Source organism: Canis aureus, chromosome 21 (genome assembly GCF_053574225.1).
Source record: "Canis aureus isolate CA01 chromosome 21, VMU_Caureus_v.1.0, whole genome shotgun sequence".
In the NCBI taxonomy this organism is placed as follows: domain Eukaryota; kingdom Metazoa; phylum Chordata; class Mammalia; order Carnivora; family Canidae; genus Canis; species Canis aureus.
Window position 1 is genome coordinate 22117343 of NC_135631.1, and position 60948 is coordinate 22178290.

At 42.4% G+C, this 60948-nt stretch overlaps 2 protein-coding genes and 2 long non-coding RNA genes across 5 annotated transcripts; 1 reads left to right on the plus strand and 3 right to left on the minus strand.

The window, feature by feature from the left end:
• Positions 1–3845: 3845 nt before the first annotated feature.
• On the minus strand, positions 3846–12116 carry CD59 (CD59 molecule (CD59 blood group)). The gene is made up of 3 exons (XM_077861784.1): positions 12053–12116; positions 10515–10616; positions 3846–4048 (listed from the first exon to the last, which is right to left on the minus strand). Exons 1-3 carry the CDS (start codon positions 12114–12116, stop codon positions 3846–3848), a joined length of 369 nt encoding a protein of 122 aa, XP_077717910.1.
• A 1107-nt stretch (positions 12117–13223) lies between these two features.
• Positions 13224–24396, minus strand: LOC144292744 (uncharacterized). Its single transcript, XR_013360082.1, has 5 exons — positions 24318–24396; positions 23444–23488; positions 21605–21776; positions 14152–14236; positions 13224–13534 (listed from the first exon to the last, which is right to left on the minus strand). It is a non-coding gene; the product is annotated as an uncharacterized LOC144292744 (long non-coding RNA).
• Positions 24397–24543: 147 nt separating this feature from the next.
• LOC144292745 (uncharacterized) lies at positions 24544–39734 on the plus strand. 2 transcript variants are annotated; one of them, XR_013360083.1, is made up of 3 exons: positions 24544–24744; positions 38118–38231; positions 39336–39734. It is a non-coding gene; the product is annotated as an uncharacterized LOC144292745 (long non-coding RNA). The 2 variants fall into 2 exon arrangements; XR_013360084.1 differs by having other exon boundaries at positions 38121–38231.
• On the minus strand, positions 26907–57402 carry FBXO3 (F-box protein 3). Its single transcript, XM_077863544.1, has 11 exons — positions 57243–57402; positions 52862–52951; positions 50815–50978; positions 42041–42155; positions 40964–41168; positions 39370–39415; positions 36423–36507; positions 35277–35399; positions 34290–34405; positions 33205–33395; positions 26907–28123 (listed from the first exon to the last, which is right to left on the minus strand). The coding sequence occupies exons 1-11, from the start codon at positions 57344–57346 to the stop codon at positions 27947–27949; spliced, it is 1416 nt and encodes a 471-aa protein (XP_077719670.1). The 5' UTR covers positions 57347–57402; the 3' UTR covers positions 26907–27946.
• Positions 57403–60948: the final 3546 nt, after the last annotated feature.

A 60948-nucleotide genomic window follows, 5' to 3' on the forward strand; every position in this document is an offset into this window, starting at 1 on the left:
GTGACCTTGGATGCAATGCTGGAACCTCTGTAGTCACTTTGTGATCAGGAGGGAAAGACCATCGCAAATATGCCAGCCCAGGCATCGTTGAGCAGCTAAACGAATGCCAACAGCTGCTGACCTGCAGATCGTTTATGCGAGAAAATCAGACTGTCTGGTTAAGCCACTCGAAGTCAGGTTGTCTGTTACTTACTTCCTGAGAAGTTCACATACCTTCAACCAAAAACATTTTTTTCAGTCCTTGCAGAACTGCACTCCAGACTTAAATTCCAGGAGTGGACGTGCCCAACTTTTGGCTGGAGGAGGGTAGGCTACCTTTATTAACAGTTTCACCAAAACTGCATGTATTTATTTATTTATTTATTTATTTATTTATTTATTTATTTATTTATTTATCAAAACTGCATTTAAAGGATAGAAGGAATTTCCCAAAATGTGAGTGTGCTCCTGTTAGCAGAAGGTGGGGGAGCAGACGCTGTGAGGCTGAAAGTCACACGTCCATTAGGATAGGTGCCGGTGATGACAGAGGCTTAAGGGGGTGATGCAGTCTGCTCAAAGCCTCTCAGCTGGTCAGGCCCAGAAGCATGGGAAAGGACCCTTTACGACCAGGCTGCAAACATGTTGCATTTAAGTAAAGGACTGTTGTAACGGGATTTTAAAAGTGTCAGAGCTCCAGGGCACCTAGGTGGCTCAGAGGTTGAGTATCTGCTTTTGGCTCAGATTGTGATCCCAGGGTCCTGGAATCAAGTCCCACATTGGCCTCCCTGCAGGGAGCCTGCTCCTCCCTCTGCCTGTGTCTCTGCCTCTCTCTGTGTCTCTCATGAGTAAGTAAAAATTTTTTAAAAAGTGTCAAAAGCTCTATTATTCACATCATGTACACATTATTTCCATCCCAATCTTTAGTGTTCTTTTAACTGCTTCCCATGGCTCAGGGAGGAGGGTGGTTTAGTCAGCAACGGTCAGTTAACCCTTTTCACTAGTAGATGTCTTGGTTAGGGATATTTGGTTGCAAAGAACAGAAATTTTCTCAAACTGATTCAAGTACCTAAAAAGGACAGAGGGAGTCATGGTGTGGAGAGACCTGACTGAACCCATGGGTAGAGACAGGCAGGGCACCGTAATCTGTAAATACTCTGATGGGTTTGGGTACAGACAAGAATTACTCTTCATGGTTACTGAGAAAACCAAGTGAACTCGTACATATATAGCGCTTGGAATAGTGTCAGGCACGTGGTTAAGTGCTCAAGTTGTGATCACTACGCTCCAGGATTGAACATTTAGTGCCAGTCCCATTTGTCTACACCCAGTTCCTATTAAGCCCACTTCCTACCTGCCAGACACTTCACAAACGTGACACTGCAAGCCTCACAATTCTTTGAGGTAGGTGCAGGAAGCCAGAGTTCAGAGAGGGTCAGAAAACGGATCCAGAGACATAGCCAGTTTGTGGAAGAGACGGGCTCAGAACCCAGGGCCTCCAACCACAAAAACCGTGTGCTCAACAGCTACTATTCTGAAACAAAATAATTACGAGAGGCAGTGGGCCTTGGAAACAGACTGTGGCAAACAGTGTTTTGGAATTATGTGTTTCCAGAAAGGCCTAACTGGGTTCTATAAGCTCACTCTGTTAGGTAACCTAACTATTAAGTGAAAAACTACCGTACTAAGTATTTTGGTTTCTAGGAAGAGGCAGTAATCAATTGCTTCAAAGCACAAAAGCACAGGACCCTCCTCCCAGGCTTTTTCCCAAAGTCAAGTTGGTGTGCATCCAGACCTCATCCCCCAAGAGAGAAGATCCAATGGGGTTTTTATCACCATCCAATATTAAACCCAATATGAAAGTTCCTATAAAGCCATACAAAGGCTATTTATTGGCTCTTCACTCACCGGCCTTTGCAGTATTGCCTTTGGGTCAAGACACCCAATGCTCAAGGCATGAGTCATTGTAACTTTCTGTGGAAAGAAACCTCAAAGCTTCAGGCCATCGATTAGGACAATTAGGACGCTTGCCGATTTCCACTCCCAGGAGCCCTCTCTGCATCTCCCCACTTAGCAGCACTCAGTTCCCACTTTAGAGAATTACCCCTTTCTTAATGCACCCTGGCCCCAATGTGGGCACATGACTCAAGACAACACTCAAGACAGTCGTACCCTGCAATCTGAATCTTGAGAAAGCCTTCTGCCCTTTTGAATTCCCAAAAGTTCCTCTAGATTCATTTTCTGCCTAAGTGAGTCAAAACTGGTTCTGTTTCCAACGGCCTACATGAAAAGAGCTTCTTGGCTCAGCCAGCGGCTGTGGGCATGGTTGGTACTTCCTTGGTCGGAAAAAGTCCTACTGAGCAAAGATTTACATATGTGGTATTATGTCTTGGACAAGAGAATTAAAGACGGCGTGAGGAAAAACACTGGGCCAGTGGGGAACCCAGAGCGCCAAGGCAATGCTAGGTTTGGATGAGGAAGTCCCTATTTGTCTCTGTTCAAGCAATGGCACCAACAGGAGGGCTGGCCCTGGCCACGCTCTCTTTTGCCAGTTGCTACACTGGGCACACTGTACTTGTTGCTTTCCTTCCAGGCCAATAACCACACTCACGCACTTGCTGACATTTTATTTTCGGAAAGGCATCATTCATTCCAGTCTGTCACACAGATTACATGATCAAAGGGTTGAAAAAAATGTTAATCCTGAAATGCTGCCCTCATCTGCGGAAGTCAAGCTCTGCCGTTAAATACAGCCAAGATTGTAAGAATACACGTGTCCTTAAGTCTACTGGATCTTGAGAATCACTCAGAAACACCCACAAGACAAAGGCAAAACTCTGCCCTCCTGAAAAGGTGTGTCACTTTTTAGGAAACCGGGAGAGCTTTCAAATGCCGTGACATTTGTGATAGGCCGGGTGTCGGCAGGTAAAACACCCCTGTTGCTGTTCATGAGGACATGTGGAGGTGCTAAATCGCAACCCCAGAGGCTCCTCCCTCTGTGTTCACACAGTATACGTACATATATGAGGAGACTGGCTACCAGGATTATTTAAAATAAGCACACTTAATCCTGCAAGTCATTTTTAACAAAGAACGTCACGTTCAGTCTTTAACTGTGTGACAAAGCCAAGATATCCCGCCAATCTAATGAAAAAGTTGGGGGGACAGTTTTAACACATCATTAACATATGCCATTAAGTTTTTCTAGTGAAGACAGCAAGGCCCATTCACAATTGAGGGACAGAGGAGAACTCCGATTTTAGCCACTGCTACCCCTCGGAAGACAGACCTGGCTGGGGTTTCCACACTCCTCTCCTTCCCTGCCAGACCCTGCTAGTTGAGAATACAAAGATCATTCCCATCGCTTTGCATTGAGAATCTCACTGCCCCTGACTGACAGCCCCTATGTGGAGAGATCTGTTGTGCCTGCTGGGCGGCCACAAAGGGAGAGGATGAAAGCATTCCCTGTGAGAGGCTGTTGAAAAGAATCCCCTGCCTCAGCACCCCCAAAAGCACTGATCATAGTCTAAGGAATTGGAAGGGAAGTAACAAGTAACTGGGGCGTGCAGAGAATCTAATGTACTCGAGCTGTCACTGCAAAGCTGGTCTTGCAAAAAGCAGAGGGAGGAGCATGTAACCTAGCTCAAATCACACATGCTACACTCTTAAATTTTTTCCCTCCAATGGGTCTTTGCTGCAGACAGGATTTGTCTTCAAAATCTCTCAGTCTCTCTCTTAATCAAGTTGCTCAAGCTAGTTTGTCTTTCCCAACAGGATCCAGGTGAAAAATAGCCTTTAGAATGCAGCAGCAAAGGAAATAAGGAATATACAGAAACGGAAAGTTTAGGAGAAGGCCTCCTGGTGTTGATTTAGAGATACAGGGTCCAGGCTACCGCCAGCAATGGGGTCACCAGCAGAGCCGTCTTCCTGGAGGCACTCATGCCCGCACTTCCATTACACAGGTCCTTCTGGCAGCAATAGTACTCTAGCTTCTTAATTTGGAAAGAGTTTGAAATGTACTGGTAATTGCAATCTTTCTGCCTCCAACACTGGTAGTAATATCTTAGGGGATCTGTGAACAGAAACACACACAGAAAGGTAAGTTAGCAAGTGCGGAATGACCTATCCCAGCCTGTGAGCTCTCAATTCTACTTCTTAGAACTCAGCTACTTATGGAAGTAGAGACACCTGGGCAAGAACATGTATCCTGGTTGGGCTGTAAAAGGGAACGATTAAGCAAATGATGATGATACAACTCGAGAGAGAACTTTTCCATAAAACCAAAGTGTCAGCCCAGAGAGTGGTGCGTGGTGCAATAGCCAATCCTCCTGATGTTTTAGAGGTTTGCTGATATTTTTAACAATCCAACAATCCTACTTCTAGAATTTACTCTATGAAGTTACTTGTGGAAAAGGTTAAGATAGATGCTCAAGAGTGGTCACTGTATCACCACACCATCTGTAATAGCAAGAAAACTAAAAGACAAAAATCAGTCCATTACTAAAAAAAATGTGAAGAAATTAGGGTAGAGTTCCATACAACAGAATTCCAGGTAGATAAGGACGGGCACAGGCCTGTATGTGTTGAACTGGAGTCTGAGTTTTAAAAAAATGTAGAAGAATGGATAAATTGGGACTCCAACAAAATTAAAGACTTTGTGCATCAACGGGCACTATAGAATATAAAAAGACAACCCACAAAAAGGGAGAAAATGTTATCTGATGAGTCTAGTGTCCAGAATATATAAAACATCCTTACAACACAATAAATATACAAACAACTCAAAACACGTGCAAAGGATGCGGGTATTTCCTCAAAAAAAAAGATACACGAAGGGCCAATCAGCACATAAAAAGAGGTTCAATATCATTAGTCATTAGGAAAATACAAATCAAAACCACGCTGAGCTTCCGTCACACCCAGTAGGAGGGCTATAACCAAGAAACTGGAAAGAACAAGAGATAACAAGGATGTGGAGAAACTGGAAGCCTCATACACCATCGGTGGGAAGGTAAAATGGTGCTGATGCTCTGGAAAAGTCTGGCAATTAATCAAAAAGTTAAAAATCTGTAAAAGACTTACAAATACCATATGAGCCAGTAATTCCACTGCTGGATATTTACCCAAAGAAAATGAAAACACTTATTCGACAAGATATATATGCACCCTATTCGTAGCAGCATTATTAATAATAACCAAGATATGGAAGCAGCCCGAGTGTCCATTGATAGAAGAATGAACAAAGAAGATGTGGTGTGTTTACACACACACACACACACACACACACACAAACACACATGCAGTAGAATGTTACATGGATGGACCTAGAGGGTACTATGCTTAGTGAAATAAGGCTGAGAAAGGCAAATACTGTATGATTCCACTCATGAGTGGGATCTAGAAAAGAAACAAATGAATAAGCAAATAAAAAGCAGAATCAGACCTATAAGTACAGAGGATAAACCGAGGTTGCCAGAAGGGGTGAAGGGGAGAGGGAGATGCAGGCCGCCAGTTATGAAATGAGTAAGTCACAGGAATAAAAGGTATAGTATAGGGAATGCAGTCTACGCTACTAACAGCAGTATGGTGGGAACATGTGTGAACACAATACCATGTACACACCTGCCAAATCACTAAGTTATACACCTGAAACTACTGTAATATTGTCTGCCAACTACACTAAAAAAAAAAAAAGTGACCTAGCAATTCCACTTCTAGATATATTTCTTCCTCTTATTTCTAGCTCTATCTCTATACCCAGAAGAATTGAGAACTACATCCACACAAAAGCTTGTACATGAATGTTCACAGCAGCAGCATCCAAAACAGCCACAAAGTGGAAACCTAGATGTCCCTTAACTGGTGAATGGAGGGGCAGCCTGGGTGGCTCAGTGGTTTAGCACCACTTTTGGCCCAGGGTGAGATCCTGGAGACCTGGGATCGAGCCCCACATCGGGCTCTCTGCATGGAGCCTGCTTCTCCCCCTGCCTGTGTCTCTGTGTCTCTACCTCTCTCTCTCTCTCTCTCTCATGAATAAATAAATAAAATCTTAAAAAAAAAAACAAACAAACAACAACAACTGGTGAATGGATAAACAGAATGTGGTCTCTCCATACAATGGAGTATTATTCAACCACAAAAAGGAATGGAAGTACTCAGATATGCCAGGACATGGGTCAGCCTTAAAAGTCATTCTGCTCGGTGGAAGAAGCCAGTCATAGAGGCCACGCACGCTGTATGAGTCAGTTCATAGTCAATATCCAGAAGAGGCGAATCCATGGAGACTGCAAGTAGATTAGTCACTGCCCAGGTATGTGGAGGGGAGGAGTGAGGAGGAGTGACTACTGATGGCTATGGGGGGTCTTTTACGAGGATAAAAATACTCTGGAGTTATGATAGTGGCACAGCCTTGTGCATACACTAAAAGCCACTATATTGTACATTTTAAAGTGTAAATTTTCTGGTATGTGAATTTTATCTCAATAGATTTTTATCCTCGTCTTTTACGAGGATAAAAATACTCTGGAGTTATGATAGTGGCACAGCCTTGTGCATACACTAAAAGCCACTATATTGTACATTTTAAAGTGTAAATTTTCTGGTATGTGAATTTTATCTCAATAGAATAGAGGCAGAACAGTAGGCTGAATGGGAGCATGTGTGTAAAGAAGTGTATGTACAGGGGATAAATGCATTGATTTTCTCTGGAAAAATTCCCAAAGGCATTTAACCATGTTACCTTCACAGAAGACTATCCTTCATTTATACATTTCTGTATGGATTGAGTTTTGTTTTTTTTTAAGTCATTGGATGGATTTACTTCTTTATTTTTTTTGGATCTACTTTAAAAATATTTTAAACTTCATTTAAAAGTCATTTGACTACTCGGGAATACAGGAAGTTTCCAAAACAACATGCTATTACGGTCCCAATTTTGCAAAGAGAAAAATCAAGGCCCCAAATACCTACACCAAGTATCTTATTATGGTTTTTTAATATTTCAGGAAAATTATGTTAAGGGAAAAGCAATGTGCTGATTGAGAGGAATTATGGTGGATTTTCCTCTCCAAAAATAACTATGTGCCAAGACTGTGTGCTAGTTGCTGGAGACATATCGACAGAGAAGGTAGGGTCCTGGCCCTGGCATCACTTCCTTATCTTCTCTGCTGGAAGGAAAAAAAAAAAAAAAACCAACAACCAACCAACCATACCGATGCCCATTTCCTTATTAGAGGGCTTGTTGTAACTAACTTATCTTCATTTACAGCTGGGAACAAAGCTACATTTATAACTGCAGATATAACCATCTCATCCTCCCCCTTGAGGGGATGAAGTGTTGGGGATGCACTTTAATGAAGTTTGGTCAAGTGGCAAAGGCCACACAGTGTTTGTAGTGGGTCTACTTTCTTGGATCATAGGTATTCAAGTGGATGTTTCTAATACTGAACTAGAGGAGGCTGTTGAATAGGACAAGTTACTGCAGCAATCCTAATCAGGAATTGGAACTGGAAAAACACTAAAGTTACTGGAATTTTAACTAGGGGAGCCTCACAGCCTAGGGAGAGCAGATAGTAATTTATTAATCATTTACTCTGTGTCCTGCAGGGAGTCAAGCACTCTCCTTCAATTATCCTATTTGCATAACAATCTATGATGGTGAGCTTCTCACCAAGCCACTAACAGAATCACCCAAATAAAGTGGATTATCAGAGTCACTGGAATGTTAGCGTTTCTCTCTCTGCTTGGCACATCATCCCTGATCTCTTTGAAGGTTTACTTTGAGTCTAACTTCACGAAGCACCAGCCCCTGATTGTCCTTGGCATTGCTAAGTGTGCCTCCTATTCAGAAGGTCATTATGGCAATGATCACATGGTACTGCCACCAGAGGCTTACGCCAGGGTCTACGTACATGGCTTCTAGTTCTGGGACTGGCCAGGACGCCAATAAATAGTGTCTGAATTAACACCCAACACCTGCCTCTCTTCTAGACTCCATCTGTACAGCATCCACATACCCATTTTCTCCTCTACATGTCCCACAGACTCTAGGAGATAAATATTCCTATTTTACAGCTGCTGGCGGTGGGGGGAATGTGGCTAGAAGAGCTGAATGATTTTTCCAATGGATTACTTGACCTTTGACTCCTGTTTATGACAGTGTGCCTTGCCTCTCCCAGGAGATGATGATCTGAGCTGGAGGGGGATTTAGGTGCTCTGGTAGTGTCTGTCCTGCTGTAAGGTCAGAATTTCTCTATTTCAAGAACAGCTGTAATCACATGTCAAGCTGGAGTTGTGGGACTTAAGTTCATAAGAAAAATATTTAGGATTCAAATGATCCTTTAAAAAAATAGATTTTTTTCTTTAGAGGAGTTTGAGATTCACAGCGAAATTGAGCAGAAAGTTGAGAGTCCTCATTTGGACCTGGCCCCCCAATCCCTACCCTGAGGAATCTGTTATTAGCCTCTCCTCCCCCACCAGAGTGGTACATTCATTACAATTGCTGAACCGACATGGATTCACCATCACCATCAAAGTCTATGATTTACATTGGGTTCGCTCTGGGTGTTATATGGGGTTTGACAAATGCAAGACATATACCCACCAATATTGTACACCACATAGTTTTATTGCTCTAAAACCCTGTGCTCCACCTTTTTATCCCTCCCTCCCTCCTGCTAACCCCCTGCCAACCACTGACCTCTTTAATGGTCTCCTTAGTTTTGCCTTTCCCAAAATGTTCTATGATTAGAATGACACATTATGTAGCCTTTTCAGGTTGGCTTGTTTCACTTAGTAATATGTGTTTAAATTTCCTTCATGTCTTTTCATGGCTTGAGAGTTCATTTCTTTTTAGTCCCTTGTCTGGATACACTGCAATGTTCAGTTTATTCATCCACTTACTGACGGACATCTTGGTTGCTTCCAAATTTTGGCAACTATGAATAAGGCTGGCACAAACATCTGTGTGCAGGTTTTTGTGTGGACATATGTTTTCAGTCCCTTTGGGTAACTATTCAGTGACTGCTGAATCATATGGTGGGAGTATTTTTAGCTTATTAAGAAATGGCCAAGGGGCAGCCCAGGTGGTTCAGCGGTTTAGCACCACCTTCAGCCCAGGTCGTGATCCTGGCCTGGATCTCCCTGCTTCTCCCTCTGCCTGTGTCTCTGCCTCTCTCTCTCTCTGTGCCTCTCATGAATAAATAAAATCTTAAAAAAAAAAAAAAAAAGAAAAAGAAAAAGAAAAAAAGAAACAGCCAAGTCATACCATTTTGCATTCCCATGAGCAATTCTTGTCAGCATTTGGTGTTGCCAGCATTTTGGATTTTGGCCACTCTTTAAAGGTGTGTCTTGTTATTTATATGAACTACTTTTAAAAGCTGAACAATTCATTTTAGGATGAGTAAGTTTTGGGTATCTAATCTATAGCATGGGGAGTATAGTTACTAATACTGTGTATGATATACTTGAAATTTGTTAAGGAAGTAGATCTTAGTGATCTCATCACACACAAAAAGGGCAACTTCGTGATGGGTTGTATGTCTTAATTAGGCCACTGTGGCAATCATTTTCCAATGTATGTAAGTATCAAATCACACCATACATCTCAAGTATACCCAATTTTTATCTGTCAATTATACTTCAATAAAGTTGGAACATTTTTGTAATACAAGTTTAACAATCAGATAAGAAACAATGGGATTTGAGAGCTGGAAGAAAGATTTTGGCTCTACTCTACTCCCCTTTCTTCTTCACCTTTACCGTCTAACACATTTCATAAATTAAAAAAAAAAAAAAAAGGCAGAAAGAACTTACTGAAGGCAGAAAAGAGATTGGAGTTCAGAGCTCCTAACTGCTAATCTAATTCTTACTCTACACAGAATATCGCCTTTATTCTCTCATTTGCAAATTATACTTTTTGTAGTGGGGAGGGGGTGTCCCTGAGACACAGATGATCAAGGTTAACTTGATGTATGTGCTCACACGTAACTAGTCTTCAGATATTTGTAGAATGAATGTCTATGTTCTCTACAGGGGCCTTATTGTGCTTTCTACATCAACAAAGAATGCCTGTGGTCCTCCGCATGCAGGCAGAGGATCTATCCCCTCTACAGTCAAAGACCTCGCACGTAGGGCTTGTAATTTTATCCACATTCCAGGAATTTACATCAAAATTATCAGATAGTCCAGCCTGACAGGATAATTCTGATGTGTCCCTACTTATTGAGGGGTTTCTCCTTTCTTGGGGAGATTAATCTTCTCTTCTTTTCTATCAGGTTTTCCTGAACCTGTGGGTCTCCTGCGTCTTTTAGGATTTTACCTGACATGTTCAGCATTTCTTGATGATGCCACTGGAAAGACTTTGTGTTAGAAGGTAGAAGAATAAAATAACCTTGAAGGGTGTTTTTCTTTTTATTTCTTAGATGGTAGCTATTACTTGTTGAATATATGTCTAATGAGAATGAGCATAGCACACATTTTTTTCTCAGGCCCTCATTGTCCCATTACATGGAGCAGACAGGGAAGGGGCAGGCTCTTACCGGCTTTGATGAAAAGACACGCATCAAGATTAATCCCACAACTGATGGTATTATTGCAGATATACTCTGATTCAGGACAGCTGTAGCATGTCAGGCTATGACCTAGAATCAGGAAGAAAGCCTGTCAGTACTTGTAAGACCACCATTGACTTGCCCTCCTGGTGGCAGAAGGGAGCCCACCATCTCCACTGGTATGGGGCAGAGGTCAGCAGTGGACCTGTAGCAGACACATTTTTCCAACCTCAAACTACAGTTCCAGCAGCATATTTTGGACCCTGATACAAGTGCAAAAGAATTTCCATATTTCAAAATCCATGTAATCGTAAAATTGAGAAGTTTCCTCTTACCTTCAACTAGAAATGATTAAAAAAGAAGTGATTAATCTGCAATGTAATGACATATTAAAAGGAAACTATCAAAAATTTTAAAAAAAATTTTAAAAAAGGAAACTATCAAGAGAAAAAACTACCAGAATTCTGGAAATGCCTTCCAGATCACAAATATGCTGTTTGATCACATTTTTGTAGACTGATAATCAGTTATTTGGCAGTACCTATCTGTGTGAAAAGACATTTTCAGAGATGAAATATGTAAAATCTCATAGAAGACTGTCATGGTTAAACCCAGGCCAAGTTTTAGAACCCAAGAGCTGACTTGTAGTTCTAAGACCAATGCCTACATTCATCACTCAGGGAAAGAGAATCTTCCAGAAAGCCAGAAGAAAATGGCGCTGACCTGAGCACCACAGGAGTCAATTAAACATATTATAATATAATCCTCCACCTAGCTGAGGACTCTCCTGATTTGTGAAGATTTTCAGATTAACCTTCAAAATGTCAGTCCAAAAAACACTCTCCCACCCACTTTGTTTGCAGATGACACAGACAGACGTCTGGAGTGAAGTGACTCACCAAGGACACCCCAAGCAGCAGAGCTGGAGTCAGCCCCCATACCCAAGGGCTAGGTTCCCCAAGCCCACTCTCCTCCTCCCTCCCAATGTTATTGATGGTCATGCTTGTATGAGAGGGGAGCCACAATGAGAAGGGACAAAGATGTGATTTTTCTGCATTCCCCTTCCTGTTCCTGATGTGTTCACATACCTCAGAAGGGAGAACCTAAGAGTTGAAAGAGTGTTCTAGCCTGGATACTTGTGAGGGCCATCTGAAAAGGTTGTTCATGGGACTGAATCTTCTCCTGGCTACAACCAGAGCTCATCTGGTTTCTTTTTTTTTTTGTTAATATTTTATTTATTTATTAATGAGAGACACACAGAGAGAGAGAGAGAGGCAGAGACACTGGTAGAGGGAGAAGCAGGCTCCATGCAGGGACCCCGATGTGGGACTCGATCTTGCGACTCCAGGACCATGCCCTGAGTGTGAAGGCACGTGCTCAATCGCTGAGCCACCCGGGCTTCCCTCATCTGGCTTGTTGACACACGTTTAAATGGAGGAACCAAAGCTCACACTTGGAACATCTGTGGGGCAGAAATATTCATAGCTAACAGGTTCATTCACCATGCAGATATCCTGTGCGCCTACATGCTAAGCTCTTGATCTTTCCAGAAGTGCTACGAGAGGTAGGCTCAGAGATCTCCAGCTCCATTTTTGAAGAGAAAACTAGGACTAAAATGTTAACCAACTTGCCTAAAGTCACACGGTGCAGAGTGAGAGCTGGGACTCAGGCCCAGACCATCAGTTCTGAAACCTGAGCCTGGTTTAACCATGATGTTTTTCTAACTGTCCAGAGCACGAAAGAGAAGGAAAGAACACAGACTGGGGGGATTCGACTCTGGGCTAATGAAGGTGCGAGTGTGGGGCAGAGGAAGGCTCCCTGCATGTTCCTCAGGGCCTAGGCAGCCACCAAGGAAGCCTCTCCCACGTGTGTGTGCGGGCTCCATACCCTGCGTCTCTGTGGAAGTGCCTGAGGGCAGCGGGGACCTGTCACAGAACAGCTGACGGCCCCAAGCCCAAGTTTGCTCCAGAAATAGCTGTGGCATATCTGGGCTATTCCAATCACAGGAAATACACCAGACACAAGGACAGAGATGATCCCACAGTGTTGTCACAGTGGGGAGCCACATCACCACCGACCCCTGGCTGGAATTAACAGAGGTGGGGAGGGAGGGTCATGACTGCTCTTTTTTCTCAGAAAGGGAGAACGTATCCAAATGTGTCCTTGAACTAGTTCCTTCTCTGCTTTGGTTCCCTCAACTGTAAAGCGGGAATAACAACAATGATCCCTCGTGGGGTGACTGGAAGGGTTAAGGGAGACACAGGGCTTGCCACGGTCTCTAGGAAAGAATTCAATATATGGGAGCTGCTAAAGCTAATAATATATATGAGACACGCTCTGCACAGAAGGAATCTCTTCACTGTTCTTTGCATTGCTGCTTCCCTTTTTGCCTTTTTTTAAAAATTTTTATTTATTTATGATAGTCACACACACACAGAGAGAGAGAGAGAGGCAGAGACATAGGCAGAGGGAGAAGCAGGCTCCATGCACTGGGAGCCCAACATGGGATTCGATCCTGGGTCTCCAGGATCGCGCCCTGGGCCAAAGGCAGCGCTAAACCACTGCGCCACCCAGGGATCCCCTTTCTGCCTTTTTCCCACTTAAAAAAAAATCCTGAAAAGCTGGCAGTACTAACAGGACACAGGCAGAAAATAACATTTGATCCTTATCATGAAGCAAAGCAAGTAACACAGGTGGTTTTTTTTTTTTTTTTTTTTTGGATTTATTTATTTATTTGAGAGAGAGAAAGCGAGACAGAGCAAGCAGGGCAGGGGGAGAGGAGAGACAGAGGGAGAGGGAAAAGCAGACGCCCTGCTGTGTGTGGAGCCCGATGCAGGGCTTGATCCCATGACCCTGAGATCGTGGTCTGAGATCATGACCTGAGCCGAAATCGAGTTGTATGTCTAACCGACTGAGCCACTGAGGCGCCCCAGGTTCAGAGGTGTTTTGCGGTTACAGAATTAAGACTCAGGAACACACAAAGACTTCCAGGAGCTGCGGAAGGGTGCCTGGGGAGGAAGTTAAGAGCAGACACTCTGGTGCCAGTCCACGTGGGCTCAAATTCTGTATGATATTTTACAAATTATTTCCTCTTTGGACCTTAGTCAAGTCATTTATAAAATGATGGCAAAAACAGCACCTACTCCATAGGGTTGACGTGAGGATTCAGGAAGCGATGCGGATAAAATGCTAAGAATAGCAGTTGGTGTGTGAATGCCGTGAGCCAGCTGCTGCTGCTCCTCCTATGATCTTCACCATCATCACTGTCACACAGATGCCCCCTGTGTCACAGCACTCTAAAGATGGTCCCCACTAGGGTCCCCAACAGCTTGTGAGAGAGGGGAAACTCCAGCTGCTACATGGACCTCCTGCCCTGCTCCCCCCAAACAGCTGCTCTGCTGCCCAGGATGGGCTGTAACTCAGGAAGGTGCTCCAAGGAGAGCAAGGCTGTAACGTAGAAGGAGCGGTCACACGGCCCAGGACCTCTAACACTGGAAGGCAAAAGAAGCAAAGCCAGGCCCCAGGCCAGTGGCATCAGCTCACTCCCCTGAGGCCTAAGAAAAAAGGAAGCTTACGATGGAAGTGACCGAGATGGTCCGGATCCATGTCCCCTCGGGCCACTCACCTGAATGGCAGAGGGCAGCCAGGATGAGCAGAAGCACCGGCAGGATGAATCCTCCTTTGCTTCCCATTGTGATTGTCCACAGAATCTGGAAGGAAGGGACACAGAGGGTTGTCATGCACCAAGCAAAGGACTGGTTATGTCAGAAGCCAACAGCTGGAAGGCCTGGAGCCTTCAGGTAACATGGGGAAGGAGTCAGCAGACCAAGAAAAAAACCAAGGTGCTCTCCTGGCCCCCACACCTCAGGTTACTGAAGAAATGCTCCCCGTCCTATTGAGAGAGGCAGCTGCAGGGAGTCAACGCACACCAGGCTGGGCAGTACCTGCGCTCCGCCCCAGCTCTCACCTGGCCACAGCGGTTGGCTCTGAATAAGCCTCAGTCCCTCTAAGCAGCGGTGGTGGCACTGTCTTCCCTATAAGGGGAGTTCCCTGCCCCAAGCTGCTGGCTGAGCAGGGGCGGGGTGGGGGGGCAGCAGGGGCCACCTCTCCAGGCCATGCCACTAAGTGTGTCAGACCAAAGGGGTGACCCTGGAAGGCACCAGCATCCTTTCTGCAGCAGAGCAGGAGGCAAGGGTTTAGTGTGCACAGAAGCTCTGGCTCCCCACCTGTGCAATGGAGCCACCACCTTGTCCACCTCTTCCCCTCAGGGGAAGTAGAGAGGGTATGCACCAAGGTAGCTTTGATGACTAGTCCCATCACATTAATGCCCACCTGTGTGGCGGGGAGCCTCAGGGGAGGAAAGGGGAGGGCTGAAATGCCTCAGATCCTCCTCTTACCTGACAAGGAAGCCACAACACAGAGGAGTTTCTGGCTGTCTATGTCTGAACCATGAGTTGCAGACCTAAGAGGTCTCCCAATCCCGCCCCTACTTCCCTGGCCCCATCCTGAAACAGGAGATGGGGCACCTCTAAACCATGGTGCTCCATGCTCTACTCTTCTCAGCCCCACAGGCCAGGACTTCCGCCTGGCAGACAGACGGGGCTCTGGGTGGGTGAGCCCCACCGTCCTCTAAGTTAGGAATGTCATTCCTACACCTCTGGAGGTCATCTGCTGCTCAGAAACTGGCTGAAAAAGGTCAGGGAGGAGTTGAGAAGCAGAAAGAATAGGCTCTGGCACCAAGTAAGTCATGCCCAGGTGAAAGAGACAGGTTGCTTTCTGATGTGTGGGGAACCAGGAAGAAAATCAAACAAGGCCTGGCCTTTTTTTTTTTTTTAAAGATTTGTTTATTTATGAGAGGCCCAGAGGGAGACAGAGACCCAGGCAGAGGGAGAAGCAGGCTCCTCACGGGAAACCTGATGCGGGACTCGATCCCAGGACCCCGGGATCATGACCTGAGCCAGAGGCAGACGCTCAACCACTGAGCCACCCAGGCACCCCAGGCCTGGCCTTTCTTTATGAGTAACTTTCACTCCCCTCTGGGGTCACCCTGGCCATGCTGACCCTCCAGGGGGTCGCTGGCCACAGTGAGGAAGTGAGATGTGTGCCCAAGGGCAGTGGTTAAGAGGTCAGATGCTGGAGTGGCAGAGGCCTGGACATAAGGGCTGGCCCTGTCATTGCCACCAAGGCTCCATTACACCTCATCTGTAATAGGGGCAGGTGTATGGCGCTTCCCAACACTGTAAGGATTCAGCAGATAAAACAAGCTGAACAAATACGTGCTTACGACACAGCCAAGTACAATAAGTGGAGGATGTTACCAAGCCCGACCACACACAGAGCTCTTGTCCTAACTCAGACAGGCATGTCTACTACACTTCTGTTCCGAGTTATCTGAGGATCCGTGGATCTTCCTTCCTGGCCCCTGACCCTGAGAGGTAGAGGACCTTGAGGTCTCTGTACCCTGATCCTTGAGGAAGAGGCCTCAGCGCCTCCTGCTGGCACCCAGACTGCCCTGTAATGCCCTCCGCCTGGAGCCAGATGAGTGACAAGAAAGAGCCCCCACCTACTCTCCCCTTGGGGTGAACAACCCAGGCCTCAGCACCCTGCCAGTTTTTCCCCTGGCTTCTCCAGCTCTGCAGTTTCCCGGTAGACAGAATGGGCTCAAGTCAGACAGGGCTCAGGTCTGTAAAGAACAGCTGCCTGCGAGTAGACAGGGAGAGGAAGGTTTTAATCTGAGGTCCCCCACAGGGGACAGGAGCTCTGAGATAAGACTGGCTGCGACATCAAGAGTCCCCAATGGATGGGGCAGGAGGGAGCATCTGAACAGTCCTTCACATAAATGACAGCACCACGACAAACAGGGTGCCACACACAGAAGGGTTCCAGGGGTTCCGGGACAAAGTGCCTTAGAAAGTACCTGCCCACCAAGAAAGGCTCATGTCTTAACAAAAGCAGAGAAGCAGCAATGACCCGGGGAAGGGACAGGCTCTCTGGTCTGGTCTAGGGCGCTCCAACAGGCCGTGGACACTTCTGGCTCTGCCCCTTCCGTGCTGGTGAGTTAACTCAGTCCTGGGCTTCATTCTTCATTCAGCCAATTATGGGGATAATTACACATACGCGTGGTGCAATGCCTGGTGCTCAAGAAGGCGCCCAAAAAGCCATAGCCACTATAGTACAACTGACATCACAAGGTGATCGGAAGGAAGAAACTGGGTAGGGAGGTGGTTTGGGGGGTTGGGGGGGCAGGGGTCGGGAGGGTGGACAGAAAGGAGCTTTAGGTGAGGAAGCCAGACAAACACCCTGGAATGGATGAGCCAGGGACATCTCGGGCCCCAAACATAAAGCAACCCCCAGCTTTTTGGGCTGGAGGGGGAGTGTCAAGTCGGTTCCAACACCCCACATGGCTGGCTGGTGGTTACAGCAGCTGCTTCCATGCCATGGCTGCAGGAGGGCAAAGATCACAGGGAGGAAGTGGCCAGTGTGCGGATGACAAGGTTGAGTGGTTCAAATTGAAATAAGACTAGGGGGCAGCCCCGGTGGCTCAGCGGTTTAGAGCTGCCTTCAGCCCAGGGGTGATCCTGGAGACCCCGGATCGAGTCCCTCGACGGGCTCCCTGCATGGGGCCTGCTTCTCCCTCTGCCTGTGTCTCTGCCTCTCTTTCTCCGTGTCTCTCATAAATAAATAAACAAAATCTTAAAAAAAAAAAAAAAAGAAAGAAAGAAGACTAAGTCTTCACGAACCACTACTAAGAATATAAATTTCCGGGGATCCCTGGGTGGCTCAGCGGTTTTGCGCCTGCCTTTGGCCCAGGGCGCGATCCTGGAGTCCCGGGATCGAGTCCCACGTCAGGCTCCTGGCATGGAGCCTGCTTCTCCCTCTGCCTGTGTCTCTGCCTCTCTCTCTCTCTCTCGCTCTCTATGTCTATCATAAATAAATAAAAATAAATTTAAAAAAAAGAATATAAATTTCCAAGGGCAAAATGTTATTACGGAGTGGGGGGCAAGGGAGGATAGAAGACACCTCATGTTCTAAAGCTATTTTATCGATGCCCCCCCAAATGCTGACAGTAGCTAATGCTAAGCAGGATTATTTATGATTTCTTACTTCTCTTCCTGACTCTACTTTTTTTTATCATACTTTCTTCAACTATTCTATAATGGACCAGGTTTTACTTTCATAATTAGAAATACTGGGCAAATCTACACGTAACTAATGTTTCCATTTGGTAGGCATATGTCACCTATCTTTTGGCAAATTTTTCTCTGAATGAAAACACAAACAAATTGAACCTCATGATTTCAAACTCTTCCATCTAAAACATCCTCCAGTTTAGACTTCAGAACCATGCCCCTAATCAAGCATACATTGGATAGGACATGAAGCAGAAATGCTGCCATGACTTTTCCAGTCCACCCAAACCAAACGTTTCCATGCAAGCTGCACCCAGAGGGCCTCAACACTCTCTTTTCTAAATACGCTAACTCATTTAAACAGTAAACAGTGAATTTAATTATTGGAAACAGACCAAAGTCCTGCTGAATGAGGTCCACAGAAGAAAGACGGGTGAGCCTACTCAAAACACCATTTTGGAGTTGCAAAACACACTTGAAGCCAGCCTTAGGAGGTTCAGATTGGTATTCCCAGGAGGTTCTGACCTTGACTCTGAAGTGGATTCCTTCAGGGGTGCTCCAAAGAGGCTTTTCATTGCAGCATGAAGTAAACACTCAAGGACACAGAAGCATTGTTTAAAACAGTAAAAATCTGGCAACATAGGTGGCTAGACGTAAATTAGCATATAATTCCATGATGCAGAAGTGTACCTCATGAGGTGTGCTAGATAGGAAAGGCTGGTCACAATGTTTTAAGGAAAAAGCCAGTCTGAAAATAGCTAAAATCTCATAACTTTTTCCTAAAAGTACAATGCTTGGAATACCATATTAACTTTTTTGAACATTTCTGGAACTCGTGGCAAACAGGATCGTATAATTATGGTAGCTTATTCATGCTTAAATATATTTTCTTAACAATAAACATTTTTATAGAAAAAGCTCTCAACATGAGAGCAGGATATTTTAATGTACTTACGAACCATTTCACTTGTAGCTTCTTTTTCTTTCTTTTAAAGATTTTTTATTCATGAGAGACACAGGCAGAAGGAGAAGCAGGCTCCCCCACAGGGAGCCTGATGCAGGACTCGATCCCAGGGCCCCAGGGATCACGACCTGAGCCAAAGGCAGACGTTCAACCACCGAGCCACCCAGGCGTCCCTTTTTATTTTTCTATTACCAAACCTGATTGGGTAATAAAACATAAAGGTGGTATAAACCACCTTTCAAAATCGGCTTCTTTGAGGTAAAAAAAAGTGTTTTGTGTACATACACCCTCCTATGTCTGTCTGATAGCAATGATTTTAGTTATACTCTGTTTTTGTAAGATAGGAGGCTTGGGCAATTTTCTAGCAGTCCTGAGAGATCTAATATACTAATCCCCCGTTGCTGCCAACTTCTACAAATTTAAGACAGTGAATGCCTTTACTTCCATTCCTCTCTTGTGAAGGGGTAATAATGATCTTATACAATGATAAAATATAATAAGACTCAAGGGGTTTATAGCCCCATATGGATGAAAACATAGCAGGTAAAGGAACAACGAAGCAGATAAATGCACAGCAACCTGTGCATTCACTTATTCATTTGCATCCACCCAAGACATATGAGGATGCTAAAACATTGCAAGCCAATTTACAAACACAGGCATTCCCCATCAAGTTCTTGAAAATGTTTTGGGTAGCAAATTTATGGATAGTGTGAGCCAGTATTCCATTTCCCATCCCCCATATTCCATTATTTTAAAAGGAAAACAAAGACCATCCATCCAAAAAACCCAACCAGCCCTTCCAAGTATCTGTCTATCTAAACAATCCACAGGAATTTAAACACGAAGCATTTAACACCAACTGTTTGATGACATAACTGAAGCAGACAAAAGGAATTCCCTGGTGGGTCTCTTTCCTACCGTGAAGTAGGTTCAGTCTCAACACCTACACCCCATTCATCCCACAACAGTCATGCAGGAGCCTGCCGTGAGCAGCTGTTGTGCCAGGCGCTGCGTTACAATTAACTATGGAACCAGGCAAAGCCCTCGCTCCCAATCTAGCGGAGGTGGATGCCAGCTAGTGCGAAAGACGAGGAAGAAAATAAAATAAAGGAACAGCACTGGTTCTGAAACCCGAGTGGCACAAGAATCATCTGGAGGGTGGTTCAGCACAGATGCGGAGCCCCATCCCTAGGAGTTCTGAGTCTCCGGTGTTTCTAACCAGGCACATACTGGGAAGCACTGGGTTAGTGACTGACCTGGGACAAGGGTGACATTACTTTAGATAGGGTTGGAAGAGTGTCTAACAATGCTAAGAGAGAAGCTGTCAGTTCTGATTAAATAAAGCCTTCTTCTTTTAAGGGCCCACGAGATTACACTGGATCTGATGTCACCGAATGCCTGCCATAAGCACACACTTATTTCTTTCAGTGAGCAAAAATTATGGCCAGTTGCTATGTTGCTGCTTGACGTGGTAACTGCATTTAATCCTCACACAATGTTGTAAAGTAAATTTAATGTCTGCCTCTGTTTACAAAAGGTGGGAGCTGACGGTTGAGGAAGGGAACGAACTTGGGCAACACTGATAAAGTAGGATAAATAACGCCTCTCTCCCCCAGAGAGGTCCGTGTCCTAATTCGGGGCACCTGTGAATACCGGCACCCTTAGCGACTTTGTTTTGTTTTTTTTTTCCCTTAGCGACTTTGTAAATAAGATTAAGGCTGCAGATGGTTCTAGATTATCCAGCATCACGTGGGTGATTACAATAAAAAGGATGAGGAAGGCAGTAGGGTCTGTCGGATGTGAAAGTAGAAGCAAGAGGGGACCTGGCTGGCTCAGTTGGTGGTGCGTGCAACTCTTAGGGTTGTAAGTTCAAGCCCCAAGTTGGGCGTAGAGATTACTTAAAAATAAAATCTTGAAAAAAAAAAAAAAAAAATCTTGGCGCACCTGGGTGGCTCAGTGGTTGACTGTCTGCCCTCAGCTCAGGTTGTCATCCTGGGGCCCTGGGATCAAGTCCTACATCGGGCTCCCTGCAGGGACCCTGCTTCTCCCTCTGCCTCTGCCTCTCTCTGTCTCTCTCATGAATAAATAAAATCTTTAAAAAATAATAAAAATAAATAAAATCTTGGGGTGCCTGGGTGGCTCAGTTGGTTAGACATCTGGCTCTTAATTTCGGTTCAGGTCATGATCTCAGGGTTGTGCAATCAAGCCCCACACTGCGCTCATTCTGGACAAGAGGCCTGCTTAAAATTCTCTCTCCTCCCTATGCCTCTCTCCTACTGCTCATGTACTCTCTATCTCTACATACAAAACAAAAACAAAAACCACCTTAAAAAAAAAAAAGAAGAGGCAAGAGATTCAGGGAGGAGGATGAAGCTCTCCTACTACTGCTGAGTTTTGCAGACGGATGAAGTGAGGCCACAGCCGAGGACTATATAGGTGGCCTTTGGAATAGTCCTCAACTGACATGCGGCCAGGAAATACCTCAGTCCTCCAACCACAGGATTGTATTGTGCCAATAACCTGAATGATCAAGGAATGGATTCTCCCAGAAAGCCTCCAGAAAGGAACGCAGCCCCAGTGAGGCCGTGACATACTTCTGACAAACAGAACCATAAGATTAATAAACCGGTGTGAAGCTGCCAAATTTGTGGTAATTTGTCTTCAGTAGCAATAGAAAACTGGTTCATGGTTAGGGCAGCATTTAGACCCAGGTCTGAGCTCTTAACCACAGTTGAACTCTCTGGAGGAGCGACTCCCTGTGATTTTAGCTGCTAAATAAATTAGTGGAGCTGAGGTGACTAGGTAAGAGACTTTTAAACTCAGCGCTGGTTCCAGGAGACTCAGAGACCCATCAGTTTAGTCACCGATCCTAGGAGCCTGAGAGGCAGATGGACTTTGAGGCTAGGAGAGTCCTTTAAAAACTAGAACCCAGCTGTTCTCATTTTATGGGAAAATTGTGGAGGCTCAGGGAATGAAGTTACCTGTCCCAAGGCAACAAGCTGTTGCAGAGCCACACTGGGTGGATCCCGCTTCCATTCACCGGGGCCTGGTAACTCACAAGTGGCGAAACATTACTGTCAGAGACCCGAAGCTTTGCCTCCCTGTCACCGTGGGCACACACAGTGCCTGCTGTGGCCATGCGTGCGGAGACGTCTACAGAGAAATCAGTCACTCAGGTCAGAGAAGTCATTACATCAGAGGGAAGAGACAAACAGAAAATCACCGTCATAATGGACAGCCCCTCCCGGCCACCTGGAGGTCCTGCTGCCAGAGAGATCACCCCAAAACTCTCCAAAGCACATGAATCTGCAGCTTCCCTTACGAGGACCTTCTCTGCCATGTGTTCCAGGGCCCCGAGAGCTAGGGAGCTTTCCAGAGAAGGCCTCAGGAGATAGCCTCCTCCCGGCCCTACCCCTTAAGATTACACATGCACAGAAGCCGATGGTTCAGTGAAGATATCTCACAAAGATCTGGGGTGTAGATAAAAACACGTCTTCCCATTTGGAAAACCTCAAGTGACTCTGGGCGTGTTTTCCTTTGTGGCCACCTGGCGGCTGTTCAAAGAGCTGGCCTCGAATTTTTAATTTGCCTTGTTTCAAGAGCTCATATCTGTGAAAGATGAATTCCATCACACACCTGCTCTCCTCACTCTAAAGTGGATTTTATGTGGGCTTTTATCTTCCAGACCACTCAGCATAATGGGCTATCTTCCTTACACTGAGGTTTCCTGTTCCTGTTTTGAAAATCCAGGAGCACGCAGTTCCAGGCATGGGTTGTCCTCTGTGAGGCAACTCCCTACCTACCTTGAGGTTTTAAACTTCCTCCCAGAGTGAATAACCAGGGTCTGGAAATGTTGCCACCCCACCCCACCCCCTTAGTGAACATTCAGAGCTCTGCGTGCCTTCCTTAGAGATCTGGAAGTAAGATGCCCCCCTGTCCCCCTGCACTGTGGGGAACAGGGACCATCGCCCTGGGGTCACAAGGGTACCCGAAATACTAAGAGCCGCCACTTGTCCTCCGCAGACAGGTGCCAAACTGATTTCCAGGAATTGTTTCCTTTGATCCATATAATACCCTATGAAATAAGGCCTCATATTTTACTGACTCAAAGGTGAGGTTAAATAGCTTGCTCAGATTACCCACCCAGGCAAGATTCAAACCCTGGACCGAGGGGGATCCCAGGGTGGCTCAGCAGTTTGGCGCCTGCCTTCCGCCCAGGGTGTGATCCTGGAGTCCCGGGATCGAATCCTGCATCAGGCTCCCTGCACAGGGCCTGCTTCTCCCTCTGCCTGTGTCTCTGCCTCTCTCTCTCTGTCTCTCATGAATAAATAAAATCTTTAAAAACAAAAACAAAACAACCCCGGCCTGATGCCCAGGCCCTGGACTACTACGCTGTGCCACCTAAGCTTGCTAGGGAAGTGCCAATTCACCACGGCTCCTCCCGTACACCCACTGCAGATGGATTCCAGAGCCACAGCCACCAGCAGGCTAAGCCAGGCAAGGCAGGCAAAGTGGGAGAAGAAAGAGGGGTTTCCCCGAGCACTGAACCCAAAGCCATCTCTGGGTTAACTCTACTAGTCTGGGGGCGCCTGGGGGGCTCAGTGGCTGCGCATCTGCCTTGGGCTCAGGGCGTGACCCCGGGGTCCTGGGATCGAGTCCCGCATCGGGCTCCCCGCAGGGACCCTGCCCGTGTCTCTGCCTCTCTGTGTCTCTCATGAATAAATAAATCGTTAAAAAAAAAAACACATACACACACACACAAACCTCTACTATGAGGTCTCTCCGCCCACTTCAAAAGCTGTTTATTATCACAAGCTAACCTGCGGGGGCTCTGTCTCTAAAAGCTGTGACACTGACGGGGTGGCCTGTAGAGAAAGAAGGGGAAGCGCTGCAGCCGGGAGGGCTGGGGAGCCGGTCTCCTTGGGCGCCCCCACCCCCGACCTCTCCGGGGAAGTCACCGCCGCGAGGAGCTACCCGGTTTCTGGAGCAATCGGCGGGTCACACGGCCGTGACAGCGAGGAGGGGAGACACCGTCGGCAGGGCCAAGCCTTCCCACGCGCGGCGCCTCCCGCGGGCTTCGAGCACACGCGAGGCCCGAGGTTCGGAGGCCTCCGCCCGGGTGGGTCCCGGGGCCGCTCGGCACCTGCCAGGAGCCGCTTCCCGGCCCCCGAGCGCGTGTGTCGGCGACGGGCAGAAACGGAACAGGTGACCTGGCACCTGTCCGGGGCCCGGGGGGCTGCGTCTCCCTAACTCGGGCACGAGCCGCCGGGACACCTGTCCCCGCCCCGCACCCCCGCCCCCGCCCCGTCACGCTGGACTTCAACTGTCCCCGTTTCGGCCCCGCCCTCCCCCCGATTCCACAGCGTCCGGGTCCGCGCGGGACGGGCCCCCTCCTCCCGGGCGCGCCGTCGCTGCCCCCGTCACAGCTCCGGTTCCCAGCCAGGCGGGCGGGGGGGCTCGGCGCGCGGGACTCGGGGGTGTTTCGGAAAGAGCGCCCTCTTCCCGCCCTTCTCTTTCTGCTAAAGCAAGACAGACTTCTGCCGGGCTCTCGGGGCGCCCCCGGGGCGAGGATGCGGCGGGCCTCGGGCGGCAGCGAGGGGCCTGGGGAGGACGCCCCACCCCGCCCTCCCCGGGGTCTCCCGCCGCCCGGGCCCCGCCGCCGGTGAGCGCGCGCGGGGCCTCCTCGGGCCTTACCTGCCCGCACCCGCGATCCCGCCGCAGACCCTGCGCAGCCTGCGCGCGCGGCCCCGCCCGCCTTTATAGCCTCGGTGGAGCGGGCTCCGCCCCCACTCCGCCCGCAGGCCCCGCCCCCGCCGAGGCTCCGCCCCCGCCCCAGGCTCCGCCCCGCCCCAGGCCCCGCCCCGCCCCAGGCTCCGCCCCCGCCGAGGTTCGGCCGGGACCCGCTGGGCCGCCGCGTGGGAGTCCAAGGTCACCCCAGCCCTCGCGCGGTCTGCGGACCCTTGGCACTGCCCGCGCCTTCCCAGGACCCCCGGCGACGCCCGGGGAGCCCCGGCTGCCACTCCTTGCCGGGGTGACTCAGGCTCCCCGCCCAGGCTTGGAAAAAGACCGTGACCACCAGTAATACATGGAGACCTTTTAAAATCCCCGAAACGGAAAATCTGTAAGTGTCCTCCTCCCATTTGCTACAGGAAACAAAAATATTACACTCTATGACTAATGATTTTCCCTTCGTTTTAAAAAAAATATTAAAATGTTTCAAAAAAACCTTTCTTGTGCCCGTGCCAAGCTCCCACTTGGCCAGGCTATCAGGTTATCCAACCCTGCTGCAGCCTGAGTCTCCTTTTCTTGCATGAGTGCACGAGATACAATTTAAGCAGGGAAATCATATGACAACCGATTATGACATGTGCCTTCTACCATGATGATCCCCTACGTAAATTCTACTTAAAACAGTGAATAAACGTATTTCCTTGTTTACGAAACTCTTTCACATACACACGTATTTTCTCATACACATCCTATTAACTGTTCCCTCTTTGGAATTTCTGGACTCTGATGCCACCCTCTCCTAATTTTGCTTCTAGTTTTTTTGACTGACATTTCAGTTTTGAATCTTTTCCACTACCTCTTATAAATCTGAGGTTGTCAGGGTTGGACTGAGACCCTGCTGTGTGCTCCCTGGGAGAGGACCCTGAAGGTGCTTAGTCTTGCCTTGGGGATATGTATGTTTGCAGACAATTTACAAATCTTTATTCTCCATCCCTGACCACTCTTCCTTGATCTTCATATTCATACACAACTGACGGCTGGAAACTGTGTCCTAAAGGCATCTTGAATTCAAAATGCATCCAAATCTCATCTCCAGTATCCAACTGCATTTCCTGCAAATTTTTCTTCATAAATGAAGCCAGAAACCTGGGAATCAAGGTCTCCATGCTGCCTGTGTTAATTCCTGTGTCACCCGTCTCTACCTATCTGCCACATGACTGCTGGAGACCTGGTTGGTTTACCTCTCCGGCCTCATGCTTGACTTTACTTTCCATTTAATTGTCCCCTTTCTCATCATCCCTTCCTGGAATAGAGTATGACTGCAGCTGCCGCCTTGCAACCACGAGGTATCCTTCATGATTAAAGCTTTGTGCTAAGGATGGTAGAACAGAAAGTTGGAAGGAATCTGGAATGTAGACACCACTGTTAATCAGTCCTCAACTAGTTACTTCTGGCTTTTCACAAGAGAAAAATAACCCCTCATCTATTTGCTGCTATTTAGGTATTGGTCTCATCCTGATACATCAAGCTTTAGACAAATGAGTCAAAAATAGGTGGTGGTCTCAAAGGATCTCAGAACCAGAAATGGCCTTCACTCTACAAAAGCATAAGCTGGCCAACTGTTAGATTCCTTCTATGTGTGAATATACATTCTTGCCAATGAAATAACTCTTGTCTTATCAACTAATCAGTCACCTCTTGGTTTGAACAACAAGTCATCCATTCAACATACTAAGAGAATGTGAATTTAGAGAAAAGGATAAATAAGCTTGAAGTATTCTAAGGAGCAAAAAGTGGCTGGGGTTGTGGGGGAGATTTGGGGCATCATGAGTACTTTGGGAACTGACAAGAGAGGTCAGCCAGAAAGGATAAAGCAGCAAAAATGGCAAGGGATCTTAGGAATAGCTTTAAGTTTCAACATTAACTAGCTCTAAATTATTAATTGGTAAAGTATATTTTTTAAAAAATCAGTAGGTTCTTGGGACACCTGGGTGGCTCAGCGATTGAGCATCTGCTTTTGGCTCAGGGCGTGACCCAGGAGTCCAGGGAACGAGGTCCACATCAGGCTCCCCCCATGGAGCCTGCTTCTCCTTCTGCCTATGTCTCTGCCTCTCTCCCTCTGCGTCTCTCGTGAATTAAAAAAAAAAAAAAAAAAAAAAAATCAACAGGTTCTTTTTAAAAAGGAAGAGATAAGCATAATAGAAGGATTTGGTAGCCTGATGATAAAATTAAAAAAACAAAAAAACCCCAAACAAGAAAAACTACTTACTCCATTTCAGAACATTCTGACATGCGCCAATATGAAAGGGTCTTTGGGGTCCCTGAGGGCACTGCTTAACCCCATATACGTTTCCCTCTTTCTACAGTTTTCCCTAGAAAAGAAGTATCCTTGGGGAAAATGGAAGGCAAAGCATACGATAGGATATAGTCACAGCCAAAAAATAACTTTGAATGGGCCTCTGGCAACAGGATAATGAATTTCCATTTCATCTTCCATCTTGACAGCAAAGGCTGATTAATATTAGTTTATGGAAAATAGGCAATTACACGAAATACAGGATCAGAACCAAAACTCGTTTTTAAAATGTGAGTTTTTGCCACTTGGAGGATTTCATTCCAAACTCTCAATTATATAATTACAAAAAAAATCCATGTTTCAGGAAAACATACTTAATCTTAACATAAAATTCATGTCACTTATCACAAAGTTAGACAGTCAAGTGTATAAAGCAGAAACAAAACAGAAGCAGTATTTACAAATTTAGACTACATGAGACATTGTGAAGACTTGTTAATAAACAACACAATACATACTTTTACACACTACATTGTCAAAAGTGATGCATCTGTGAACAGTATGACAAAGGTCATAACGTTAAAGACTTTAAATTAAGTTCAAGGTTGTCATGTTGAAGATTTTAAAATAAATTCAAGGTTGGTAGAGTTGAAGACTAAATGCAAGGCCAAGGTCATAGTGATAAAGACTTTAAGCTCAAGGTCGTAGTGATGAAAACTTTAAATTTCTTAGACAGATTGTCTAAGAAAGGACAAACAACTAGCATTTGAGCTGTTTTAGTCGATTAGTTCCCTGTGAGTACAAAATATATAGGAATTACTAAATGGATTAGCCTAATTATAAATTCTGTTCATTTCTAAGTAATTCACAACTGCAAGAAGTCTTTTCACTGAATCTCCAGTCACATAGTTTCTCTCTATCCTTGTGTAGGTATTTTTGCTACATTTTCAATCCTTATTCAAAACAATCCCCTCCATTTCCACATTTATAGAAGTATAAAATATTTAGAAACAAAGAAATGTCTGTTCTGTAGCTAGAGAATTACTCTCCCACTGACTTCTAGAAGAGAGAGAGAAAGAAAAAAAGACTCCCATTTCCTCCTCTACTTCAAAAACACAAAGCAAACCAAAACGATCCAATTCCTAACGTAGTGTCGCATAGAACCCAGGGCCTGGAACAATATTTCATGCTAGTTTTCCTGCTATATGCAGAGAACGAACAATTTAGTTATTTACATTATTGGGAAATCTATTTAACGGACTGGATTCGCGCCAGGGCTTCCATCAGCACAGCTTCCCTAAAAAAGGCGAGAGCATCTGCGTCTGCGAATGGGAACATCAAAGACTCTCCTCCGTCTCTCTTCCTCATCATCTTCATCAGACTCGTCCATATCTGCCGAGTCATCATCGTCGTCGTCTTCCTCCTCCTCCTCCTCTTCCTCTTCCATCTCTTCATATTCATCAGGACCCATCTCCTTGAAAGAGAAAACAATCTTTTGATAAGGACTTCCATCAGTTTTTTTATACTTATTTTATGCAATTTTTCATTTATCTAGAATCTAAACAACTAGACATGCCAAATATGAATTTTTATAGAGTTGAGCCATGTATTTTCATAGATGCACATGCTGATGCGAATTCTAGAGTGTATATACATATATCACGTCTTAAAATGCTCAGTGATTTTAATGGTAAATCTATTTCATTATTAACACAGTACTTATATTTTACATGGTAATGGATAATTTGTACAAGGCAGCCAACAGACCACTCCTAACAACCCAAGATAAAATTTTACTGAATTTTAGTGTACTAAGTAACAATTCTTTGTTAATCTATATCCTTACAGAAAAGGACTCAAAAATATTAATAAGGTATGACCTCTACTGGTAACTTTTATGTACTGTCCAGAGGCCTAAGAGATGCCTCAATGAGCTCCTACTATAAAGACCCATCATTTCAGTTCAACTACGGGGGCAGCCTCTACTCTGAAATTAACTTGTTGAAGGTTCTCAGAATAGGGCAACAGTGAGGTTGAACATGCAATATCTGAACATCTCATGGAAACTTCAATTCTGTTTAAGTCATGTCTCTAAGTGAGTCTTAGTCTGCTGACAATTTTTCCCTCTCATACATTTGAGGACTCAATGAGAGGAGTCACTCACTATATTGGAGAGAGTTCTGAATAGCAAGGAGCTCCTAGCTGGTGATGTGGGAAATAATTGGGAAAAACGTGGGACGTGTTGTCAGCAAAAGTCCTTTCCCCGAGGCCTCTATGGCATCACATATCCAGCACTCACTACCCCTCTGATCTCATCTCTCACCACTCTCCCCTGGCCACGGCATTCCAACTACACTGGCCTCCTTGCAGTTCTTCACATATGCCAAACATTAGTATGTTTATGTAACATTAGTGTTTCAGGGCCTTTGCATTTTCTGTTCTTTCGGTTGGAACATCCTTCTGCCACATATATCCACCTGGCTCCTTCTACTTCTTTCAAGTCTTAACACAAATGTCGCCAAGGCCTTCCTTCCCCGACACATCTTTATATTAGAACAACCCAACAGGACACTCCTGATATATCCTTTACTCTAATTTTTCTCCAGAGCACTTATCACTACTTGGTGTAACTAGATAATGTTTATTTGCTACCTTTATCTCTTCCAACTAGAATGTAAATTCCAAGGCAGAGTTTTTGTTTTTCTTTTTTTAATTTCCTCAACTTTCTTCTTTTTTTTTTTTATTGAAGTATAATTGACATACAACATTACATTCATTTGCTCCAGGCGTACAACATAATGATTTGATATTCATATATATTACAAAATGATCACCACAATAAGTCCAGTTAACATCCATCACCGTACATAGTTACAGAATGTTTTTTTGTGATGAGAACTTTTATGATTTATTCTCTTCGCAACTTTCAGATATGCAATGCAGTATTTACTATAGTCACCGTGCTGTACAGTACATCCCCGAAGGCAGACTCTGGCTGTATTGGTCACTGCATTTCCCCCAGCACCTCGTAGGTACTCAATAGATACTTGTTGAGCAAGCAAATTAATTAACATGGGAGAAAAAAACTCTTCCTTAGGAGTTGTCAAAGGATTGTCACTTAGGATTTATTATAACACTAATAACAGCAACATTAACAACAATCAGAGAAAATATACATAAATATGACATGATATTCCATTATTTTTATTTTTTGATTTTTTAAATCTAGGGAATGAAGACTTTAAAATTCAGTAGAAGGTTCAAAACGGGCAAGGGGAAGGCTTAGGAAATCCTAAAACATTAAATTCAGGTAGTATGATCATTAGTCATCTTGTTGAAGAAGGAAGCAGAAAAAATGTTAAGGAAGTCAGTGTGGCTAAAGAGGGAGACTGCTGATGATCTCAGATAAAAATGTACATACAGAAGCAGCAGATGGAAAGAGGCACACACAGGTAAGAATGGAAATAAATAAGCAGCAGGAACCTCTAAAGTGTCCAAAAGCAAACAACAAACCACCTAAAGCAAGAAAAGGCTTAAGACCAACCAAAAGTATATTTTGTAGTGACATTCAAAGTATAAAGCAAAAGGAAGTATTAAGTACAATAATTATCATATGGGTCAGGGCACAAAAATTCAGTTTCCATATCAAAAGAACTAATATTTCAACAGGAAAGGTACAATACAAATACAACACCATACAAATACAATCCCCACTGCCTCTTTCATGTTGATTAGAAGTAAGTCCAGAATTCTCATTTCTTTTTATTGATATCTCATCCTTGAGAGAGAGAAACATTTTCCACAAGGTAGATCAAGATTTTATATGATTATGTGTGGTTGGGAGGAAATTAAAACTCTAAATAAGTAAGAACATAGTTAAGAGGGTTAAACATGTAATGAGTTTATTATTATAATTTAAAATTATAAATTTAAAAATCGTAAACTTTAAAAAAAGAGTAGTATTATAAAACTTCTTAGTTTTCATTTCTAACATGATAAATATTGATATAACCCACATCGACAAGAGTTCTTTGGAGTCCTCAATAACTTTTAACAGCTTAAGGGAGCCATGAGACTGAAAAGTTTGAGAACTACGTTCTAAATTAAAGACTCCTTTATACCCATCCTAACAAACATTAAAAACAAATCTCAACAGGATCAAGCTGACCCCATAGTAAATCGCCTGCCCAAACAAACCTCAACATTCTTTACACTTTAGGTCAGGAATATTAGCAACTTTAGGACAAGAAATATTATCGAGGGGAGAGATTTCATAATAATAAAAGAAAGCACTTCATTAAAAAGACATAATAATCCTAAACATATTTGCATATAATTATAGTGCTTCAAAACACATGAAGCATATCTGATAAAATTAAAAAGAGAAATAGACAAAATTGTAATTATGGTTGGAGATTTCAACAATCATCTTTCAGAGAACAAAGACCAAAAAAAAAAAATCAGTTAATATATAGAAGACTTCAAAAACAGTCAACCAACTTGAACTTTCATTTATAGAATAATATTCCCATAAATAGCAGAATATACATTCTTTTCAAATACACAGGGATTAGTTACCAAGATAGATCATAGTGCTAGGACATAAAACCTTTAAAAGGATTGAAATTACACACAGTGAGTTCTCTAACCATAACAAAATTAGAAATCAGTGAACAAAAGTTAACTGGAAAGCCTCCAAATGATTGAAAATTTACACATTTCTAGAAAAGTTACAGATCAAAATTAAATTACAAGGGAAATCTCAGAATATTTTGAATTAAATGGTAATGAAAACAACACATCAAAATTTATGAAATATAGCCAAATAGTGCTTTAGAGAAAAGAAAGGCTGAAAAGCAATAATCTAAACTTCTACCTTAAGAAGCTGGTAAAAAAAGCAAATGAACCCCAAAGTAAGTAGGAAGAGAGAAATAAATAAGACTGCAGAAAACAATGAGATAGAAAATGAGTAAACAATAGAGAAAACCAGTGAAACCCAAAGTTGTTCTTTCAAATGACTAATAAAAGAAATAACTCCTTGGGTAAACTCATCATTATTAGGAGCACAAAAGGATATATGACTATAGTTCTTACAGCCATTAAATGGATATCAAGGGAATATTATAAATAATTATATGCCAATAAATTCAGCATTTTGACAAAATGGAAAAATCCCTTGAAAGACACAAATGACCAAAAGTGAAATATGAAGAAATAGAAAATATATGAAAGAAATTAAACTCCCATTTTAAGCTTTCCCACAGAGAACTCTAGCCCCAGATGGTTTCACTAATGAGCTGTATCAAACCATCATGGATGATACCAATCTCAGACAGAAACTGGACTAGTCAAAAACAGGAGACTGTTACAGAAGTAACAAGTTCCTGGTCCTGGAAATATACAGTAGAAAGCATTCCTCCATTGGGAGGGAAGCTCACTTCCAAACCCAGACTATAGATCCTTTTCACCAGATATGCAAGCATAATGGCTTATCATTCTTCTGTTTCCAAACTGGGGTTGGGAACGTGTCAGCTCTGGATCAGACTAATCCTACATCCATCTTCCCAGGAGCCAGAGGGCCCTTTCTCAACATTTAACACCTACAACTCAGTCACATCCTGGGTATACAAGTCATATTTTATCTCTGTTGTATAGTTGGAGCCTCATAATTCCCTAATCATTTTATAATCCATAAGATTGGGGTACTACTACCATCATAAGGTAATCCAGAAATGAGATTTTAAATTATACTTAGTTGACTTAGGAAATGATCCCAAAGAGAGATGACTACAAAGACGATTTAATGGATAGACTTGTCCTTTTAGTAGTCTCTCTCTAGGATATTTCTATTACAAAATTGGGATTTTTAGCAAAAACACTGCATGAAATTCTTTTTCTAATCTTAATGAAACAAAATAAAGCCTATTCTAACTGGTCTAGTGTGGTGTTTCTCATTAGGCCATAGAACTTTTTTTGGAAATGGTGGAAAAGAGGCTGAACCTTTAAAATCAGTAACTACTCTACATGATACTATCATAGTAGATATGTGTCACTATACACTTGTCCAAACCCAAAAAACATACAACATCAAGAGTGAACTCTAATGTAGACTATGGATTTTGGGTGATTATGATGTTCCAATGTAGGTTCAACAACTGTAACAAAGATACCACTCTGATGGGAGATGCTGATAATGAGGAAGTCTGTGCATGCATGGGGGCAGGGGGTGTTTGGAAAATTTCTGTACCTTCTGCTCAATTTTCTGTGAATCTAAAACTGCTAAAAAATGATGTCTATTAAAAATAAAAGCAAAGCAAACATAAAACAGCTAACAGTAGAGTTACTCTGATTGAAGTGTATGGAGTCTAGCTTACTTATTATCCACCACCCCCACATATTCACATGGCCCCCTCCCCCCATGGTATTTCCTCAGAATCTCTAGGGTTCTCTGGAACGCCATTTGTAAACCAGTTGTCTGGCTAATGAACAAAATCCCTCTGTGGAGTTAATTCTACAAAGTCATGGAAATCAGTCCCAGAGGAAAATTTAACTCACCAATCGGGCTATAGACACCCTGAATGTTGGACAAGCCATATGGAATCGGGGAATAGCAACATTAAAGATCTTGTCTTTAAAGTAAAGAAAATGGAAGGTATAATATCCTTCCATATATCCTGATGTTGTAGAAAATGTGGTACAACTTGTGTATTCATATACCCGACCTGGGCTGATGATTGGAAATTCACCTGTGGAGAAAACAGTAGTAAGAAACCAAAGTATAAAATTCATTTCTTCATCATAGCAAATAAGATATGTCCTCTTTGAGATTATGTTAAACTATGTTAAACAGCTAACAGTAAAACAGCTAAATGAACACTTAGAAAAAAAAAATCTAAAGCACCCTAATAATCCTGATCTTTCAAAAAAGCTGACCGTCAATGACAATCAGAGCTAATGATGATTGAAATTCACAAAAATCTGTGCTACTGATTTTACTATTTTCCCCAAATTTCAAAAAGATAACCAATATGAAATTTATTTTCTCCTGCCGCCTGGTAACCCTACAGAATATAACAGCTAAAAAAGATAAAGAATTTAAGAAGCAAACAAGGAACTCAGGTGATCCACAGAATGAAAACTCAATCCCTGAATAATTTGCTATGATTTTAGAAAATTTCATGTTTAAGGTACTAAACTTAGAGAATAATGATCTTTACACATTATATTTGTGAAGCAAAGTATTGGACTTACAAGAAGCCTAGAATCTATGATATCTTTTACACTATAAACACAGCTATTAAAAGATAAAGTCTTGGATATATGGGTGGCTCAGTTGGTTAAGCATCCAACTCGTGATTTTGGCTCAGGTCATGATCTCATGGGTCGTGAAATCCAGTTCCATGTCAGGCTCTACGCAAAGTGGATGTCTGCTTGAGATTCTCCATCTCTCTCTTTCTGTGCCCCTCTCTCTACTTGTGTTCATGCTCTCTTTAATAAATAAATAGATCTTTAAAAAAAAAAAAAGATACATTCTTATCCACTAACTACATTGTGCCTTTTCCAAGCTATATGTCACATACATGCTCTCCAAAATGTCTTAGAGGCAACGGATATATAAACCCAGATCTCGAATTACATACCAACTACTCCAGGTCCTTGAACTTCTTCTACATCACCTTTAGCATTTGTTATTCTCCAATAGCGACTGTCCAACTGACAAGCCTTCTCAGGAAGTGCATCCTTTGACATTTCAATCCTGGAGAATGAGGCAGTAGAGACACAAATCTGGCCTGATTTTGTTTCTTTTCCTTAAGAGCTACAATTGTTGAACTAACGTCTGTGTTAACCATCTATTTCTGTAAGTTCTCAAAGATGTGGGCCTGATTAGCTTGACTCTCCCACAGAAATGCCTTTACTCAATTTGCACACTTGACTTGCTGTGAGAATCAACAACAGGAAGGGCGACATAAACTTTTATGAACACACTGGTGACCATTTTTTGCTGTTTAAGGAAAGATCAATGTACGAAATACTTTCTAGAATATAGTGCAATGAAAATTTGTGGGTTTTTTTTGGAAAAATTTATTAAAAAACCGAGACTGAAGACAATTCCCTTTTTTTCCATTAACTTCTAGAAAGCTCAAAGAAAAATGTCACCAGTCAGTTACTAGGGTTACCCCTTAATAAGTTTATTTAATAGTACTGGGATTATTACACCTTAAATATCTATTAAAGTTTTAATTTGGAAATGGGCAGGCTAAATAAAATTTAAAATGCATGGCTTTATCTTGAACAATTTGATAGCTTCTAGAATGCAACTCTCACAGAGAGTTTTCATGATAATTATAACTTAAGTGTCCACCTCACAAAGCAGCTAGCACAATTCTTTAAACAGTACATTTGCAAGAAATAACATAAGTAACTTGAAAGTTACTGTAAGCTCAAGGTACTAGATTATAAATTATACTTTTTAAAATTATAAAATTATATTACATTATAAAAAATGTTGTTATCCACCTTCCTCCACACCTCAACAAAAAGCTGTCTTTCAAAATGTGTTTGGTGTACTGTGTCAAAGGGGGCAATAACAACACATCCACAGGCTGTGCCCCATTTACATCTCTCACCTGATTCGGTATGTGAAGAAGTAGTGCGGTGGGTGGACAGAGCTAAGTTCTGGCAGAAACGATGTAGAAACTGAAACCGTAATGTCCCCAGTTGTTGCCACACACTCTGGATCGTGAACATACCTAGGTAATTTTAAAACAGTTAAACATTTTTTAATCAACTAACTTCAAGTCCATAAGATAAAAGATATCAAGATACAATGTGAAATACTTCTACTTTACCTTAGGATCAAAAGTTTAAACCATATTTAGGAACTTAAAGGTATAGTCCTATGAAGCTTAGAAGAAAATGATAAATTACAAGCAAACCAGAAAACCTTGAAGACTTCAGATCAGTAATGATAACAGTCAAAGCTCAATGATCAGTGGTTTGAAAACTGATTCAGTCATTAAACTGGAAAAAGAGCTTCTCTCAGTTTTCAGAGCCAGGAAACTTTTGGGACATCTGAAAACCCTACCAACAGTGGCTCTGACAATAAAATGCATTGGTATGTTATTCTAGAGACTTCTAATTTATAATTAATCCATCATTTCTGCCAATCAGGCTACTATGAGCCAATATTACCTCTAATACTATCTATAATACCTGGACGTTTCATTTAAAGATGATAGATAGGGGATCCCTGGGTGGCTCAGTGGTTTAGCGCCTGTCTTTGGCCCAGGGCGTGATCCCGGAGTCCCGGGAATGAGTCCCACATCAGGCTCCCTGCATCTCCCTCTGCCTGTGTCTCTGCCTCTCTCTCTCTGTGTCTCTCATGAATAAATAAATAAAACCTTAAAAAAAATAAAGATGATAGATAATATTTGCCAGGAGTTAACAATTATTGACTTGCTATTCGCGATAAATCCATTAACTGGCAAACAGCCTCCCTCCCCTCCGCCCTCCCCCCACAAGAAAGAAACTATACTATAAAGCTATAGCTTTGAAATCAAAATCATTTTTTCCTCTGGATCCTTCAAAACAAGAAATATATTGGCTATTCAAGTGTTTGAATGTAGCTTTAAAGTGAGAATAACACGGTGACATTTAAGATAATGAGAGGTTCTGTCATTAATCTTTGAAACTTCATCTCAAGATCTGTCACTAATTTTTTTTTTTTCTGTTTACAATCATTTTATTAATTCAAAAAGTCCTGGGTGAAATACCTGAAAATTTGGTCTCTGATGATTGGGAAGCCACCCGATACAACATTGTTGACATAAGAAGTAAACCAGTCAGTAAAAGTAGCACCTATAAACCAGGAAGGGGTGGGGAGGAAGAAAAGAACAAATAATTTTCATAAAATCTATACAGGAAACAAGGAAACAATGATATTTCACTATGCTTAAGATATAAGATCAAAATTAGAAACACATAATTCTACTAGTCCATTATCAGGTCAATTTCTATTCTCAATTCTATCCATCTCCTTCCCAACTACCTTGCTAGGGAATCCTCCATCTACCTTCAAACTACTTTTTACACTTATAATTAAATAAACTTTTAAACTTTATTTAGTGCTGGTCCAGAATGCAAAGCTTTCTTCTGTCTATAATTTCTAGAACATATGGAACAAAGGAAGACACAGATACAGCAAGGTCTAGGAAGGAACTACAGGAAAAATATCAGCAGCTATCCCCAGACCGTCAGGATATATACCCTTGGTCCAGCTACCTCCTGACTTATGCACAAAATTCTGGCAAAAGCCAGGCTCAGTCCGGGCATCTAACAGGGGTATGGCACAGTACAGTTCTGGGCATCAGACCAATTCCAAAGTAGTCTAGCTGCACCACTACCAACTCAAATGCATAATGACCCTCCATATTCTCAGTGACCAGCTTGAAGTCCAGTCCAGACCTGACCACACGTCTGTGATCTAGTGAGTGGATCAATGACAAGTATTTACGTGAATTATGTTTGCCACTTCTAGGTAATATGACGTAACTTTCTCATACCCCCACATCTATTATTAATACATCTCAGTGCCCAGCAGTATGAATCCCTGAACCAATGTTATTCAGTGAATTTCTCTGTAACCTTGTTTCTATTAACACAGTTCTCACACTCTGCCATGCTGAACATCGGAGCTAAATTTATAGTATTTACTTACTATTCTATTTAAGGAATAGTAGAAGATACGATTTAAGCTTGGATCTTAGGGTTTATAGTTTTACAATTTTAAAGGCATCAACTGAGAGAAGGTAAGCTATAATAGTTGGCTTTTAGCATCTACTAATGAATGGTCAATCCTAACTCTTTGCTTATTGAATGTTCTACTCAAATTATCACCTACCATCTATCCACTCTGAACAAGATACTAAGGCACATGAATAATGTCATTAAAATTCACAGAAGCTATAATTTTGTTTTTGGAACTAGTAATTTCCCTGTAAAGTTTAAAATATCATTTTGTATATTTCATGGAATAAAATGTTAGAATAAAAAAACCCACAAATTTTTCATGGTTTACATAAAAATGAAACTGGTATGGTGTATTTTAAGGTACTTCAATTTATAACAATACATACCCAAGTGTGTTCTTTAAAATGAGGAGTCTTTTCTATGCAGTCTTTACCACTCAACTTACCTGAACACAGATTCTGGTTTTCTCAAATATCTGTTAATAATTCACTGAACACTTGGGAGATTCCATCTTGTGTTTAACCAAAAATTCCAAGAAAGTCAAACTTAGTTGAATCAAGATGTAATTTATACATTCCAAGGCAGTTTACCTTTTAAAGTAAGCCTATAGCTTGGCATCTCTTTGGTAGCACTGGGGTTTTACCAAGACAGCTTAAAGGAAGCTGCTTTCTTGTCTCTCCTCTCAGCACTAACATCCCATCTCATCTCTCCTCCCTCAGTAGGTCTCAGACCTTTTGCTTTGCTCTCTTATTCCAGAAGAAATCCCAGCTACCAGAAGAGTATTCATCAGATCTCTGCTGTAGCAGTGGGGCCTTCCACACCATGTCAGGCCAGTATCAAACCAAGAGTGAGGAACTCACAGAGTTTGGCTAGCATTTACCTTAGAGTTCAGGCAGCCTTTAGTTTGTAAATTAGTAGCACCACTGTTCTAGAGCCATGGTGATCATCTCTGAAGGTACATGCTATGCAAAGATGCCAAACAGGACAGTGAGCAGGGGCATAACCCCCAGGGGGCACTTAACTTGAAAACCATATGCCAAAAAAACAAAACAAAACAAAACAAAACAAAACAAGACAAACAAACAAACAAAAAAACCCAACAAAAAAAACATAGGTCAACATGAATCATGGGGAGCTAAAAGCTGGAGGCTAAGTTGAACAGTTTTTTATAACTTAGCATGTAGGGAGAGCTTCCACGTTGTGAAAAATACCTTAAGCCTGGAATGTGTTACAGTATGGAACAAATGAACACTACTACTCTGTTCAAGGTTCCAATTAGGAGATATTAATTAAATGCAGACATTTCAGCTTACAAGGCCCCTTGACTATTAATATATGGGGAAGTTTAATATGTGCCTTTGAAAACCAGATTGGATAGTCAGGAAGCCTCTCTTAAGTGAGCAAAATCTAAGCAAAACAGGACTGGATGAACAGCAAAGGGGTGAGCTGCAATTGCATACAGACAGGATTGTTCTCAAAATCCTATAGAAATACCTTTGAAGGCCAAGAAAAAGTTGTGCCAAAGAGTTTATAGAGCTCAGTTTATACTGGTCTTTGAAGCCTGCTGTTCTGAGATCTCTAGTGTGATTTATCACTATTTTACCACAACTTTATAGGCATAAAGTTGTTTTATCCATCTGTCTCCAACAATGTATTAGTATGATTGATGGAAAATGCATCCATGTGTAAGACAGCTATATATACATTCAGAGTAATTCTATTCATGAAGTTCTATAGCAGAGTCCTAAGAGTACAAGATTATATAGAACATGGCTTTTTTCCAAATAGAAAACAAACTCAAAGTACAGGGGCTATTTGAATGAGAGCCTAGATATACTATTTTATAAACCAGCAAGCCTTAAAAAAGACAAGTATAAACTGCCAGCTGATCAAGTAACTGCAATGTTTTTATCAACTTAATTTTTTTGACCAGGAAGAAGAAAGGAAAAGGAAGACTATTCTTTCTCCTACCTATGATAAACATGTCAATAGCAGCTGGATTCCGAGCCATTTGGTCCTAGGTGAGAAAAAGAATATCATAATTGAGAAAAAGACATTTTACTTAATTTCTCATTGTTCATTATCTGTATCTTTCCCTGGAGACAAAGCAGAATAGATAAAAATAACAAGTGCTCTAACCATCACTTGGACATTACTCATACTTTTCAGTCCCTGCTCTTATAATTTCTATATTTAGGTCCTTTCTAGAAAGTCCTTAGAAGAGTGCCAGGCACTTCTCAATAACAGTCAAAATGCTCATGTACTGTCATGACTGTTACAGTGAACTAAAAAATTATCCTTTAAGTTAGGAAGTTCAAGTAAGAAGATATATAACCTATTAAGAAAGGGCTTTAGATTCAGTCAAAAGACTTGAACATTTCTAGGTTGGTCACTTTTCTCACTAAATAGAAGGACCAAGCTATCATCATACAACTTTACAGAAATAACAAGTCAAAAATGAGCTAACAAACATGGAAATACTTAGAAAAAAAATTATGAAAGCTCTTTAAATATTTTCAGTGTTATATGGAGTCACATGTCTCAGGTATCCATGATTTTCTATTTTAAATTCTTCTTTTGGGAAGCCTGGGTGGCTCAGTGATTGAGCATCTGCTTTTGACTCAGGGCGTGGTCCTGGAGTCCCGGGATGGAGTCCCGCTTCAGGCTCCCTGCATGGAAGCCTGCTTCTCCTTCTGCCTATGTCTCTGCCTCTCTCTCCTCTCTCCTCTCTCTCTCTCTCTCTCTCTCTGTGTTTCTTGTGAATAAATAAAATCTTTAAAAAATATATAAATAAATTCCTCTTTTAAGTTAAAAGTTCACATTTGGGCAAAAATGAAGCCAGAAGATCTACAATTGAGAAATTACAAAAACCAAAGAAAAAAAAATGAAACCAAATACGACATTTTCTGTGATCATATTAAAATCATAACAAAAGCTTCTTTAAAAAAGATCCGTTTTCAACAACTCAACTATCTAACTAAAAGTTTAAAAAGTTTCCTTTGCACATAGAACTTGAGTCAAATGATGCTTAAAGGCTAAATTTTTTTTAAATTTTTATTTATTTATGATAGTCACACACACAGAGAGAGAGAGAGAGAGAGAGGCAGAGACATAGGCAGAGGGAGAAGCAGGCTCCATGCACCGGGAGCCCGACGCGGGATTGGATCCCGGGTCTCCAGGATCGCGCCCTGGGCCAAAGGCAGGCGCTAAACCGCTGCGCCACCCAGGGATCCCAAAGGCTAAATTTTTAAAGTTAGAAATGTATATTACAATTACTTCAACAAAATCTCATTATGTTTTCCTTAAATTTAAATTGCCTTAACACATATCACAGCCTTCCCTCTGTGTGCACAATGATCTGCATTGTTTGTCCACAGATTAAATTTTCCTTTGGCATTCTGTAATGTCAGAATATCATTGCCGAATTAGCCCTATAATTTGGTGGATCTATAATCAAATTGTATAATGCTCTATACCCATTCTACAGCCCTGAAAACTTCTGCACACATTTATACACTCATCAGAACACATCTTACAGCCGCATTTAAACACACTTCCTACTTACTGGACATTGGTAGAAAACTTCATTTTTGTTTCGGCCTTCTGCAGCTTCCACTGCTATGTACTGACTCAAACCAGTATGTATGCAAAAAGTTAAAGGGAGACAGTATTTCAATCCCTGTCTCTGCTGGAAGCCTCCGGCAGCTGTATCGACATCTAACAAATCTTCAGAACGATAGTGATTGGACAGTGCCATACTTCCCAACAACCTGAGAGCAGAGACAAAAATATTAATCAATTCCAGTGCCAAAGAGCTGTGCTTCATCTTTTTGATGAATGATAATTTCCCATCGACAGCTTTCTAAGAATTAACATGTCAATCACCAAAAACACCACAATTTATTTACGAATTCAAACTCTTGAGTGGAAAGATTTCTTCACACACAAAGAGATACCATGTTCCATTAAGAATAATGCAAAGTTCTCCCTAAGTTTTTATGGGCTTTTCATAGGCACAATATCTTCAAAATAGCTTAATTTTCATAAAAGAACAGAAGGGTAGACTCAAAGTATATAGCTTTTAACACTGTGAATGAATTTGACAGCTACTGCATGGTCTGCTTTTTCCAAAAGGTTCCCCAGTGAGTATTTCCTCTTAAAAACAGGCCATTCAATTACAGGCTATGCCTGAATAGAACAAAACTCTTATTTTCTTTAGTGTATATAGCTCTGAACAAGTTACTGCTTTTTATATGTATGGTATATAGAATTTACATCAAACTCTCAAAAACAATTTACCTGGTCTATAATAGGATAAAGACTTCAAGGGTTCCGAACAGTTTTACTTAAAATACACTCACACATACATCCACCCTATGTACCACAGCACCCACCCAACCCCAATCAGACTTCATTTTAAGTATAAGGATGTGCTGATCGAAATGCTGTTTTTATGAGACATTTATTTTGGGAAAATCAAATTCAAGCAACAGATTCAGTCTTTTGGATTCTTACAGGGAAGAAGAGAGAATTCTTATACTCCTTTAATCTGTCAAGAGTAACTACACATCATAGCTGTTTATTTTCTTTCTGGGAAATGACTTGTGTCATTAAAAATAACCCAAATGGCAAACCTTCTTACCCAGGAACCACTAACTTCTGCCCATTGTGGATACGATATGAGCATCGATAATCATCAGGGAGTTTGCAACCGATCTGAGCTTCCACAGCATCTAGGTCTTCCTCTCGAGCACCCTCTGCAAATGCACAAAAAAGCAAATTATGAAAAAACAATAAGCCTTATATCTAAGGAGAAATATAATCTTCTGCTAGCCAGTGAAACAATGTTAGAACAAGTGAATTCTGTCCAAGTTGTACTGCTGAAACATAGTGAAATAAATTGAAAATTCAGAGCAACATTACTTCACTTTGTATTGGCTCTGACATTTGAAGCACGGAGAAGGAAACTCCTCTATTTCCTCTCAACAGGGAAGACACTGGCACTCAGCAAAATACAGAAGAGTATGCAGCAGGGAGATCCATAGTAATTATTTCACATTATGATGCAAACTTTAGGATTGATTTTTCTTAATCCAACACACTCACATTTAAAACATATCTCTATTAAAACAAATTCTCCAGAAGTTCTCTAAATGGATGTTCAAGAGTCCTGACACAGTCTCTTAATGAGAAATAGAGGACATAGGTTTGGGCTGTGGGGAACCATTAACTTCAATCCAATTTTGCACTTTTGTCAGCTCATCATTTATTCCAGCTTTCAAAGGGAGGAAGTGATGACAAATGCCAAGAGAAGAGATTCACTTCCAGTAATGGTTCACTAGATTGTTGGAGTAAACTTTATGCTAAGAACTAAAAAAACAGAACAGAAAATTGGTCTCAAAGCTTCTGGAGAACCTCAAAGACAGCAAGAACTGGGGGCGAGCGGTAGTCAGAAGGACAGGGAAACAAGGTTAGCTGGGCACTGGGAGCAACCTGTCTTTGAGGCAACTGCCAATTCTGAAAGCAAACCTGTGGCTGAGAAGCTGAGCAAAGCTTCCAGCAAGCAGTACTGAGAGAATTTTCTAACGTTGATGAAAACATCAAACCATAGATTCAAGAAGCCCCATGGAGAACAATTATAAAGAAAATCGTATCTAGACACATCCTTGGGAAACCACTGAAAATCAAAGACAAAGAGAAATCTTAAAAGCAGCCAAAGAAGGGAAATGCTGTATGGTCACTTTCAAAAGAACAAGACTAACAGTTACATTCTCAACAGAAACAACAGAAGCGGGAAGAATGATAGCTTTAAAGTACTGAAAAAAAGAACTGTTGACTAGAATTCCACATCCACTGAATATATTTCAAAAGTATAGATGAAATACATACATTTTTGGACAAAAAAAAATCTGAAAAAAATTCAGCAGTTAGCAGTACCTCACTTAAAAAATACACTAAAAGGAATTCTTCAGGCAGAAGAAAAATGATCCCAGATGAAAGCATGAAGATGTAGGAAGAAATAAAGAGCAACGAGAAAGGTAAATATAGAGGTAAATCTAAAATAAAATGGAATATATAAAATAATGATAATAATGTTTCCAGGGATAGAAAACATGTTCAAAATTGAGATCACAAAAACTATAATAAGAAAGGCAAGAGGTGATAATTGGAGTTAAAGTATTCTAGGTTTCTTTTATTATCCACGAAATAGTAAAAATACTAATTTACAATAGATTTTAATTAAGTCAGAGATGCATCCTTTAATCTCTAGGGCAAATCACTAAAAATGATAAATAACAAAAAGATGTGCAGAATAAAAGATAATTAAGAAGAATAGAATAAAAGGAATACTTGCTCAGGAGCACAAATAAGAAATAGGAACATGGTATACTTAAACCCAAATACGTAATTACCCTGCATATAAATAATCTAATGATTAGAAGACTGACAGACCAGCTAAAAAACAAAACACAATCATGTGTAAGAGGCACATCTAAGAAATGTAGATACACAAAAGAAAGTTAAAAGAGCTTTACTAAAATCACACAAAATAGACCTTATGGCACAGAGCATTATCAAAGGTAATGGAAGGCTTTTTGTAATGGTAAAAAGGTGTACCTAATAACCCAGCTGCAAAATATATTTTTTAAAATAACAGAACTAAAATGAATAAAAGATATATTCACAACCATAGTTACTAGTTTTCTATTGTTATACTATTAGCAGCTTAAAGCAGCATGCATTTATTATCCCATAGTTTCTGAAGGTAAGAAGTCTGGGCATGACTGAATAGATCCTCTGCTCAGGTCCCACAGGTTGAAATCACCACATCAAGTGTGGCTGCTTTCTCAGGTTAGGCATCTTATGCTAGCGGTCCTCACCCAAGTTCACTGGTTATTGTCAGAATTCATTTCCTTGTAGTCAGACGACTGGGGCCCTCAGCTCCTAGAAGCTACCCGCCATTCCCTATCACCTGGCCCTCATCACAACATGCCAGCTTGCTTTTTCAAAGCCAACAGGAGATACCCATGCTTTGAATGTCTCTGCCTTCTGGAAGGGCCCAGTTTTTAAGGGTTTGTCTGATTAGGGCAGGCCTGCTGAGGATAATTCCCCTTTTGATTAACGAATAACTCAAATTCAACCAATTTGGGACCTTAATTACATCTGCAAAGCCCATTCACCTTTGTCATCTGTTACCTAATAGCAGGACTGAAATCAGTTATATCCACATACTGCTCACACTCAAAGGGAGGCTATTATTATACCAGGCATGTACAGCAGGGGTAGGAATCTTTGAAGCTATCTCAGAATTCTGTCTACCACACTGTCCAGTTTTAACATACCTCTCTCAGTAACTAATAGAACAAGTAGACAAAAATAAATAAGACAAAATAAATCAGTTAAGAGTACAAAAGATGTGAACAAGATTAACAATTTTTGCCTGATTACATACATAGCACTGAATCCAACAATTGCAAAATATACGTTCTTTTCAATTGCACGTGGAACATTTACCAAGATAGATGATATGCTGGACCAGAGAACAAATTGCAACAAATTTCAAATGACTGAACTCATACAGAATATATTCTCTGATCCCAGTAAAATTAAAGTATAAATTATATTAAGAAGATTACTAAAACAAAACAAAACAAAACAAAAACTCCAATACTTGGGAAGCAAACAATATATTTCTTCTTTGACCCACAGGCTTGTCTAGAAATCAAAAGAAATCAGAAAATATTTTGAGCTGGGGTAGCCCGGGTGGCTCAGGTTTAGCGCCACCTTCAACCCAGGGCCTGATCCTGGAGACCTGGGATCAAGTCCCACATCAGGCTCCCTGCATGGAGCCTGCTTCTCCCTCTGCCTGTGTCTCTGCCTCTCTCTCTCTCTCATGAATAAATAAATAAAATCTTAAAAAAAAAAATAAATAATAGACATAAAAAAACTACAAAAATTCTGGAAGAAAACAATATTTAAAAAAATATTTTGAGGGGATCCCTGGGTGGCGCAGTGGTTTAGCACCTGCCTTTGGCCCAGGGTGCGATTCTGGAGACCTGGGATCGAATTCCACGTTGGTCTCCCTGCATGGAGCCTGCTTCTCCCTCTGCCTATGTCTCTGCCTCTCTCTTTCTCTCTCTCTCTCTCTCTGTGTGACTATCATAAATAAATAAAAAATTAAAAAATATTTTGAGCTGCATGTTAATGAAAAATACAACATATTAAAACTTATGAGATAAAGCTAAAGTTATGCTTAGAGGGAAATTTATAGCAAAGATATTTGAAGAAAACCAGAAAGCCTGAAAATTTATGATCAAATCATCTCAAGTCAAAGAAAACACTACAGTAAACTCAGAAAGAAATCAGAGAAATTAATAAAAATAATTATAAGTAAATATAGAGAGCATTGACAAAGGCTAAAGCCAGTGTTTTGGAAAGACTAATAAGATTAACTCCTACCTAGCAAGACTGATCCAAAATAACAGATAAAGCACAAAAATTATCAGAAAGGAAAGGTGAGATCACTCACTACAGATCCAATAAGCACTGCAAAGGTAAAAGCATAGCAGTTCTTTTTTTTTTTCTAAAAAAAAGAACGTGTCTCTGCCTCGTTCTCTCTGTGTCTCTCATGAATAAATAAATCTTAAAAAAAAAAGGAGAAATGTTGAAAGCTTTTCCTCTGTGATCAGAAAGATAAGGACACTCATTATCATCATTTCTACCCAACATTGTATTGAAGGTCCTAGCCAGTGCAATAAAGCAGGAAAAGAAAAAAAGACATGAAGATTGGAAAGCTAGAAATAAAACTATTATTCAATATCCTTAGGGAAATGCAAATTAAAGCCACCACTATATATCCACTAGAAAGGCTTAAAAAAAAAAGAATGACAACATTAAAAGTGTTGGTGGGAATGTAAAGTTTTAGAACTGCTATGGGGGGCAGCCCCGGTGGCTCAGCGGTTTAGCACCGCCTTCAGCCCAGGGCATGATCCTGGAGACCCAGGAATAGAGTCCCACGTCAGGCTCCTTGCATGGGGCCTGCTTCTCCCTCTGCCTGTGTCTCTGCCTCTCTGTCTCTTTCTCTCTGTGTCTCTCATGAATAAATAAAGAAAATCTTAAAAAAAAAAAAAGAACTGCTATGGAAGATTATTAGTATCTTTTGAAGTTTAATATAAGCATACTTTACAATCCAGGAAGCTCAATCCTAGATATTTACCTGGGGGAAATATGTTCATATGTACATCAAAAATTATTTGCAACATTATTTATAGCAGCCAAAAAACTAGAAATAACTTAATATCCATCGACAGTAGAATGAATTTATAAATTATAGATATAGACTATAAATTATAGTCTACCCATATAATAGTAGACTACACTTGCAACAAAAATGAACAAGCTACTGTTACACACAATACAGTTCAATCTCACAAACACAACAGAAAAAATTCACACAAAATATGTACTTAATCATGCAAATTATATAAAGTTCAAAAAGAGAGGAAACTACTCAGTGGTATTAGCAATCAGGATAGTGGTTACCCCTGAGAAAGAAGGAGGGTTCTAGGTACAGAAAATCATTCTAGGGGATCCCTGGGTGGCTCAGCGGTTTTGCGCCTGCCTTTGGCCCAGGGCGCGATCCTGGAGTCTCGGGATCGAGTCCTGCGTCAGGCTCCCGGCCTGGAGCCTGCTTCTCCCTCTCCTCTGCCTCTCTCTCTCTCTCTCTCTCTCTCTCTCTCTCTCTCTATGTCTATCATAAATAAATAAAAATAAATTAAAAAAAAAAAAAGAAAATCATTCTACTTCTTGACCTGGAGGGTGTTACAATGGTCATGTTTATGTTGTGATAATTTACCAAGTTGTACACTTAGAATCTACACATGTTTCTGTATGTTAGTTAACATCACTAGTGACAGCTTGTGGATGTCACGTGCCCTTAGGTATGGTGGGATGAGAGGACTACTTCATCTCTGTGGTAATCTTTCTAAAAACCCATTATTCCAACCTAATCATAGGTAATATTTCAAACAAAGCTAGTTTGAGGAACATTCTATAAAATACCTGACCAGTAACTCCTTCAAACTGTCAAGATCATGAAAGACAAAGAAGATGGAGAAACTGCCACAGACCAGAGGACACTAAGGAGACATGACAATTAAATGCAATGTGGTATTCTGGATTGAATTCTGGAATCCAAAAAGGATATTAATGGAAAATGTGGTGAAATCCGAACAAAGTCTGGAGTTTAGTTAATAGCAATGTGCCAATGAAGACTGTAGTTTTGACAAATGTCCCACAGGGAGATACATTAGGGGAAACTGAAACTGTGTGAAGGGTGTACAAGAACTCTCTATACTGCCTTTGCAACTTTTCTGTAAGCTAAAATTAGTCCAAAATAAAAAGTTTATATTAAAAAAAAGTTCAGTACTAAAGAAAACAAGCTGAATAGCTGCCTGAACCAGAAAATGATGAGAAAAGAAACTAATATTGGTATGGTTAGTGCTACATGTTGGACATTTAACATATAACATCAAGAAAATAAGAATTTCTTGAAGAGATAGTTGGACAGAATAAAGTTAAACAAGAGAAAAATATAAGGAAATACAATGTTTACAATACAATAAAATTAAGGTTTAGAGGGGCATCCTGTTATAGTAGAATTTGGGAGCCAACCAGACTAGGTTCAAATCTCAGCTCTACCACTTAACTAGCTGTGTGATCTCTGGCAAGTTATTTCACCTCTTTAACCCTGTTTCATCTGCAAAATGGGGAGATAGTACTATCTACCTGAGAGAATTATCATGAGGATTAAATATGCTTCCTCTGCTTAACAGAGTGCTTTCCTGGCACTCAATAAATATTCATTAATTTTCTTTGCCCCTTAGCCTACTTGTGTGAAAAACCACGGAAAAGGTTACCAGGAGCCAAGAAACCTAGATTAAAGTTCTATCTCTGTCACTTACTAGTTATGGGACTTTGTGTAAGTCACCTAAAACTCTCTGAGTCTGTTCCCTTCACTGGTAAAATGAGGGAACTGGCATAAATCAGGGATTGGCAAACTAAAGCTTGCAGACCAAATCCCGGCCTACAGCCTGTTTCTGTAAATAAAGTTTTCTTTGAAACACTGCCATGCGCATTTGTCCAGATACTGTCTATGGCTGCTTCTCCACAAGAACAGGAGAGTTGAATAGTTGTGACAGAGACTATCTTTCTCTCAAAGACCAAAATATTTACTATCTGGCCATTTAAAGAAAAAGTCTGCCCATCTCTGGTCTAAATGGTTTCAAAGGCCCCTTTCAACTCTAAAGTTCTAAGCCCACATGTAAGGTAAATATGAAATTTGAAGACACATGATCTATACCATTAGATACACTGGTAAAAGATATATAAGTATACCATAATTTCCAGTGCTCTGTGAAGCCTTGCCCAAGACCAACGCCTATTTGCTTTCCAAGTTTCTTTCTGTCTCTGCCATCTCCATGACCTTGAGATTAAATGAGGGACTGTGACCCTTGAGGTGAGTAGCTAGTTCCTGAATCAGTCCTACAACTCATAGGTCTGGCATCCCTAGAGTCCCCAGCATTTGAGATATCGAACAGCTTTTATCCCACTCCGACTCAAGCAAAACCCCCAGAGAGCTGGCACCTGGGAGTAAAACAGGGGCTATCAGGAAGTCTCTGAAGAACCTTACCTCCAACCACCAGGTACAGACAGTGAGCAGTGAACCTGCAAATGCCAAATGGGAGTCCAAAAAATAAAGGAGGAAGAAAGAAAAAAAAAAAAAAAGAGAGAGAGAGAAGCTGCTATGTATCTTTAGTTTCTTCCTTTTCTTCCTTTCTTGGTAGCTCTGTGTCTGAAAGGAGAACCATGCCTATATTCTCATATTCCAAATGTCCTAACATTGAACTAGCTCTCCAAGAGTCCTAAGGCACTCTGGACAAAATGGAATAGGTCCTCTCTCCCTTCAGTTGTTAAAACCATAGCTCTGGTGTCAGCACTGTATTCAAATCCTGATTCTGCCCTACATTTTGTGATGGCAAACAACTTACTTAGCCTATTATGTCTTAGGCAGTTCACCTTCATAAGGGGAATAATAATTGTCTACACCTCATAAGATTTTGGCAAGTTAAATGGAATAATACAAAGTATTTAGCTTAGTGTCTTGCTTTGTATTTAATAAAATAATAGCAATTACAAACCCTTACCTATTTTATTTCTCACCACAAAATATCTATTTTCAGAATCACTTTTCTTTTGAAATTATTTAGCCCCACGTACCCAGTGAACATTATTCTTTTCTTCCAAGAAAAAAAGCTATGAAAGATATTAATCAAGGATACTTTCCTTCAAAGCTCTACTCTCTCTGACAAATCACTCTTTCCTCTACCTCTTAGCAATTTGATTTGAAGTACCTAGTCATGCGATCCTGGTCTGTATGAAATTCACATTTACATCGGAAGTTATGGTGGAAATATGAAATGTAAAAGGAATACTGTTTCCAAAGAAACCTTAGTTCAGAACTGATCCCAATTTCAGTGGGTTAAGTGTCTGCCTTTGGCTCAGGTCATGATCTTGGGGTCCTGGGATCAAGTCCTGCATCAGGCTCTCGACTTAGCGGGGAGTCTGCTTCTCCCTCTGTCCCTCCCTCTGTGCTCTTTCTCTCAAATAAACAAATAAAATCTTTAAAAAAAAAAATCCTTTTTAGTGGAGAATTCTGAAAAAAACTTGGGAGGCTAAAGCAGGTAAGGAGCAATCTATTTATGAACTCTCCTGGGCATAAATTAACAAATCAAATTAGTGGGAAATAGTTTGTTAATATTTCTTGCCAGAGTTGGACAACAATAGTATAGGAGAAAGACCACAAATTCTGGGGTCAAATAGACCTCAGTTCAAATCTTAGTTTTCACTATTCTATATATGTCAAAATAGGGATGAATGTTTTCCTTACTTTATTATGCTGCTCTTATCCTCTGAAAGACCCAGGTCTTTAATATTTGGTCTTTCTAAATCATTAGACTTTCACATAAAACTTTACTTGCACTAAAAATAAAGAGGGTTAACGCAACAGGCTGTTTTTCAATTAAAAAAACTCCTTTGAAAGAAATCACAGTAGTTATCCTCGAGCAATCTTAGCATTAGTGAGCTTATTGTAAAACAAATATAAGGACACAAGGAGTTCAACCTTCCCTCTAATAAATAATCACGTGAGTCCCAAGGCAGGCAAAAATGGGACAAGCAGTAGAGCAAGGGTCCTTTTAACAATATAGACTTCCTAGTTCCTAGGCCAAATGTGAATGGTAAATTACAGATAATGTTGGTGAATTACAGATTAGCATAGATGATAGAAACCCAAAGTTATTTAACCTATTTATACTATGGTTACTAAAATGAAGGGAGACCCTGCGTTGCCAGTACCTTTCAGAGATAAAACCATCCGAGGACATCTGGGCTCCAAATATTTCTTGAGATCATCCCAGGCCTTTTTAATAGCAGCATAATGGTCAATGTATCTTCCTACATCAGAGTAAGTATCTATGAAGAGAGATTTCCAACACTGATTCTTCTGCGTTTTCTCTTCCCTAAATAGATTTTAAAAAATGAGATTAAAAATCTTTTGAAATGAAGTTAAACACTTACCAACATACTTTATTGGGAATTTGTGCTTACTTTTGCCTTTTTACTTATTTTAGCTACGAATGAAGACTAGATAGCAAAAGTGATACATACATCCAAAAATTTAACAGGAGTTATTGTTGGCATGGGGGGATTATGAATCATCTATTTTCTTACTTTCTACTTATTCTCTTCCCTAAGTTTTCAACTCCTTAATAAAATATAATGTGGATAGTATAGGAGGTATGAATTTCAACTTACTCCTTAAGACATATCAATTATAAAGTTTTAAAACACAAGTCATTCTGTTTTAGAAACCACTCAGAATTTAATGATATAATAAAACTAATCTAATTTACTTACATTGGATTAGCCAAGAAATCATATAGCATTCAAAGTAATCACATGATATCTCTATTTGGTACAATTCCATAAGCATTTATTGAGTGTCTACTCAGCCACTGAGGACATTAAAAATGAGGCACATTTTTTGCCCTCAAAAAATATATATATTCTAACCAGGGAGAAAGAATGAAGTGTAAATTTAAGTGTCAGAAGTGATATAGGATAAGGCAGCCACAAAAGTCCTTTCCAGTCTCCTTCTAATGAGGTTGTACCTTGTCCTGTAGTGAATGGAGAGCTACTGAAGGATTTAATAGGGGAGTTGAAAGAGCAGAACTGTGGTTGTGGTCTGGGAGGTGTGTAAACTAGAGGCACAAGAGATGAGTCAAGAGGGTTTCGAGTAGTCCTGGTACGAGATGATGAACTGAACTAAAACTGATGGCTGGATGAAATGAGAAGGAAAATTCAAGAAATATACTGAGGCTAAAATCAGGAAGGCTTGGTAACTGAATGGATGTAGGGAGAGAAAGAGAGGAGATCTAGGATAATTCCTGTTTCTGGCTGGAATGCCCAGGTGGATGGTATCGCCATGAAGACTAGGAATGTAGGAGGATCAGGTTTAGGGATGGTGAAAAGAAAAATTCAGGGTGTTGTTTTGCTGGGGGGGGGGGCGGTGCAGTGGTTAGAAGGGAAGCATCCTTTTATTAACCAAAATAATACATATACATATTATCAAAACCAAAAAGTACCAAAGAACCTAGAATGAACAACTCGTTCCCTATTCTAAGCCCAATCCCTCAAAAGAAACTTTTCATTATTTCTGGAAGTTATCTCTGTAATTCTAGACGTTTATGCCTCTAGACTTGATTGATCGATTTTACATCTATCTACTGATGACACCCCAAGGTAAAAGATCAGTTCCTGGCAATCCTTAAAATTTCTTCCTCCCTAGTCTTCCTTGTCTCAGTGTTTGATAGCCCTGTCATATTTAGTTCTATTAGGTAGCTTGCAGCTTTAAATAACATACTTAGACTTCTACTTCTTACTTTGCCAACTTGTCACTACTTCACTCCCCTTGATCTAAGAAAAAGATATTGGCAACCCTACCTCTCATCTTTCCCAGCTGTCACCTTTTGCCAACTATACTTTCATTTGGTCAAATTTATTAACATTTACTGAACTTAGAAAGTCCTTGTGGGTCATCCGATGGAAAGGTCCAGCAGGTGGTGTGATCTCGGTGGGGATATCAGGGACAGACGGTCAGGTGTTGGAGTTAGGAGCACACAAGCAGCCACTATAACGGCAACAGTGCATGCAGAATTCATAGAGGGAGAAGAGCAGTGGCCCAAGGACAGAAGCTTAGAGAACACCAGCATTTACTGGCAGGCACAAGAAGAGCCATCAAAGGAAATAAAGAGACAAGGGTGAGAGAGGAGAATCAGGACAGACTAGTGTTATGGAGGCCAAGGGCCGAATTTCAAAAATACATAATTTCCTGAATACTCACTCAGATATCAGCCAGTATTTTTTGCAATGTCTTCTCCACAGCGGATCATGACTTGATAGCTGGCTAAGTCTTCGACTGACATAGCAACAACTGGCAGTAACCAGATTCATGGTTAGTATAAAAGAAAACAAGAAAACAATTTAGAAATAAAGATGAAAATATTCAATGTTGTTTTGTTTCATTCTTTTTACTTTTCTTATTTCCTACTTTCCACCCTTATAATTGTGAAGCAATATTTTGTAAAGCAATTTTCTAAAACCTGTTTAGCATGTTAGCTGGTATAATTACCTCATGAGTGGTGAAATCTTAACTATTTGAGTTCACAAACTCCAAAACCTCTACAACTGTAATTTTCATATGAAAGTCTATAAAACATATAAACCAATGGAGTTAATTTCAAATCAAAGAGTTTTCCTACACTTACTGCTGGGACAGCATTTCTACGTATAGGAAAAAAATGTTATTCAGGTGTAAACAAAATGGTATTCATTTTAAGATCTGTGACACATTTGATATTAAATACATAAACCTTTTGTCTGTTTTGTTCCAATTTTTTCTTAAAGGAAAAAAATAGTGCAGCCAAAATCAATTTTAATTATAGCAACTCTTGGAGAGCCCATCTATAAAATACTTCAGATTCATAATAGTTCTGATTCACTGTCTGTAGTGATCCAAGTTAGTATCAGCTGCTGAAAAAAATGGAATATTGGAAATAAAAAATTTTCTTATTATATAGAGTTTTCTAATACATGAGTGCTCCGGTCCATTTCCCATTAGGAAAATGGAAATTAGGACATCTATCCTTTCAGAAAAGGAATCACAAGTTATAGAAAGTTAATACTCAAGGATCTCAGCTGGGCAACAGATAATCAATTAAGTGTATCTTAAATCACACGGGATTTGTCAAGGCCATGACTAGGGCATGTGAAAAAGCAACTCGTGGTAAACAAAACAGCCTTTGTTTGATTTTCAGATTTTCCACAAACATCATCCTCATCCTTTTCTGCTAAGCTCAGGTGCCCACACAAATATCTGCAAACATAGGAATCCCTCCAGTTCTGTCAATCCCTCCAGTTCCATTCCCTCAATTTTTGATCCTTCTTTCTCCACTATCCCAAGAGGTAAGTGATATCAAAGAATCTCTGAAATGAGCCCCACAGGTGATTTTGATGCACATGAAGGATGAGAACTACTATTCTAGACATTGTGACTCTGTTGGCTTGGGCTAAGATCTGTATCTTGAGCATGTGTATGTTTAAGAAGTGTCACATAGGGTTCTGATACACAGTATGGGTTCAGGATGAACACAACAAATCACCCTAGAATGGGGGAGATTCACACTGTGCAGCCAATACTATACAATGATCCCCCAATAGATACTCCAATCCGACCTGATCCAGGTCAGCTCTACAACTCTGGAGCTCAGCAGTGGGCAGGACACTTGGCAAAGTGGAGGTGAATAGTGCAGGAAACTTTGAAGTTGTAGTACACTAGAAACTTTTCTGTAGATGAAATTCGATGCTGTTTGTGATGGTTTATTTTATGTGTCAACTTGCTTGGGCCAAGGAAAACCCAGATAGCTGGTTAAACATTATTTCCGTGTGTGTCTGTGAAGATGTTTCTGGAAAGGATCAGCATTTGAAATGGTGGACAACGTGGGTGGGCCTCATCCAATCCATTGAGGGCCTGAACAGAACAAAAAGGTTCCTACCTAAAGCATTTAAAATAAAATCTGGGGATGCCTGGGTGGTTCAGCAGTTGAGCGTCTGCCTTCAGCTCAGGGCGTGATCCCAAGATCTGGGATCGAGTCCCACATCAGGCTCCTTGTGGGGAGCCTGCTTCTCCCTCTGCCTATGTCTGCTTCTCTATCTCTGTGCCTCTCACAAATAAATAAAATCCTTTTAAAAAAATAGTAAAATAAAATCTGATCCCCCTCATCTTGGCTCTCAAGGTCCTGCATGATCTCACCAGTCTCTTCTCAAGGCACTCTGCCTGTGAGTCACTCACTAACCTCCTGCAACACCATTCTAGCACCTGTCCTGGCTACGCTACTGTCCAATCAGCTTCTGAATACACTGTTCCCTCTGCCAGGACTGCTCTATGCCATCCTTCATAGTCGGCAACTCCTTCCAATTTGAACTGATCATCCCTCCCTCTCATTTCTTTACAGAATTTCTTTCTTTCATAGCATGTCTTGTAATTATGCACTTTGCTTTCCCATCTTGCCCACAAGACTGTAAGCTTCGTAAGAGGGGACTTATCTGTCTTGTTCACTATTATATCCCCAACATTTAACCAACTGACACACAGCAGGCACTGAAAAAAAAAATCTGTTGGATAAATGATGAATACTAAAATAAACAAGACAGTCTTTACTTTTAAGACATGCACAATCTATCTGGTATGGCAAATAAACTCTGCAGAGGAAGGAAGAAGGTAGAGAGGAGGGTCTTTAAATTCCATCTTGCCAGGGATCCCTGGGTGGCGCAGCGGTTTGGCGCCTGCCTTTGGCCCAGGGCGCGATCCTGGAGACCTGGGATCGAATCCCACATCGGGCTCCCGGTGCATGGAGCCTGCTTCTCCCTCGGCCTATGTCTCTGCCTCTCTCTCTCTCTCTCTCTCTCTCTCTCTGTGACTATCATAAATAAATAAAAATTGGGGAAAAAAAATTCCATCTTGCCAGGGTCAAAGAAGGCAGACAAGGCATTCCAGACAGGGGCATGAGCTTAAGCCACAGAACAACAACAACAAAATAAGTGTATGGTGTGCTGGCATAGGTCTGATTTGGCTAGAGCGGACTGTGCCAAATTGATAAGGACCTTAAATGCTCCCAGAAGTTTAGGTTATAGTTTGCAAACAAGGAGCACCATCCCATTGGTTTTTAAGGAGACTGGCAGCCAGATATGTCTTAGGAAAAAAAAAAAAAGGAAAGAAGAAAAGAAAAGGAAAGGAAAGGAAAGGAAAGGAAAGGAAAGGAAAGGAAAGGAAAGGAAGAAAGGAAGAAAGGAAGAAAGGAAGAAAGGAAGAAAGGAAGAAAGGAAGAAAGGAAGAAAGAAAGAAAGAAAGAAAGAAAGAAAGAAAGAAAGAAAGAAAGAAAATCACTCTGGCAGCAATGTATGCGCGCCTGTTACATTTCTAAGAGGCCACAGGAACAAAAACATTTCAGAGGAAAACAGTGTCTGCTCTTGGAACTGCCTTTTCCAAAAGAAAAGACAAACGTTATTTCTCTGCTTTACGTACAAGCCTGGGTAGAGAGAGAAAATTATTTTCTCGAAAAAAAAAATAAAGAAAAAAAAAGAAGAAAAAAAAAGAAAGTTACAGGTCCTAATACAGATGGCAGCCAGAAACTGGTGTTCCCTCCGTCACCACTCAGCTAGGCCAACCACCCAACGTCAATGCATCTAATAATACTGTCTTTCTAAAAGAATTTCTGATAGCACAGGGCACAGTCCTCAAATGGTGAGAATCAAACTGGTAATCCCCCCCCCCAAAAAAAAAACAACAAAAAACAAAAAACAAAAAACACAAAACGAGTCTCGCCTACCGATCCTTAGGAGGGCGATTTTGCCTCCGCTGCAAAAATATATGGTGGCACAAGAAAAGACAGAGCCATGCCACCAGCTGTCAAGGGTGTAAACAGCGCCATGTCTGCCACCATCCAGTCCCGAGCGCGGAAGGAACCCGGCTTTTAACCACCCTTCAAGCAGCAACCGGGGTTTTATTTTCGGAACGGATGCTGGCGATGCGGGAAACCCCAGAGCGCACGGCGGAGACGACGGTCACCTGTATCGCACCACCGGAAGTCACCACCAAAACACAGAACCCAACGGGCAACCGTGACGGGGACGGCTGACAGCACGACGGTTACCGGGCGTAGGTGTCGGAGAGCGAGCCCCGCTAGCATCGCGGTGACACGGCGGTCGCACCTGAGGGTCCGCGGCGGGGGGGGCCTCACCTGCCCACTCGGGCGCGCGACCCCGCAGGCCCCGGGCCCAGGCGGGGGAGAGCGCGGGGCCGGCCGGGGCTGCTCCTCGGCGTCCGGGGCGGGGCCGGGGCGCCGGGGTCAGCGGGGCGGCGGCGGGGCAGGACCTCCGCACCTTACGAGCCCTGGGCCCGGCCGAGGCCTGGGAGAGAGGCTTCCCGGCTCCCCGGCTCCCCGGCTCCCCGCCCCTCCTCCGCGCGGGGCCCCGGGCCCGAGGAAGCCCTGCGGGCGGGGCGCCCTCCGCCCGCGGCTCGCCCAGGCCCGGGGGTGGCTCTGCGGGATCGGGGCGGCCCTGACGCGGGAGTCCGGGTCCTGGGCGCACGCCGGCCCCCCCGGCCTCCTGCCTCACTGTCCCCCCCACCCCGCGCCCCACCCCTGCCGCGCGCGGCGTCCCATTACTTGATTAGGTCCCGGTAGTCCAGGAAGGACAAGATGAGCAGCAGCGGATCGGTGGGCAGCGATTCTAGGGTCAGCGGCGCCGACTGGGTCTCCATGGCCGCCATCTTGCCTGGCCCGGTGCTGGCCTGGCCCCGCCCCCGCCCCGCCCAGGCCCCGCCCCCCGCCGCCACCGCCCGAGCCGCTCCCCGGCCGCTCCGACAGGTTTGTTATGTAACCGCCGGGAAGCCCCGCCCACGGAGGCGGGGCCAGGGGCGGATCCCGGCGAGGCCCCGCCCCCTGCCCCGCGGGCCCAGCGCCAGGGCCGTAGGGACGCGCTGCAGCTGGGATCCACGCGCCGCCGCGCCGCGCGAGGTCCGCGGGCTGCCCGCCTGCTCCCCGTCACAGCTCCTGTTCTCCCCCCTCCCATTCCGGTCCCCAAACTTGCCCAGCGCGGACCCCTTTTGCTCTTTGTTCCCAAATCTGCTTGGCTCTCTCTCTCTCAAGCCCCATTGCGAAATTTTACACCTGGGATCCTCAAAGCCAGGCCCTAAATCCTCTCCGTCCTTGGCCCCCCCGCCCCATCCTAGCTTCTCTTCATTTTCCAACCTAGACACTGTTCGCTTTCCCTCTCAGCCTCCCTCCCTCGCCCCACCTGTCCCTAGCAGAAAGGTGGCTCTGAGCCTTGTGGGCTCAGTAGGGGCGGAGTGGGGAATCAGCCAGAGGTGCAAGGCTCCTCTTCTGAATAGGGGGAAATGGTCGTCAAGGGCATAATTTCAACCCCTTCCCCGAGTAAAAGGTGCACAAGTACCGGATCTGAACGTCAGCCGCTCTCAATTCGGTCGTCACGGTGATTTTTCAGCCTATTAAGGCAATGCAAAGTGTATAGTCAATGGATCCCCTCACCCCCCAAGGTTTAATCCCCGAGGGTAAGTACCCTGGGTGTATAAAGAGATGAGCCGAGCCTGCCAGTGGGCATCACTGAGGCACGGGGATGGCCCATGCTTAGCTTTGCCACTATTAAAGTGTGGGTGGAGAAGTGTCTTCGATCGTAAGCTAAGGATGAATCCTTCTTTTCCCTTTTCCAAAGGCAGACTGGTGTAAGCGACTTTGGGCAGCCCAGTGAGACCTGAAAGTCACATGTCTGTCATTTATTTTACTAGAAATGAAATAGTGGACTAGCTAACTATGCCTAAATTATATGAGCCTGTGGACTCATTTCTTTTTTTTTTTTAAGATTTATTTATTTATGATAGAGAGAGAGAGAGGGACACAGGAGGAGGGAGAAGCAGGCTTCATGCCGGGAGCCAGACGTGGGACTCGATCCCGGGACTCCAGGATCGCGCCCTGGGCCAAAGGCAGGCACCAAACCGCTGAGCCCCCCAGGGATCCTCCTGTGGACTCATTTCTAAAAACCATTCCTCTTCTAAAGTGGTTTATGGACGGTAATGAAACCTTGTTTGTGTAAAGTACCCGGCTAGATATTCAATAAATGTTAATTTCCCAAGCCTGTGCACAAATCCATTAGTAAGTTTTCCAAACATTTCCATATCCTGGAGAAGGTTTCCTCCCAACTATTTGGAAAAATGGAAATAATTCCACCACCAACGCCAAAGCACTCTATTTTCTCAATTCACCATACCATTAATGGTTTATATTTATGATTTTGTCTAATACTTATAACTTCTCTCCCCATCACACAATGTATTAATCATGTTTTTAATTTTCTGTATGTTATGATGTTTTAACCCTAAAAATCTTGCTGTCAGGGGAGAGACTGCCCTCCTAGTGCTAATTCCTAAAGATAGGAAACAACTTGGTTGAGAGCACACCTCTCATATGCAAGCCAACCACTCCCTTTAACTAATTCTCACACACCAAGCCAATAATTCCCCTGCCCTAAATCATCTGAGGGCCAAGTACCAGGCAGCTAGAGGACACCGTTAGAGCCCAAAGCCTACCATGTATTGTTCAAACTAGCCAGTCCTAAGCTGTTTACTCTGCCCTGCCCTGCCTTCCCGGTGGAAACCCCAATAAAGTCCCTGGCCTAAACTTTCCCCTTGCTCCTGATTCTGTATCCTGAGAAAACCTGATGCTTACACTGTGGCCCCGCATGGTGTAATGTGCCCCCTTCTCTGGGGAAATGTAGTAAAAATCTTTGAATGGCATAGGCCTTGTCATGTTGTTACACGCTCACCTCCATAAGTTCAAATCCCACAAATACAAATGAGATACTCCTCTAGGAAAAACCACAAAAACTAAAAGAAAAGAACCTCTGTTTAAATCTCTGTACTTCCAAACTATTTATGAACATTCATGGAGTTGGATTCCTGTTGGTTGTTGCCTACTGGTCTTTCTCATCAGACTGGAAGCTCTCACTCTTTTTTGGTCTTGTAACTCCAGGGCCCGCATGGCATTCTTCAAGTGGAAAATTCAAATTCAGGTTGAGTGTATGAAGACAGAACACTCATTTCTGTTTGCCAGAGACCATACCTGTGTCTATAGGTAAATGCTTATAAGGCATTTGATTCTTTTTTTTTTTTTTAAGGCATTTGATTCTTTTTCATGTTTGTCTCACTTTTTCCCTCAGATAAGCTGTTTAACTCGTTTTAAGTCCAAAAGTTGGGGAGAATTTTAATTACATTGCTTTGCTTCTGCTACCCTATTGCATTTTCCTTTCTTTCCTTTGGACTTGCTCCAGTTATGTCCTAACGAGAAAACCAGAAGTCTGATGTTACCCTACTGCTGTGGCCAAGATTAAGGTAAGACCACAGAGGTACTTACCTGGGCCACAATATTGGGGGGTGTGCCAAAAAACCCTCAATAATCAAGATAAGTAATAGTTTAATGCAGTATTTTTAAAAAAGCTAATGCAAAAATCCCTAATGAACAGAATACCAAAATTTTAAATCAAAACTGGATTCCACAGTGCTGTTCAAGCTATGTTGGAATCTAAGGCAAAAGGGAAAAAAATGTATACTGAAATATGTGCTTTTTATGTCTTTCTAAATGGCTATTTTTTTCACTGGAAGGCAGAAGGGGTGCTCAGGTGGAAGACTGGCTTCTCCCAGGTAGTGAGGTTCAAAACTCCTGCTATCTTCCTTAGCCCCTCTTTCCCAGGCTGCCAACCTCTGCCATTTCACACCTTGGAGAGGGCCAGCCCTCTTGTGCAACAGCCTGTGCTTCCTGAAGAGGTGGTTTCAACCCAGGCTCCAATTTTCTCCCCAACATGGGATGAAGCTGGTAGAGGAGGCTAGGGGAGCAGTGGAAGTGAGGAAGCCCAGGAGAGCCCATTCCTGGGCTGTGGCTTTTTATTACCACTTCCTTCCCAAATACCTACAAGATGATGGCTGCCCAAGGCATAGGAACAGGGAGCTGGGACTTGGCTCTTTGGGTTCCCCAGGCTAAGATTGAAGGAGAGGGCTCCAGGTGCCGGGGTGGCAGAAACGGTCCTTCCAAGTCTGCTAATTATTTTGGATGCTACTCTTTAAAGGGCACAGAAGGGTTTCACTAAAATCGAATTTGCTTGCCATTAATGTTCCTATGGTAGATTGGAAAGCACAGGTTCTAGGGCACCTGTGTGGCTCAGTCGTTGAGCATAGGTCTGACTCCTGGTTTTGGCTTAAGTTATGATCTCAGGGTCCTGGGATCCGGCCCCATGTCAGGCTCTCTGCTTGGTGGAGAGTCCGCTGGTCCCTTTCCCTCCCCTGTGCTCCTCTCCCCCCTCTCT

Excerpts from the sequence above, each read along its gene's own strand:
- CD59 (XM_077861784.1), bottom strand. The coding sequence starts at position 12,116 with ATGGAGCTGGAGATCTCTGAGCCTACCTCTCGTAGCACTTCTGGAAAG. Across the intron at positions 10,617-12,052 it reads AAAGATCAAGAGCTTAGCAT|GTCATAGCCTGACATGCTAC; the intron begins GTAGGCGCACAG and ends TCCTGATTCTAG. Across the intron at positions 4,049-10,514 it reads GTGTCTTTTCATCAAAGCCG|ATCCCCTAAGATATTACTAC; the intron begins GTAAGAGCCTGC and ends TTCTGTTCACAG.
- FBXO3 (XM_077863544.1), bottom strand. The coding sequence starts at position 57,346 with ATGGCGGCCATGGAGACCCAGTCGGCGCCGCTGACCCTAGAATCGCTG. Across the intron at positions 41,169-42,040 it reads CAGAAGTTAGTGGTTCCTGG|GTTGTTGGGAAGTATGGCAC; the intron begins GTAAGAAGGTTT and ends CTCTGCTCTCAG. Across the intron at positions 36,508-39,369 it reads TATTGACATGTTTATCATAG|GTGCTACTTTTACTGACTGG; the intron begins GTAGGAGAAAGA and ends CCTGGTTTATAG.